The sequence below is a fragment of the Eptesicus fuscus genome, chromosome 18 (genome assembly GCF_027574615.1).
Source record: "Eptesicus fuscus isolate TK198812 chromosome 18, DD_ASM_mEF_20220401, whole genome shotgun sequence".
Lineage (NCBI taxonomy): Eukaryota > Metazoa > Chordata > Mammalia > Chiroptera > Vespertilionidae > Eptesicus > Eptesicus fuscus.
Window position 1 is genome coordinate 58,200,601 of NC_072490.1, and position 71,461 is coordinate 58,272,061.

The 71,461-nt window shown below is 50.4% G+C and overlaps 1 protein-coding gene across 3 annotated transcripts; it reads right to left on the reverse strand.

Moving 5' to 3' along the window:
- Positions 1 to 12,546: 12,546 nt before the first annotated feature.
- On the reverse strand, positions 12,547 to 43,211 carry EIF4E3 (eukaryotic translation initiation factor 4E family member 3). 3 transcript variants are annotated; one of them, XM_054729570.1, is made up of 7 exons: positions 43,041 to 43,211; positions 32,181 to 32,253; positions 29,009 to 29,103; positions 27,597 to 27,657; positions 25,186 to 25,252; positions 22,167 to 22,322; positions 12,547 to 12,681 (listed from the first exon to the last, which is right to left on the reverse strand). In XM_054729570.1, exons 1-7 carry the CDS (start codon positions 43,157 to 43,159, stop codon positions 12,584 to 12,586), a joined length of 669 nt encoding a protein of 222 aa, XP_054585545.1. In that variant the 5' UTR covers positions 43,160 to 43,211; the 3' UTR covers positions 12,547 to 12,583. The 3 variants fall into 3 exon arrangements, with proteins under 3 accessions (XP_054585545.1, XP_054585546.1, XP_054585547.1); XM_054729571.1 differs by lacking the exon at positions 12,547 to 12,681 and adding an exon at positions 16,328 to 18,210; XM_054729572.1 differs by lacking the exon at positions 12,547 to 12,681 and adding an exon at positions 20,450 to 21,238.
- Between the last annotated feature and the right edge of the window lie 28,250 nt (positions 43,212 to 71,461).

The window sequence follows — 71,461 nt, forward strand, 5'->3', positions numbered from 1 at the left end:
GCGGGCAGGGCGGGGTGTTTGGACAACCTGTGAGTTTTCCACAAGTACCAGCTGGTCTCCTCTTAATTGCCCCACAGAGATTTTCATAAATACATTTAAATATAATAATTATTATTGTTATTTTACTTTGTACTTCTAGATGGCACCTTTCCTTCAAGTAGCTCAAAGAACTACTGTGAAATTATCCAATTAATCTTTGCAAAATTCCTGTGAGGAAGGTGGGTGGCAGTTGCTCTGCATTTCTGGAGTTGACGAGGGAAACAGGGAGGGAGGGGCCTAGAGTGACTGGGGACGGTGGCGAAACGGAACCCAGGCCCCGACAGTCCTCTCACTCCGAGGCCTCCGCGGGGCCCGCTGCGAGGCCAGCGCCTCGGGTACAAACACCGTGCCGCCCTGGCCTCAGCTCAGGAGCACAGGCGGACTTGTGCTGGGACTGCGCCTGCCTGGGCTGGCGCTCCCCCACCTTTCAGATGTCTCCGGGAGAGGCCTGGGGACCTGCGGTGTCGGGGTGGGGTGAGGGAGGAGGGATGCTGGCTGCGCAGGCCGGGCCGAGGAGTCGCAGCGGCCTCTGCAGCCCAGCCTCGGGCTTGCCTTGCAGCGGAGGTGGCACACGGACCGGAGCAGGTCCAGGATCTGCCTGGACGGCCTGGCTCAGTCCTGACTCCAATGCTTCCTGAGCCTGAGGACGTCGGGCAGGTCACATAACACACGGGACTCTGCCTCCTCTGTAAAACGGGGTGGCGAGGGGTAAATGAGACAGCGCGTTCGTAGACATTCACCGAGGCCGGGAGGTGAGCAGGCCGCCGTCAGGTGCCTGCCCGAGTCACGCGCACACGGAGAAGCACGAGGAGTGGAAGCACAGAGCGCGACCTGGGCAGGCACCTCCCTCCGTGGGCAGGGCAGGCGCCTGCGAGGAGTAAGCAAGCTCATGCATGTAATTTACAACAGGAGCGACACAGAGGCTGTGCCTGATCAATGTGATTATCAATCATGTTATGACTGTTGCCTAATTTCTTGTTTCTGCTTTATCTGTGCAGCATGAACACTGGCCTCACCCCCCGGAGAGAGACGACTCCATCTGATGGGCATGTGGAGGGAAACAGCCCACATCAGCCACTTCCGGTCACTGGAGGAGGTGTCTCTTGGCTGAACACACCGCCACTCACCGGCCAAGGGGCGCTGGCCCACACCCGCCACTCACTGGTTAAGGGGGGCTGGCCCACACCCGCCACTCACTGGTTAGGGGGCGCTGGCCCACACCCGCCACTCACTGGCCAAGGGGGGCTGGCCCACACCCGCCACTCACTGGTTAGGGGGCGCTGGCCCACACCCGCCACTCACTGGCCAAGGGGGGCTGGCCCACACCCGCCACTCACCGGTTAAGGGGCCACATGCTCACCACCTGCATTTGTCAGAAAGGGGACTGCGCTGAGGACGCTCGTGCACTTTGTCAACCCTAAAGACCATATAATGTGAACGGCTGTGAATTCGGAAACACTCACAGACCTGGGTTTCCATCTGAACAAGAGGAAAGTAAGCACTTCTACGTGCGCTCCTCTTTCTCGCGTCTTTCAGTAACGGGAGACGTAAACGCTCTGTCTTGCGGGAGAAGGACTAAGATGCTCCGTTCCTGTGCGGCCGCACCTGGGCGCCTTCCTCCCCAGCCGCAACCAAACCAGCCCAGCCCACGGACGTCTCCCCACGGGGACGCAGGAGCTGGCCTTCTCTGCCGGTTCCTGTGGAGGCTTCCCCGCCTGAAAACCTTGCTCATCTCTTGCTGGCGACACCCCTTGGCTAACACCTGGGAAAGACTCCAATAAGAGACGCCGCTCCCCGGGGGCCGTCTGGCCGCAGGAAGAGGGGCAGCAGCGTGCAGGCCGTGCCCGCCCGCCGCTGGGGCAGCTCTCAGGGCCGTCTCAGGCCGCGGCTCACCTCCAACACTCACTGCCAGGAACCCTTTCTTGGGTTCCGGGTGGTAAAACAGTAAAAGCTGCCCTGGAAGGACCCTATTAAATACCGCACGTTGGCCAAGGCCTCCGACGATACCCACAGTGGGCCCTCCTGGGGCGGGGGGCGCAGACACAGGGTAGGTCCAATTGCTAGCTGTGCGTTGTTTTCAAATTTGTGTTGTTTTACTTTTTGTTGTTGTTGTTAATTCTCACTGGAGGGTATTTTTCCCATTGATTTTTAGAGAAAGTGGAAGGGAGGGCAGGAGGCAGAGAGCAAAGGAAGAGAAAAACATCCATGTGAGAGAGACACATCAATTGGTTGCCTCCTGCGTGCAGGAGCGTGAACTGGGCGGGGCATTGAACCTGCAACCCAGGTGCGGGCCCTTGAGTAGGAGTCGAAGCTGAGACACTTTGGTGCATGGGTCTGAGGCTCTAACCGCTGAGCGCCCTGACCAGGGCTCCTTTATACCAGTATTGTTGATTCTCCTTCCAAAGCAGATTTCCCTTGACATGTCGTCAGGGACATTTTTACCTGGAGCAGCTAAAAGATCTAACACAGAAAGTAAATCGACTCTCAGGAAGTTCTTTTGTGGATTAAAATCTGCTTTTTTTTTTTTAAAAAAAAATTACCTTTATTGTTGAAAGTATTATAGATGTGCCCGTTGTTTTCCCATTGACCCCCTCCACCCCATCCCCACCCGCCTCAGGCCGTCACTGCTCTACCGTGTGTCCATGGGCTATGCACGTATGCATGTAAATTCCCCGTTAACCCCCTCCACGCCCACCTTCCCTCCGAGATCCCACAGTCTGTTCCATGCTTCTCTGTCTCTGGGTCTATTTTGTTCATCAGTTTATTTTTCTCATCAGATTCCGCATGTGAGTAAGACCATGTGATACTTGTCTCTGACTGGCTACGTTCGCTTAGCATAAAATTGGAATCAAGCAGCAGCTCATCCTTTCAAAGCAACAATTTATTTAAAAACTACAGTATTGTCTACAAACCTAGACAAGGAGTGTTAGAGCCTGTGCAGTTGGCAAGTGACTGCCCGCCCCCCGCCCCCGCCGGCCCCCCGCCCCGGCAGAACCGCTGGTGGGCAGGGCTGGGGTGGGGTGCATCGGGAGGATGCTTTGCAAGGCAGTGGCCTAGATCTGGGGGTGACGGCTGTGGCTCAGAATGGAGCCCCCTCATCCACTGGGGAACCAAACCCACAGAGCCAAGCAGACCTTCAAGCGGGGATGCCCCGCCTGCCTGCCGCTCAACCCTCCCTGACGATCCGTGAACACCTGCTATGAGCCATGCAGGGCCTCCTGCGCGCCCAAAGCCATGGCTATGGTGGCCCTCTCTTGCAGGACCCCTCATGTCATAAAATTGACTTGATGTGTTCTTAAATGCTTACATGAAAAAAGAGTGAGATTTCAAGCATGAAATAAATTGAGGCAGAATAGGCCGAGTGGGCAGGAGCCCCGTGGGCCCTGGGGGGAGCCAGGCAGGCAGGTGGTGGCCGAAGCCTCTGAGCAGAGGCACGCGCCCTCCACGGGCCCTACCCCTAGCAGGCTGCCAGGGACCCGGCCCCGTGGCCGCTCCCAGAGCAACCTGTCCTCATGCTTCAGCAGGGGCCGCTCGCTCTGGGTCCCCATCTCCGGCTCAGGACAAATTCCTCCAAGTGGAAATGTGGGATCAGCCCAGCCAGCGTGGCTCAAGGGTTGAGTGTTGACCTATGAGCTAGGAGGTCACGGTTGGATTCTCGGTCAGGGCACATGACCAGATTGTGGGCTTGATCCCAGTGCAGGAGGCAGCCCATCAATGATCCTCTCTCATCATTGGTGTTCCTATCTCTCTCTCCCACTCCCTTCCTCTCTGAAATCAATTAAAAAACATTAAAAAAATAAATCGAGGCAGAACCAATCAAGTAAAGGCAGAGCAGAGTCCAGGCCTGTGTCATTTGAATGCACAGAATTCCCATCGCGCGGGGAAGGGAACGTGGTGGAGTGATGGGGACTCAAGCGTGACCTTGGGGAAGGGACCCTTCCGCTCTCGGCTTCCAAACCCTCAGCTGTGGACTAAGGGAGTGTCAGGCAATGTCCCTCCTCACCCAGCAAACAGCGGGGCCTCCATGAGGCTCCGAGGGGTGCAGACCCCTGGTCAGCTCCTCACCGCCACCCCTCCCCCCAGTGCCAGCAGAAGCCACCACAGCCGCTGCAGGACATCCCGGTCTCCCAGATGGGGGGAGAGTGGCTCCTCCAAAGCTGGAAAGAGCAAACTTCATGGAGGAGGGGCCCTGGCTCACGCTCAGAGCCCCGAGGATGGCTGGAGAGGGAGGGCTGGAAAGGGGAAGGGATAGAGGAGGAGGGATGGAGGGGGAGGGCTGGAGGAGGAGGGATGGAGGGGGGAGGATGGAGGGGGAGGGATGGAGAACAGGGGCCTGGCTGCCGGCAACAAGGAGCCCCAGTATCACAAGGCGGGGGACAGTTGGCTCCCTGCTGGGATCTAAAGTGCAGCTCTAAATGATTAAGGGTCCTGGATGCCAAAGGTTTTTGAAAACTGCCTGTCAGGATCGGAGACACTTGGAGGAAGGGCCTTCAAACCAAGTGTCAGAAGTGTTAATGGAGCGCCAGCATGGGCAGGGCCGTGGCAGCAGGTGCTGTGGGCCACGCGGAGCCACAGCGGGAGGGGCTGCTTGCATGTCAAAGGGGACTGTCTGGCCCTTCCTGAGATTGTGACCTAAACGTGTGTGAACCTTTCATTTTGGGGAGTCCTTCTGGGAAAGGCGTGAGGCACACCCAAGGACAGACCGACTGGGACCATATTTTGTGCAACGGCAATTCTATCAGACGCAGCGCGATCACAAGAAGCTGGGAGCCATGCCCCCACCCTCGAGGACTTGCGCTGCAATCCCGGGCTGCATCCAGCAGGAGGCGCCCCTCACGGGGCAGCGCGGGGCATGCCACGTGGCCCCCTCAGCACAGAAAAGGCACACAGCCCCCACGCCTGGCCTTGCCTTTTCAACCAGGTAGCAGGAAGTTTCCTCATCCAAACTGGGCTCTCTCTAACGTTTGCCAGATATCACAGGCCAATTTCTTTTCCTTTTTAAACTTCATCTTCACAGCAGAAACATGAAAGGGGGGTCTATAAACATTTCAGATCCATAACATACTACTTCCCTGAGGTTCTTCTCAGCGGAAACTCTGCTCTTGAGAAAAGGTGCGCATCCACTAAAAAGTAATTTCTCTGTCAGGAGGGCTCGCCTGCACTCGGGCGCAGCTGAAACGCGTTTCAATGAGGCTCTCTCCCCCCAGGCTGGCGCTCAGCGCCCCGCAGGGAGATCTGGGAGATGGCCTGTTGCTCTAATCAGAGCCAGAGGGCTGCACTGACTCCCAGGCTTGGGGAGTAGTAGTTTTTGTATCCACCTCATTCAAGAAAATAAAATTTGATTAATTTGTCATCAAGGAGAATGTGTGACCCTCTCAGAGCCAGGCCTTTGAAGTGAAGGGGGGGGGGGGCGGGGGGCTCGTCAGCGGGCCAAACAGCAGAGCTGCTCTCATTTACAACTTAAAACCCTTTCCCACACGTGTGCGGACTAGGCCTGCTCCCTCCAGGGTCTCCTTTTGTTTACTTTCATTGTGAAAATAGTTATCAAGGCTACAAAGCAAGGCCCAGGGAGCACTCAGCCAGGACCCCAAGCCGGGGTGGAAAGATTTGACCTCCTGCCAATCTCAGAGACCAATGCGGCAGCGGGGAGGGCGGGTCGCAGTGCAGCGGCTTCTGGAATGAATAATGGAGGGGTCCCTGGCCGGGTCAGAGGACAGATGCTCATTTACGATGTTCTGCTCTTGTTAAGCTGCACTTAGAGAAGTTCCCAACTGCTGAAAACGCAGAAGGCAGTGGCCCCGAGATATTATTTAATTCTAGACTTAGTGTCATATTTCTTGCTCAGATGCTATATATACTTTATAGAGAATTACAGGGCTTTTAAAAATTACAGAGTAAGCAATCTGTAGACATTCCATAGTGAAAGAAGCCCCACATTTAACAAGTTGGCGCATGGGCCTTTTTACGATGGTTTCCCGCAGGTAGATACATAAAGACAGTGAATTACTGAGCGAAAGTCAAGGGCTAGCTTGTCTTTTAAAGATGTTTGAAAAGCACAAACAAATTATAAACAGCCTTTGTGGTTACGGAATTCAGTGTCAAACTATTATTAGAGAAGTTTAAAAAATAATGAGATTAATGAAATGCTCAGCTTTAGAAATCTAACACAATTTTGACTTAAAGCAAACTCCTATTTAAACATTCCTTCATTCAAACATGCACTGAGTTCATAGTATGTGAAACTCAAAGATGTTTAATATATATTTCTTGCCTTTTTTATGGTTTAGTAGTTCAGATGTTTTAATGCTATTTACCAATCCACTAAATAGTAAACTCCATGAAAAGGGACAATGTCCTATCTTGCATAGTTTTGTATCCCCAGTACATAGCACTTCATAGTTGTTCAATATATACTTAGTGAATAATTCAATATCCCAAACAGTCCTTATCTCAGCTACACTAATGCCTTATCAACTTTCCTTGCAGGTATCAGTTCATCATCTTACTGTAAGAATTAAAGGATATGGTCAACCAATGGAAGTACCATTTACTACTCTACATGAGCTGGGAGTTAAATATGTTACCTGCTTTAAAGAAGCTCTCTCACTTTCCATCTAAAGATAAGAGCATTAAAAGAATATACATGAAATACAGGGAACTCTTGGAAACCTCTTCCAATTCTCCATTGATAAGTTTGAATACCTACAATTCACAGAGGACAAGACCAGTGCCACAGAATTCACAGAGGATGAGTGCCCACAGTCCACAGAGCACAAGATGATGCCTACAGCCCAAGGATCACAAGATGAATGCCTACAGCCCACAGATCACTAGATAAGGGCCTACAGCCCACAGACACAAGATGAGGGCCTACAGCCCACAGATCACTAGATAAGGGCCTACAGCCCACAGACACAAGACGAGTGCCTACAGCCCACAGACACAAGATGATGCCTACAGCCCAAGGATCATAAGACGAATGCCTACAGCCCACAGACACAAGACGAGGACCTTCAGCCCACAGACACACAATGAGTGCCTACAGCCCACAGACACAAGATGATGCCTACAGCCCAAGGATCACAAGATGAATGCCTACAGCCCACAGATAACTAGATAAGGGCCTACAGCCCACAGATCACTAGATAAGGGCCTACATCCCACAGACACACAATGAGGGCCTACAGCCCACAGACACACAATGAGGGCCTACAGCCCACAGACACACAATGAGGGCCTACAGCCCACAGACACAAGATGATGCCTACAGCCCACAGACACACAATGAGGGCCTACAGCCCACATACACACAATGAGGGCCTACAGCCCACAGACACACAATGAGGGCCTACAGCCCACAGACACACAATGAGGGCCTACAGCCCACAGACACAAGATGATGCCTACAGCCCACAGACACACAATGAGGGCCTACATCCCACATACACACAATGAGGGCCTACAGCCCACAGACACACAATGAGGGCCTACAGCCCACAGACACACAATGAGGGCCTACAGCCCACAGACACAAGATGATGCCTACAGCCCACAGACACACAATGAGGGCCTACAGCCCACATACACACAATGAGGGCCTACAGCCCACAGACACACAATGAGGGCCTACAGCCCACAGACACACAATGAGGGCCTACAGCCCACAGTCACAAGATGAGGGCCTACAGCCCACAGACACACAATGAGGGCCTACAGCCCACAGACACACAATGAGGGCCTACAGCCCACAGACACACAATGAGGGCCTACAGCCCACAGTCACAAGATGAGGGCCTACAGCCCACAGTCACACGATGAGGGCCTACAGCCCACAGACACACAATGAGGGCCTACAGCCCACAGACACACAATGAGGGCCTATAGCCCACAGACACACAATGAGGGCCTACAGCCCACAGACACACGATGAGGGCCTACAGCCCACAGTCACAAGATGAGGGCCTACAGCCCACAGACACACAATGAGGGCCTACAGCCCACAGACACACAATGAGGGCCTACAGCCCACAGACACACAATGAGGGCCTACAGCCCACAGACACACAATGAGGGCCTACAGCCCACAGACACACAATGAGGGCCTGCAGCCCAAGGAGCACAAGACGAATGCCTATAGCCCAAGGAGTACAAGATGAGACTCTTGCTTCAACATGAATTTATTCAGCTTGGAAAACATTTTCATTAACTGAGTTTCTGTCTTATATTCCTGAGTAATGAAGGCAAGAATATACTTAGAAAATAATGAATTGGAAGGTTCATTCAGGTTTTAGGTTGGTTCATGGCAAACTGACTCAGAAGTCAGATACCAGAGCTCAAGTGAAGAAGCCAGGTTTGTTTTCCTCAATAGGGTGCAAGCAGGCAGAAAGGTCAGTAGACAAGCAGTTAGGAGCAGGTAAGCTTGGACACTGTTATTACCAACAACTTGCAGGACCTCGAACACCTTAAGCTGGACCAATACCTCAAAAGGAAAGTGCCAAAGTTGGATCAGTTCATCATCTTTACTGTATGGACTGATGGATATGGTCAACCAATGGAAGTACCATTTACTACTCTACATGAGCAAAGTACTGAGCTGGGAGGTAAATATGTTACCTGCTTTGAAGAAGCTCTCTCTCTTCCCATCTAACGATAAGAGAGCCGGAGCTCAGAGGTGGAGTGAGTATCTTACTCAAGGCACAAGCTAATGGGATCTCAACCCAAGAAAGCTAATTCCAAACTAAGCTCTTTGCATCGGGCCGTTTGCTTCCCTGCTGCTGGCTAACATCCAGGGCTAAGCTGAGCATCCCACAGGGGTTCCACCAGAAAAAATTCCCACCAAAACCTCTAAACCTTTTACCGGGACATGGGACACTCTGCTCAAGAAATTAAACTCCATCTTCTCTGCTCTTCTCCTTCCCAATCCCTGATAGACACACATAAAGGTCACCGGTAAGAAGCAAAAGAGGGATCTGCATGACCCATCTGTGCTGGAATAATCCAGAACTGGCCGTGAATATGTTGAAGCTTACACTACACCAGGAATTCTTTCTCACCTGCCACCCACACCACGGAAATGTGTTATTTTGGTGCAATCTCTAGAGAAGAGTGTAGGCATGTGCACTACAGACGGGGCACCAATGAATGAGACAGAAAAGCAAATTTCAAACATAAATTTTAAATTCCGTTAAAACCCTGAGAAAGTACACAAGTGGTGGCGTCTCCTAGCTATAAACTGATTTCAAGGCAAATCCGTTTTTGTGCAACTGATACAAAGAAGCAGACTAGAAAACGCCTTATTTTTCTACATAAGGTATGGAATGAAGAAAAGATAACTGATTTAACAGCCAGAAGATTTGGGGATCTGGCTGCAACTTTGCCACTAACTGCTTAAACAAATTCTTTATGTTTTCTGGGTCATTTCTTCACTTTTAAAGTGAAAAGGTTGAACTAGATCAGAGATTTTTCTATTTCTTCCTAAAACCGTAGATTCTTTCTTTTAGAAACAAACTCTTCTAAGAAATCCCCAAATTACTCTAATGGGAACCCTCGCTCCCATCAGCTCGGCCTCACGCTGAGGGGCAGCTGGAGCCGCACTGCCTGGTGGTACCTCAGGCCTGCGACACTGTGGTCTTGGCCATGTCACTTCACCTCTCAACTTCGGTTTCCGCAGACAGAACATGGGGACATGTAACAGGATTATCCCATCGGGCTCTAGGGCGAGGCTCATCAGTCTAGTTGGGTGGCACGGCGCCCATGTGTTTGTCAGCGTTGTTACTGATGCGGTGGCCGCGAACAGCGCCCGCAGCACGCAGGCGCACGGCAGGCTGCCCACACTGACTCAGGGGGAGCGGCGGCTCGGGGTCGTTCTGCGCTCACTGTTTAAAGGACTTACACGTAACTTTTGTGAGCCCAGCTTTCTTTAGCAGAGAAGCTTCTATATAAAAAGATAAAAGTAACGTTTATCACTTGAGTGGTAGAACCAGAAAGTGCTGCCAGGAAGCCCAGGTAGGAGTCATTTCTGTGGGGAAGCGGGGGCTGTGGCCGGGAGGGGCTGAGCAGGCTCCCGGGTGGCTGGCGAAGTTCTACTTCTTGACCTGGGGCTGCTACAAGGATGTCCTCCTTGTGACAAGTTACTCAGCCACACGTTTGTTTTGGCTGGTTTTCTGTATCTCAGTTCTATTTCACAGTAAGAAGTTTTAAGAAGTGATGTTTAATAAAACAAAATCAATGAGTACATAAATTATGCTTACTGCTTCCAAAATGTTAACATCTTGCCACACAATAGACGTCAGTATGAGTATGTTATTGTTTTACTGCACTTTAAAAATATATATTTTACAATAGGGGCTTTGTGTGCAGTGTGTACAGGATTCCTGTAGAACCAACCACCTGGGGAACACTCTGAAAGCCAAAGACTTCTGTTAAAATTTTATTTATGATTCCATGATTTTGGTTGTTGTTAATCCTCACCCAAGGATATTTTTTTTCCACTGATTTTTTTAGAGAGTGGGAGGGAGGGAGAGGGAGGGAGGGGAGTGAGGGGAAGGATAGAGAGAGAGGGATAGATGTAGAAAGACATTGATGTTAGAGAGAGAGACATCAATTGATTGCCTCCCACACACACCCCAACTGGGGCAGGGATGGAACCTGCAACCCAGGAATGTGCTCTTGGCCAGGCACCGAACCTGAGACCCTTCTGTGCTGGGCGACACCCCAACCACCGAGCACACGGGTCAGGGCGTAATCCCATGGTTTGAAGAGACTTTCTGAATATCAAAGTCTGGCCCCTCGTTTTGCTATCTTCCTGAAATACCGATTAGTTCTGAGTAAAAAGGGAACATTGCTTTAGTGTTTAACTTTCATTTTGGTCATTCTCCAGTGAGTCACAAAACTCAAAACTTCCCTAAGACCTGACACCTGGGTCTGTCCTTCTAGATTCTCCGGGTGTGGAAACCTGGTTCACGTGTCCCGTGTCCCGAGTGGAGAGGAAATGGCGAGGAAGAGCATCTCTGAGGCTGGGGCAGCGCCCGTGTACCAGACCTTCCGCACAGAGGGCCGAGGCCAGCAGGCGGCCAGGCCAGGCTCTGCGCTGGCTACTTAACGCGCTTCTGATGCCACGTCTTTTCTCCGGCAAGAAATACGTCGTCAGCACCATAGCCTCCAGGACACGGAAACAAATCTTTCAATGACAGCCGTTTGCACTTGCTGAGCCTGTAAACACGACTGCCTTCTTTCCTTCCTACAACAAAAGACCGACCTTCCTGTGGGATCCTGGAGACTGAAAAGCACACTCACTGTGAAAGCAGCTGGAGGGCTTTAGCAGCAGTTACACACTCAAGACCAGGCGTCCTCACACTACGGCCCGCGGGCCACACGCGGGTGTTTTTGCCGTTTTGTTTTTTCACTTCAAAATAAGATATGTGCAGTGTGCATAGGAATTTGTTCATAGTTTTTTTTAAACTATAGTCCGGCCCTCCAACGGTCTGAGGGACAGTGAACTGGCCCCCCGTTTAAAAAGTTTGAGGACCCCTGCTCAAGACTCAACTGTGGCTGGCCTCTGCAAGGCTGCCCCTCAGCTAAGAAGGCAGAGCCTGAGCTTACAAAACCACCCAGGACCCCGGAACAGCGCGGGGCCCCCTAGCTCCGCTCCGCCCCACGCGTCAGACTCTCAGCCTCTAAGGAGGAGAGGCCAGCGAGCCTGCAGGTCTCCAGAGGCCATGCCCCTCAGCACTTCCAGCACATTCGCTGCGTGCGAACTAACTGCGGGCCACACCATCCTGCCTGGCTGGTTTCTACAGCAAGGAACAGGAAGGTCTACAAACGAACGGGGAAGACAAGACTCCGCTGGTATTTTTGTTGTTTTTAAAGGGCTAGCTCAGCCAGAAAGGAAGAGTGAAATCACTTAACGTGGCTAAATGGGGACAGAGAATCGATGGGCAAATTCCAGGAGCAAAGAGAAATGAGGGGAACTGACTTATTCTGAAGGAAACCATTCTTAGCAAAGGTTAGAGAAAAAGAATGAAACTCCATGAAATGTGATTTCTGACAGGCCAAGGGAGCCTCTCACCAAATGTGCTCAAGGCGGGTGGGGGAGACAGGGCTGCTCCTCCCGGCCTCGTGCAGGGCGCCCGGCCTCCGTGTGGCTGGCCGCAGGGCCATGACCGCCGCGCAGCGACCTGGAACTGAACTGAGATGCAGCAACGTGCCTCATACAGCTGCAGGGCGTTGTGCGTGTTTTAAATCCCCACCTGAGGCTGTTTTCCCTCTGATTTATTTAGAGAGAAGGGAGGGGAAGACGGCGGGAGGGAGAAACACTGATGTGTGAGACACATCCATTTCTATCCTATACAACAGTTGCAGAGTGAGAATTACTGACAACAGATTAGAAAAGATTAAATTCTACCCACTAGTGAACACGTAAAGCCCACAAAGTTATAACTTGAAAAAGGAAGGAGCACAAATTCATAGCAATACAGTCCCAATCAGAAAAGCACAAGAACCCTTCCATGAAAAGTCTACACATTTGCATGAAACACATAAATCACTACATTTTCAAGCAAGAAAAGTATAGCTTAGTCTTACCTTGTTGCTCCAAAAGCTGGAATAAAATTACCGACTTATAGAAGCAGCTTTCACATGGATCTGAACATCAAACACAACACATGATATAAAATAAAAAATAACTAGAACAGAAAAGTTTTCATTCTGACCTTAAAAATCCTGAGCAAATCACTGGATGAAGCCAGATCAAAGGCAGGGCATCACACCAGCTTGGAGCCATATGTGAAGGGCCCCAAATGCACAGGGCACAGCTGGTACACGGTTGGGGGAGGGACCACAAGCAGATCCAAAACATAAGGCAATAAACTTGCTTCAGCTTACACAGGTAAGACAGTTCGGAAGCATGAATAATTTTAAATACAACTCCTAAGGTTTTACATTTGGGACAAATGGTGCAAACTAAAGTGTTCTCACGAGCTTAAGCTCCAAAACCCTTTGGTGTAATCATTTATATGAAACTACAATCTCAGTGAGGATACAAGCAAAGAAGACAGTCACACCTTTTATAACCCATGCAGTGGTTGTAAGCCAAACTACCTGATTAAGTCTGCGACATTTGGAAGGAATTTAATCTAGCCTCACAGAATTAACAGCTGTATTTGAAAACAGAAACCCTGTAAGTTTGTTAAAATGCTCAAAGTCCCTTAATATTCTCCATTCATCATAATGTAAAGTGCTAAAATTAAAAATTTCACCTTCTTAAACCTTTAATAAAAGTTGCTTTTTTATATGTAAGAAGATGAGGTAGCATTAATTTTCTATAGAAAACACAGAAGCAATCATTTATTTCATGCTCATTTCTATATTGCAAAGTTGCCAGTTTAACAATTCCCAAATAAACACTGGTTCCAAATACAGCAGTTAAACAGAATTCCCTTCCTTCAACATGAGAAGTTGAAATTTCCATAATGAAATCTCGCATTTCATTAAATGAGTTGATAACTGTTTTCGGGCAGCAACCAAAACAAAAACACTCAACACAGACTCCTTCAGCCTCGTGGCTTCTGAAGGACATGAGAACACAGAATATCCAAACGGCAGTTTTACTGGATATTCGAGGCAGGGACGCGCCACACACAGACACACACACAGACACACACAGACACACACACACACACACACACACACACACACACACACACACAATGGGAGTTCGCTCTCAGGAGCAATGAGGGACAGGAGTGTGGACTCACAGTGACTGCTCAGCATTCCCACGTGCAGGGAATCCTCCTCTGGTTTTTTACACGTGCAGTTTGGTAACAGTTCTGCCTAGCTACCTCTAGGAGGGACGATTAGTTCCCGAGGAAATGCACCCTCAGGCCGCTCTGGCCTCCTGTGAACAGTCCTGTGCGCCTGCCCAGGAGTTTCTCTGCTCTGCGGCCCTCAGGGCATCTGTCAGCCATGCTGAGCCCGACTGCTGCTCTGAGCGTTCAGTCCGTGTGAAAGGGCGTTGAGGAGCGAGGAGGCCTCCATGCGGGAAGGTTGTTAGGACAGCAGAGGGCCGCTCCGCAGCCGCCCAGCGGCACCAGCCGCTCCGCAAGGCTCTGCAGGCTCCCAGCCGCCTGTGCAACATCCCGAGGGGTCACTGGGTGCTGGGGCGGGAGGCTTTCCTCCTTGTGGGGCGGGATGGAATCAGGGGCGCCCTCAGTGAGGTCTGAGGACCATCTCCTCAGCATCAGGGGGCCGTGGGCTGAAAAGGCAGCGCCAGGCCTGCGGCGCCCTGGGCTGGGAGCCGCGTCCTCAGTGAGCGCCCGTGATTGCCCCGCGGGGCAATGATCTCCAAGGTCCCTTGCACTCTAAAATTCTGAGTCTGGTTCCCTCTGACCCGGGTGCGGGAGCTGGGGGACCCTGTGCAGCAGCGCAGGTGACGTCCGGCCTAAATCAGAAGTGTTCCCAGACTCCCGAGGACAGAGAGCCATGGGAGCTGGGAGGAGGCAGGCAGGTGTGTGTGCCAGGGATCCGTCTGGGTTCCCGGGGGCTCCGGCTGCCCCGCCCTCGCCTCCTCCCTGCCCACTCCTCTCAGCTGCTGAGAGAACTTCCCGGGACTTTTACACTCTGAGTCACCAAACTCTGAAGTAATTTTTAATTGATCTGAATTGATCTGATCTTTTAAGAAATAAACTACTACAGGCAGTCCTCTACTTTCCTTTATACTAAGTGAAATCTTACGGAAACAGAATACAGGAAAAATCAACAGTAGACACATTTTAAAAAGGGAGTTCCATATTCACAAAGCTAAAGAAATCTAACTGCACTTTTACTTCTCCCTTTGGGCACAATATTGAGAAATATTTCCTACATGTTCCTTTATTTCATTCTTTCTCTTTAGAACTGCTTAAAGGCTCAATGAGAGCCCAAGAGCTGTGAGTTTTAAGCACATCTGGAGAATTCTATCTGACGGTTTATTAGGTGCAGGAGAGCTAAACCTCGACTGGTAGTACCACATTTTATAAAATCATAAGAGCAAAATGCAGGACTCAAAATAATGACACAAACAGCTGAATAAACTATGCGCCCAGCCAGGGCGGGCGGGCAGCGCCACCGTGTGACGGCTCGGCAAGGCCTGGGCTGGTCAAGGACAGGGCTCTCCCAGCATCGCCCGCCCCTCCAGTCAGGCCCTTTCAGAGGGCCCTGCGGGCAGAGCGCAGGGACAAGCCGCGGGCACTGGGGGGCGGCACCTTGGTGCTGCCTGGAGGCTTCCAGGGGGGTGGGGAGTCAGGCTGATGTGGCTCTCGGGCTAAGGAACCTGGACTGGGCGGGGGGGATGGGGGGGCTGCAGCCTTCCAAGCCCAGCTCTGTCACTTGCTGGCCCACGTCCTCTGCCAAAGCGCAGGTGGGTGGGTGGACTGTGTGCTGCATCTATGGGCCCAATTTACTCAAAACTTCCTCCAGCTACAAAGGCTGTGACTGGGCACATGAGCTAAATTCAAGAAGAAAGGTGAGAAGGTTAGAGTCAGTTTATTAGATTTGTTTTCCTTTTCATTTTTTTCTCCATCAACTGTACCATGCATTTAACAGCCACATTACAGTAAATATAGGTGTTCGCTGTAAACTCTCCCCTCGCATCAAAACTGGGGCAGAGTGGCGCCTGCGGGAAGGCAGGGCCGTGAGCCAGCCCTGAGGAGTGCTGGGAGCAAGTGGGAAGTGGAGTTTCCTCTCAGTGAGAAGTGGCCGCTCTCACGTCCCAGGCGCTTTCCTGGTGCAAACAGGCAAGCCTGCTGTCACCGCGGGGCCTCACGGGAGTGAGGAACACGGCTCCCAGGCCCTGGGAACCCAGGCAAGGAAGGGGCCCTCTGGCCCCGAGTGCACCTGCTAGGGTTGGCTGAACAAGCCCCAGAACCCGACCGAAAGGCCCACTTCCCGGCACGGGCAGAGATGGGGGCGCTGCCCCAACAGACAAGTCACAGGCTCCACACAATTTCCTTGTCTCAGGAGAGGATTGGCTTCTGTAATCCAAGAAGGTAATGAGAGGCTTTTAACTGATTACATTAGCTCAGCTCACACAACATCTCTTATGAACTAAATATTCAGTTAAACATTTTCAAAAGCAGAATCTGACAAAATCCTCTTAAAGTGATTTAGATGATAAGTTCTTAAACAACTAAACCCTTCCCACAGCTGGCACTGCCACAGGGTGAGCCACAGCTGCACAAGCCCTCGGGACGGACACCGCTGCGTGCTAACCCGTGCTTCACCATCATAAATAATATCAACTAGAAAGCAGTAATGTGAGCCTAACATGCCTATTTTTATTTTATTTTATTACTTTAAAAGCTATATACATGCAAAAGTTGAACATATCACAATGCCTTTAAATAAAGTTCAAAAATAAAACTACTTCAAAATCCATTTACTTATGGAAATGTATATGACAATTATAATGAAGATAAGTCAATATCTTTTCTAATCTATCAGAAAAATACTTATATTATAAAAAGAATTTTAATTCATGTCCAGAATAATTTTTTAATTCTTGATGAATAATAAAAACAAGTTGGACGTTAGTACAATATTTAAAGCAACAAGTTTCAGGCTTTTGAAAAATGGGTCTGATATCCTTATACCTCATTTAAAAATCACTGAAGAAACTCAAGTTTAGAAACAAAGCATTTTTAAAAAACGATGACCATCGTGATTGTGGCTGTGGTGGTCAGCGATGCCAGTGAAGGGCCCAGCTCTCCTAAGCAGATGCTGCCGGAAGTCCGCTCAGATGTCTGAAGACCTTCACTCACCAACCCTGGCCGGAGGCCGCAGGCCTCGCGGGCTCTCTGCGGGAGAGTAAAAATCTTGGGTCCAATGAAGCGCTGAGCGCCCGGCCTTCTGTGTGATGGATAAGCGTGTGCGAGCGACCCTGGCGCCAAAGGTCACTAGGAGGACTGGCAGCTTCAAGCGACCCCCTCGGGCAAAAGCAGAAGCCGGCAGTCCAGGCGTGAGACGGTGCTTTGAGCAGGTCTCAGCGTTCCACAGCGTGGCCGTTTCCTTCCAGTAAAACCAGCATTTCTTTGGTAACATAGTACAATATATATGAACAATTCCAAAAATTAATATGAACAAATATGCACTCCAAGTTCAACTCTGTGAATGTTCACATTCAATTTCGAAATGAGATTTAACTTCCTGCCCCGAAATGAAAAAAAGGCAAAGTTGCCCAATTTGGGGGACTACTGATTACCGGAAATGACGCAATCTGAGCAGGAAAAGGGGTCATTTCACAAAATGTGTCCATCGATGTGGAGAGCCCAGGGTGGGCACGCGCCCAAATGTGGGAGGAGCTTCACAAGCAACTAGAGCTAGTTCTCCTCGGCAACCAGGAGGGCTTCTCACCGGGGGACCCGTCACCGCCTCACCCTCCTGCGAAAAGGCCCGACGGACCCTCGGGTACAAATATGTCCAGAGTCCAAACTCGAGTTTGAGTTGTACCCTGACACTCAAGTGTCATTACAGTTTTCATGTGAGTTAACCCAGCTATCATCTTCCTTTTATAGCCATAAAAAGAAGTTTTAAAAAGGAAAGATAAAAGATGTGTGTGCTGTCAGTGCAACATCGGATAAGTGTGGTTTTGCTTCTCCCAAACACAGAAAAAACAATGCCCAGTGCATGGCACGCAGGGGTGTGTCACAACCAGGAGTAACCAAGACAGGTCTCACCAGCGGGCTTCCTGCAAGAACAGCGTGGCTTCCGAAGCAGTCCTGTCATGAGGATGCATGTCCTATGACTAGGCACAGCCCCGCCCCTTAAAGGGGAACTGATTTCCTGCGCCTCCACGAAAGGAGAGTGCACAAAACAGTAATTAGACCAAGCACGGAATTTAAAAGGGCAAAAGAATTGGAGTGAAAATAACACAGAAAGCGAAAACCAAAAAATAAAACCAAGCAATGTGACGGTCGAAACCCAGTCTCGCCCACCCCACCGGCACTTGGAGTCCTAATTGCCCATCTGCGGGGCCGAAGCCCACTAAGTGACCAGCATCGGACTTCGGCAAGTCTTCTCTTCACTCTCCCTCCTGTTAAGACCGTTTCCAAAAGCAATCAGCAAAGGACAAAGAATTCTTTACAGAGTGCAATTAGTGCTTTCCACGTCCACCTTCAAAAGCATGATGCTCTTCATGGGCTAAAGGGCAGAAAAAAACAAAAAGAAAAAAGGAAAGAAAACTTTAAGCAAAGGATGGGGCAACCCTTCCCTAAGGCATCTATCTCACTGTTTCCCCAAATGTTGGCAAGAACTCAGATACCTTTCTGTGCCAGTAACTGCTAGCGAAGGCGTGCATTTCCTGAGAAACGTAATAATGAACATTAAAACAAGGAATAAGCATGCAGTGGGCACACTGCCTGTTTCTCTCGCTGTGCGGGAGGGTGAGTCATCCGACAGCTAACGGAGAGACGGAGAGACCTTGGGCTCCGGCAAATGCCGCGGGGAAAATGCACCCACAGAACGCACGCGTCGGGTCGGCAGGGGCCTCCTGTCACCCAGGCAGGCCACGGGCGCACGAGCTGCCCTTAGAAATAAAACAGAACAAAACCAAAGCCAAACCAAGAACAATCCGGGAGCAATTACATCTCCACCTCTGAACGCCCTCTGTGGGAAGTGAAAGCCCGTAAAATTGATGGGTTTTTATTTTTCCCAAGCGTATTTTCCCCTCCCAGCTCTACTGTCTGGCTTTCAAAATTACGAACAACATTTTAAAAAACTCGAGACTAAAAAAATGATCAAAACCCTTTTTCAAAGAGTTAAAACTTTAACAAGTGGAAGCGGGAAATGGGAGATGGAAAGTCTGGTGGCAAGGGCAGACCCCTGCTCTGCCCGGCCCTGCCCACCCCACCCCCACCCTGGAGGGGTCCAGGAAGGCACGCGGCCCATTCGCCTCCGAGGCTCCTCCCAGAATTCAGTCCTGGTTTCAAAGCGGCTCCATCTCCCTGCAGGACCGGCCTGCTCGGCCGCCTGCTCTGCTCCTGGACAAAACGCCGAGAAGCGCACCTCTGCTCCTGAGGGCCCTGGCACGCAGACCGGCTTAACTGACAGCTCCCGCAAGGAGAACTACAGACATTCAGCTTTTTCTGTGTTTTTCTTTTTAAGGAAGATTTTCAGGGCAGACACGAGTAAACTGGTCTGCTCTGCAATCCAACAGGCAGTGCCGCTGGTCACCTGGGGAGCCACGCCCTGCGGCAACTCTGGGCTCCAGGGGTGAAAATCCAGAGGCCCGAGCCCTAGCCGCGTGGCTCAGGGGAGAGAGCGTCAGCCCTGGGACTGAAGGGTCTCAGGTTCGATTCTGATCAAGGGCGTGTACCTCAGTTGCAGCCTTGATCCCTGGTCCTGCTTGGGCACAGGTGGGAGGCAACCAGTCAATATGTCTCTTTCACATCGATGTTTCTCTGTCTCTCCCTGTCCCTTCCACTTTCTCTAAAAACCAATGGGAAAAATATCCTCAGGTGAGGAAAATCAAAAAAGTAAAATAAAAATATCAAGAGATCCGAACTATCCTAAGACTTCCTGGCTTCTGAGAGGGAGGGAAGCCCGTGGTGCGGCATGGATGGGCCATGGAGGCTGCAGAGCAGAGCGTGGGCTGGAGAGCCTGGAGCAGAGGGAGGCTGTTCGCCTGAGCCTGGAGAGGGCTACAGAAATGCGAGCCCAGGACTCAGCACACTTTTCTGGAAAGGGGCACAGAATAAAGACTTTAGGCTTTGCGGGCATAGGGTCTCTGTGCCAACTGCTAACTCTGCCACTGTGCTATGAAGCAGCCATAGACGATATGTATACACATGGGCATTGCTAGGTGCCAATATGCCTTTTACATACATGACACTGACATATACATTTCACACAGTTTTCATGCACTGTAGGTCTTTTTCTGTTTTTTTCCAACCGTTTGAAAATGTGAAAACCATTCTTAGTTGTAGCCCAAAAACAGGCGACGAGGGGCCAGATTTGGCTTGAAGTCCATAGTTTGCCAACCTCTGCTCTAAACAATTTTCGCATCAGAAAAGACATCTGCCATTCTGCTGCTCTGCTAACCTAACAGAATTTGGGGAGAGGGCTCTCTATACATTAGCAGTTTCTCGGTCAAATAACCAATCTTTATCCAAATCACATATAAACTTATCAACAGCCCATTTCTTACCCACCCTGTGGGGGAGTGTGCGTGTTGCCAGCTCTGCGCCCGGTGAAGAAATTCTCACCGGGTCCCAGGAGCACGGCAGATGCAGGCAGCTCACTCCACAGCTGCTCCTCACCAAGCCGTGAGTTCCTGCCCAAACCTCAGTTTTCCAGATCAAGTCTGTAGCACATAGAACTCTACTGAGTAAAGGACTGCCTGCTTTTTATAAAATAAAGAGAATTACTTCTTTTTTTCCAATTCAAAATTTTATTTGCATAATCTTAGGTTTTTAGATGTTAACTTACACCATTACAACCTGGACTCCACTGAGACCCGGAGCCGGTGCTGCATCACCTCACCCCGGGCTTGCCAATGGGATCCGTCTGCAGGGGCCCGTTCCGCTGACTCAGCGGCCCCGCTGTGGCCAGCTCTCCCTCTGCCGGCTCCCCAAGCGCCTGCCCGTCACAAAGCTAAGCAGGGGCTCGCTCTTGTTCAGTCCCACCTGCTGGCTGCTCTGCCCTAAAAGACGGCCTCATCGCTCTGTGGCCAAATTACCTAACGGAAGCCTCCTCTCAGGCTGGACCTGCGGCTAACCACGTGTTACCTGGAAATGTAATCACATAATTTTGAAGTAGAAGGGACCTTGGAGATCATTTAAGACCAACCTCCTGGCTACTGAAATGGGAGTGAGGATGAGGAGGTGACTTGCTGAAGGTCACCGCTGAAGCAAGTCCGAGGGCCTGACAGGAGTCCGCACCGCCTTTCCTCTGGCGTGACAGCGGCGCGGGTTCGAGGGCGGGAAGGGTGCTTGGCCCTTCACAAATGGCCGTGCAAGGCTTCCTTCCAGAGTCCCTGCGGTGGTGTAACGCTCGGTGACCTTTCAATTAACATCTGGACTGAAAATGCACTAACGTTCCACACGTGCAGCTCCTGCACACACGGCAGCGAGGACTCCGCCCGCAGCTGGGTCTCCATGTGAGCCGTCGCCTGGCGTCGCCTGAACACCAGAGGCGGCCGCGGCCTGTCACTCCGCCTGATGTGTGATTGCTGAGGGAGCAAAATTGGATGTTTCCCTCCTTTTTGGCAAGGGGGCTGAGAAAAATGAAGCGTATTTCAGCAATTCTAAGATGTGCCTCGTCCCCCTGGGGCACCCCGGAATCAAGTGCGTCCGTCTCCCTGGGAGCCTCTTGCTCTCCTCTCTGAGCAATACTGAAATACTGCTTATCGCCGGCGCCTGCCAGCGGACCACAGGAGCTGGAAAACGGGGCTGCTGACTCTCGGAACAGTTTGGGACACAGGAAATGCAGCCACAGCAGGGCGGCCGGCTTCGCCCAGCACCTCACCGGCGCCTGCGGCCCGTGGGCAGAGCTCCAAGCACGGTTTGGTGGCGCTGGCCTGGGTTTGCATTGGACAAAAGTGACTTTTTCAAAAGAGCACACAAAGCAATGAACACGACCACTGATGGAAACAATGGGTCCACACGCCTAGTCACGCTTTAACGTGTCCCTAGTTCTGTGTCCCCGGCGCCGCCACGGCAGCGTGGGCGTCTCGGCAGAACATCCCGTCCCCGTGCGCAGCTCCTCCACGAACACAGATGACACACGGGAGGGACCGCTGCCGAGGGGGGACCGAGCCCTACCTGCCAGCTCACACAGCAACTTTTGGTTACTGTTGCTTAACACAGAAGGTGATTTTTTTCTGAGAATGACAAATTCAAAATCAGATTTAAATTTTTGAAATGATACACACGTGTATCCCCTTTTCTGATCCACGCATTTACTAGTAGGCAAGAATTAAATCTCATTCTAATTTCTGAGACTAAACTTTAAAAAAAACACTTAAATGTTTCCATAAACATTTTCTGGATTATAGAACTTCAAGTGACTCTGCCTTCACCTCACTTGCAACACAGTTTCTATTTTTATCAGTATGATAGAATGATCTAGAAAGGAATAACTGGAAACGAAGCACTTACGTTTATAAAATACTGCTTTAAAAGATATGTGGGGCAGGAGTTCATAGATCTTTTCTAAAACGGTCGCTTCGCCCACTAAGGAGGCATTTACATTCCAGACTTGGACCACGTCGTCCCGGTCCCGAACGCTCACGCTGACTCCTATGACTTCGTCATCTGAGGGAAGACAGGAATGAAGAAATGAGCGACATGTCCAGTCTGCCAGCTTTGTTTTCCAAGCACTTACTATTCTATCTGTAAGTTACAAATAAGGTGATAAAAAGAAGGTGGCACAAGAGCACCCATAATAAATACTTGTTTCTAAAGAGAATTGTTGGACAAAAAGCAAGTTATTGGGCGAAAGCTGGTAACAATCACATCACATTTAACCAGGGACTTAGATAAACGAAGTGTTCTAGCCACCTTTTCCAGATAAGCCATCCATCCTTTCTGACCGGTTACCAGAGCTTTTTGACTGTTTCTTACTCTGTTTTGATGAGACCTTTTCTAAAATGAGTTGCGTAACTCGGCCCTCTGAAAGCCAAGTGAACTCAAATGCACTTTTCCTCCATGCTCTGCGGTCTTGGTTGAAATGGAAGTATTTCTCCTAACTTCCTGCCAAGCGCTCAGCTCTCCTGGGGCGGTTAGTACTCTGCGCCCCAACACGAACTGGACCCAGACTGTGTGTTTCGAGTTGCTCTTCCTGCTTTTTGTGGTCTCTCTCCCTTCCTATGAATTCTCCTCGCTCTCCAGGGCTTCTCTCCCGTGTGTGTGGACTGGGGGCGGTGTGCTCGAGGAGCAATGACCGTCCACCCGCCTGATCGCGCCGGGCATGGAGCAAGAGAACACGCTTCCAGAGCGAGGCTACGCTGTGACCGTGCCACAGCGGGCGGAGGAGAGCATTTACCCTCATTCACTAAAGGAGGCCTTTTTAAAACCACTCAGTTGTGGACGTAGGGGGACCTTGTGGAGATTGAGAACGGCAGCTGGAGAAGTCAGGCTCTCCTCTCACACGCTCCCTTGCAGCCACGCCGTGCAGGCTAACCTGCAGCTAACCTGGCTCCGGTTTTACGGTTCATGCCTCACTAAGGAACCAGGGTCAGCTCTCGGCAGCTGCACACTCAGCTCCAATAAGTCAAATGAGAAAGGTAAGCATCAGAAGTAGAAAATGTCGCGTTAATAAACATGCTTTGCCTCATTTGCTGTAAATCTAAGTCACTTCTTCAGGGAAACATTTCCTTTCTTCCCTCCTTCCTTCTCTTCCTCGGGCCCTCTCTCCTTTATTTCCTTTTTAAGTGAAATTGGTCCAGCTAAACAGTTATGATTTGGCACTAAATGGTTCCATTTTCACCAATGTGTGGTGTGGCAGGGGGATGGCGGCCAGCTGGGAGGGAGGGGGAGGAGGGGCTCTGGGCGCTCGGTGCAGGCGTCTGTCTCCTGCGAACAGTTACCAAGCTCTGCACGTTGCAGCTGGTACTCTTTCCTGTGTATGTCACACTTACCGAAAATTTCCAAAAACCTAAATTGCCCCGATCACAGCCATTCAACAGGAACTTCTAATTCCATCACCACCTTTGTTTCGTTTACACCTCAGCAGACACTTGCCGGAGCTCACCTGCGTTAGATTTTGTGTGGACATGGAGCCACCGAGTGGAGAGGGGAGCCCTGCGGTTCCCCTTTAGGCATGCCCAGGAGGTGGCTGCTCGGCCCTCAGCACCCAGCCCTGCCACTGCCCACTGTGCACCTCTGGCCAGAGAGGCTGAGGGACGGCGGGCAGTGTCAGGCTGGCATGGTGCTGGCCGCAGGCACGGCTCCTGTGCCAGGGCAGACCCATCAGCAAGCTTGGAAGAGCCAGAGGCGGAGTCGGTCGCCGAGCCTGGTTAGTTTGGGTCATCACAGCCGGGGGAGTGCGGCTCATGGGGGACGTGCGGCCTGGATGAGCTGACTGGCTGCAAGCAGCGGAGTCAGGTTCCTGGGAGGCTAATGGTTAATCGTTAAAGGCGCTCTCCTCTCCCGAGTCAACCACAGGACAACAGGCCTCCTTTACTTAATCCTGTTTACTGTTACTAGCTAGCTTTCCCTGGTTCTGAAACGAGTAATTCATTCCTCTCCCAGGATGTCTGTATTTATAATTACATCTCGGATGCATTTTGCCTGCAAAATTGTGAAGTTGCTAACCACTCTCTGTTAAAATAAAAGGAATCTTATTTTTAAGATGATTTCATCTAACCCAGGTTTTATCTTAATAAAAAAGTGGTGTGAAAAGAAAGCAAAACAATAGCAGAAATATCAGAACTGCTGACCGAGGAGCTGGAGGCCGCCATGCCCAGCCCCTAAAGGTCACACCACCAACAAACAGCTGCTGGCAAATTAGTCAACACCAATTTGTTTTAAAAAATCGTAACTGGAAGCGGAACAGGAAAATGTTATCCTAAATGTCACCTCAGGACCCTCCAGAGGAGCTGCCCAAGAGAAACACAACGTGGAACGAGCAGCTCTTGGAGTGGCTTTATTCATAAAATAAAAATGCACTCTCGGGGCTCTCAGAGACTCACTCGGTATTTGAAAGTGGTCTCCAAAGTCAAGTTCTGAAGACTGTATATTTTAGCCTCAATTGGGGGGTTACAGCCAATAATGTTGCCCACCCCTTATCACACCCTGTGAGAGGGACCCCGGGACCGGAGGAGGGGCCGGGCCTGGAGGGACAGACCTGCGTCCACCTACCACCACCTCCAAGAGCCCACTGAAACCAGCTCCCTTTCCCTTCTGCCTGTCGGTCTTGGACAGAGGACCACGGACACTGTTAAGATGAGTTATGAGGGCACATACACATGCATATGCACAGACGTACACATAGTAGACACACATGTAAATATGCATGTGTCCATACACACAAAACACTAAATGCCACAATCACATGAAAAAAGTCTAAGTAACTTCACAGTTAAAAAATAAACAACTTCAAAACATGTAAAAGTCAGACATACACGCACTTCTGCAAGGACCAGGACAAGGCAAGCGCCCGCCCGCGGCTCTTTACCTGCTGCGGCACAGCCTGCGAACTGTTCCCCGATAGTCGCTAACAACAACTCTTTCCAAACTGTGGACTGGTGTGAAAAAGAATAGAAAACAAAAAACAAAACCAAAAATACAACATACATGTATTTTCAGACAATTATACCCAGGAGCTAAGACAGTCCCATTTCCACAACCTGTGTGCTTGCCACGCCCGTGTCTAGCGCCCACAGACACCTCCAAGCTACAGGTGTAGACAGGCAGCGTGTGCCGTGTTGCTCCCCAAGTAACTGGGCAGACAGATGCAGTGACCCAGTCACTAACTTGGTGTCCCAAAACCTTGGTGTCCTACATCACAGCTAATTTCTAGTGACACCCCTGATGAAATTAAAACAGTGGGGGGGATGCATTCAAATGGCATCACTTTCTGATTTATATACCTCTTTCTAGTTACACTTGAATGCTGTTAGTAAAATCCTTCTCTTCAAACCCTCTTCTCTGTTTTCCTTGCAGCTTCTAAGGCACTGGAAAGGTTAACCAGGAAGGGCGCTGTGGAAGGTTTCTGGGTTACTGAGTACGAGAAGCGTGCAAACGCCCGTTCCCGCGGGAGTCTGCGCCAAGGGACAGGCGCTGAGTCTGTGTGTGCGCTTCCCCAGACCAGTGGTGGTCTGCTCTCCCTCCTACCAGCGAGAAACAATGGAGTCCTTTCTACTCGAGAGCCATACAGGTTCCGGGGCCTAAAGGTCTTCCAGCTGCCCCCCCTCCCCCCACCCGAAAAGTTCTTGGTCCCGTTTACCCCCTGCCCTGGGCCACAGGCTCTGAACTCTCCCCGAACCGGCTGTGAGTCCTGGCAGGCGGCCTCGTGCCTGTGAGCCTGGCTGGCAGCCACCAGCTGCTCTGAGTGTGTCTCCAGAGGCCACGGGGAGCGACAACAGGGCCCGGCCACTCAGGCTGCCTGGACCACGAGAGAGTCACAAAGGCACTCCGAGGCTCACCAGTTCATGGTCTGCTGTCTGCTCGCTGCACACCGGGCGCAGTGCACACGAACCGCCTCCCAGTGCTTACTGTGCTGTGCTAATGGCCGGAGGCAGCCTCACTGGGCTTCTACCCCCGAGGCCAGCTAGCCGTCGCGACCTCCCCCGTCTAGAAGGGCTCTCCTTCCTTCTCTTTTCTGGACCACTTGTCTCCCATCTAGAAACCACCCTCCTACTGTGTCTGTCCCCGCGGGAGTCCCTCACACGCTTGGTGATGAAGCTGAGGGGCAGGGAAGGTCCCCGTCCTGTTTCGGGGGCGCACAGGCTGGCCCACCAGACGCCCGCTCGTTGGCATTAGGCGGGCACGGAGCTGCACGGGTGCCGATGCTTGCAGACACGCAGCGCACCATTTGGGACTGAGCGTGGCCAGGGCTCTAACGGGGACGGACATGCCTTTCCGCCTCTCCCGGAATGATGGCATCAGGAGTGTTTCTACTAGAACTCAAAGCCTCGTGTCAGAAAACAACGTGAAAAGGAAAATGTGTTCTTATTGAAAGTAAAAAACCTACACTCTCTTCTCTCTTCTTACACTATGTACTTCCTCTCCTTTTTAAGGGGGACGGAGTGAAGGCCCAGGCCTTACCTACCTGACTGGGCATCTGCTTCCTGGCATGCTTTATTATGGAGGCCACACAGCAGGCAAGTTTGGAGCTATGCATCGTGACTACGAGCTCGCGTCCTTAACAAACAAGCCCGCTGCATCGTTAGGGCTGTGCTTACAGCAAAATGACTCCAGCTTAAGCCTACGGGTCCTGGAGACACTGCGACTCTTAAGCCTACGGGTCCTGGATCCACATGAAAGAAACTACTAAAAGGTGAGAATGGGTAGCATTTGCCCTAGCATCTATTTTCAAAGAAGCCCTTTGGTTTCCCAGGGCTTAAGAACAGATTTGAACACTCATTTTCAGACAGCATGATACATTAGAGACCCCCACCCCCACCCCGGGGAAACGGAGGTTTCTGAGGCTTGGCCACAGCAAACCAGCATTCCACCAGGCCCTCCCTCCAAACAGCTCTCATCAGCCTCCAGGAACCCCGCTCGCCATGCCATGGTCGTCCTCAGAACCATGTGCCTTCGGTGGGAAGCACCCTGCTTCTCACTTTGTAAAACCACCATCCACATGCTAGTTACGCTCGGTGCGGAAAGACAATAAGCTTTCTGTAAAAGTTGTATGCATTAGCTCTTCAGGACATGTGGCACAGCAAAGCGATTACACCACCTCCACAGAGAAGCACAAGGTATAATCGCAAGGCAGCGTGTGAGGCAAAACCCACCAAGGTCAGGACAGTTTCTCGCCCCCGGCCTGTTCTGAGGCGACCCGGCAGGCGTGGAGGCACGGAATGTTATCAGCTGCAATCAGCCCCCGGCTCAGCCAGTTCTAGAAAAGGGCCAGACACCTACCGTGCTGTCCTTGGGCACTTTCATCTTCCACACGCCGCCCTTTGCATTACTCTCCTCTTCCCTGGATCAAAGACCAACGTCTAAAGTTATACTCAGGCAGTAAGTGGCTGTACATACATTTACTTTAACAATAGATGACATTAAAAACCAAAAACAACCAGTATTCTTCAATAAACTCTCCCCCAGTCCTTTTATTGAAAACAGAAGTAGATGAAATAAAAAGAATGGGGGTGGGATGAAGAGGGAGGGAAGTGGAATTCAGTGACCACAAGGGCAGGGGGGATGCACCCCAGCCCTCAGCCTGGACTAGCAGGTGGACAAATTAGCGCGGTGGCCCACCAGGGAAGGGCCTCTACCTGCAGCACCGGACGAGGGCGCTGCCGCCGAGGTCTACAGGAGCCCCCGCCCCTTGGTGGAATGGCTAGGACTTCCTGTGTCTGCTTCCTCGCTGGTAAGAGCACCCAGACTTCCTGTAAGGAGCCACGTGTCCCTACTCTGTGCCAGACCCACTCCGCTGCGGCGGCTGTGCCCAGGCCTCTTCCCGGGGCCTGTGATCCCGTGTGAGCCCATGGGAGCAGCCCTGCTTCCCTCCTGGTGGCGAAGCTGACAGGAATAACCTCGTAGGGTGCAGGACTGGGGGTCCTGTGAGCCATTTGCCACCCCTGATGGGAGAGCCGGAGAAGTGAACCAACGCGAGGAGAGCAGGCCGGTCCGACAGAGCGAGCGCCGGTCTCCGCAGCACCTGAGCACCACCTGCCAGCCTGACGCCCTGGATGCTCAGCTACAGGCCCAAACCCCATTGTTTGGCTCGGATTTCATTCCTGTCACTTGCTACCAAAGGAGATGACATGCATTTCCCTTTTATTAATGAGTACGTAACTCCGAACAGCTGAGGAACGTGCTGTAAGGACGTGCTACTGACTGGGACTCCAGCCCAGGCACCTGGCCTTGTCCCCATCCCTGCACTGAGCGACCAGAAGACGCCCCTGCCCACCCCAGCCCCGGCAGTCCCACCGCGTTCTGCGGGCCGTGGGAGACAGGTGTTTTTGGTGACATGATCTTATTCCACACAACAGGGTGCATCCCCGATCTGTCCCTCAGCCCCCCACCAACTGCGCGGTCCTGAATGAACACCTAGATGGTGCACACCGCCAAGGGCCGCGCCACACCTCAGCCTAGCCAGGGCTCTCTGTGAGACCGAACGGGCCTCCGGGAAGAGCCCGAGAAACCCTCCCGCCACCCTGAGCCCTGTGAGCAGGGCGATGGGAGGGGCTTAGTTCATAATTAAGTAACAGCTCAAATGACGTCAGCACCTGCAGAAAAGTGCTGTGCACTCCAATTCAGCACCACAAACTTAACGAGGGGCACAACCATTCCCTCCCCCTAACCTCAGGTTAACCCTGGACACTTACCAAAGTGGTCGCCTCTCTCCTCTCATTAAATGATAACTACATCTCAAAGGCAGGCTAGCCACAGGAGGGATGTTATTGTACACACTCCAGAATATCTTTAAAAGAAAAACACTTCATTTAATATACCCAGTATTGATTTTTACTATGCCACTATATTATAAAATTAATGAATTTAAGGAAAAAAATCATATCCTCATTAAGTCCTATCCATTCAAAATGGATTTTTCTCAGTGTTTTTCTAACTTTCTGCTAGAAAATGTTAACATGACATTCAACAGCATCCCTGGCTGCAGTGGGGCCACGCTCTAGGCCTCCCGTGTGGCGGTCCCCAAACAAACACTCCTCTGCATTTGCCTCCACACGACGCTGGGGCTGGGCCTCGCAAAGCCCCTCTGACAGTAGATGGCGTCGCATGAAGCCGTGGTGCCGCGTGGACCCTGACCCATGCTGTAACATAACCGACTTCTCTGCACGCCCAGGAGGCTGCTCCCGGGACTCGGGGTGGGAGGGAGGAAGAGGAGGGCAGGCACCTGCTGCCTCTCCCGGGGCTCCTCAGTCACAGGGCTGCAGGGGCAGAGCCCTTGGCAGGTAAACAGGACGGATGGGTTAGCACCTCCAGGAGGAGGCAGAAAGCTGCTCCGGGAAGACACAGCGAGGACATGAAAACCAGGACAGGGCCCTTGTAGGAACCAGCCACACTGGCACCCGTGTCCTGGGTGTTGAAGCCAGCTGTCTATGGAATTCTGTTGGAGCAGTCAGAACGAATGAAGACAGAGTGGCTGGTAGACAGAAATCCTATCTAATAAAAGAGTAATATGCAAATTGACCATCACTCCAAGACACAAGATGGCCGCCCCCATGTGGTCAAAGATGGCCGCCCCCATGTGGACACAAGATGGCTGCTACAAGATGGCCTGCAGGGAAGGACAGTTGTGGGCAGTTAGGGGTGACCAGGCCAGCAGAGGAAGGCAGTTGGGGGGGGACCAGGCCTGCAGGGGAGGGCAGTTGGGGGGGACCTGGCCTGCAGGGGAGGGCAGTTGGGGGTGACCAGGCCTGCAGAGGAGGGCAGTTGGGGGGACCCAGGCCTGCAGGGGAGGGCAGTTAGGGGTGACCAGGCCAGCAGGGGAGAGAAGTTGGGGGCAACCAGGCATGGAGGGGAGGGCAGTTAGGGGTGACCAGGCTGGCAGGGGAGGGCAGTTAGGGGCAATTGGGCCGGCCAGGGAGCAGTTAGGCATCGATCAGGCTGGCAGGGGAGTGGTTAGGGGGTGATCAGGCTGGCAGGCAGAAGTGGTTAGGGACAATCAGGCAGGCATGCAGGTGAGCAGTTGGGAGCCAGCAGTGTTGGATTGTGAGAGGGATCCCAGATTGGAGAGGGTGCAGGCTGAGCTGAGGGACACCTCCCCGCCCCGGTGCACAAATTTCATACACTGAGCCTCTAGTATTATATAAAAACTAGAGGCCCGGTGCATGCAATTCATGCAACAATAGGGTCCCTAGACCTGGCTGGTGATCAGGGCCAATCTGCAGTGTGACCGACCTGGGGCCTGGGGGCAGATCCTGTGTTGAGCGTCTGCCCCCTGGTGGTCAGTGTGCATCATAGCGACCGGTCGTTCGGCTGTTTGGTGGATTTGCATGTTAGGCTTTTATTACATAGGATAACGGAGTGATAGGAATAGCAGTACTAGCCATATGACAGTGCCAGGCCTGGACTCTGAAATGTGCATGTCTGTGTGTCTGTCCTAATGGCCGTCTCACGGGAGGCGCAGCTTCTGCAGTTTCATAGGAAAGAAAATGGAGGCCGAGACTAACCTGCTCGAGCATTACCATTCAGTGTGGTCATTAGGGTTTGGATGAGAATTAGTTTACAAAGAGCCAACCTTTCAGGGCTCGTCTGGAAGGGGCTGCAGAACGCCTCTGTGAGGACCGTGGCAACACCCTCCGGCGTGGAAGGCTGAGCAGAGGGGACCGTGCCCCTGGCGGGTCTGACAGGAACAGCGCAGCTGCAGGACAAGGAGCCCCAAGACCGAGGAAGTGGCGGGGGCGTCCAACACTGCGGTGGGGGACGTGCTCTGTGCTGAATGATAACGCTAAGTGGGTGCTGAGACTGTCTTGTGGAAAAATTAAAGCAGAACTAATTGCCAGGACAACCTCACAGGCCACGCAGGAAACCCCGCTTCCTCCCTGTTCCAGGGCCAGGACCGCGACGTCACTGGGTGACTCAGGGGCCAGGTGGGAGGTGAGAAGTGGGAGGTGAGCCTAACGTGATGACGCAGGGACCAGACAAGAGGACCACCTGCCCCACCCCCGCTCAGTTCTGATGGCAACTCTGCCACTGGACAGTCTTCTGCCCAACAGATAATCATTCCTCTCAGGGAAACTGGCAAACGCCCTCCTGGAATGTTCTGAAGAAACAACAGAACCTTCGATGTACCAGGGCCCTGCTAGTCACCTCCTTCCAGCCTGGAGGAGGTGCACAGGGTGCTAATTTTGCAGAAATTAATAGGGTGGAGATGGCCCAATCGAGAACGTGGCATTTGATCGTGAAGGAAACTAGTCTTAGACCCTCCCGTCCACACTCGACACCGCCAGCTCCTCCCGGTGGCCCATGGGGTGCCAGCACCTCCAGATGGGAAAGCAGAGCCCACACAGGGAGCTGGAGTCTGACCGAGCCCAGGACAGAACCACGGGGCCAGCCCGGCGTGGGTGAGAGCCCGGGACAGAACCACGGGGCCAGCCCGGTGTGGGTGAGAGCCCGGGACAGAACCACGGGGCCAGCCCGGCGTGGGTGAGAGCCCGGGACAGAACCACAGAGCCCAGCCCGGTGTGGGTGAGAGCCCGGGACAGAACCACAGAGCCCAGCCCGGTGTGGGTGAGAGCTCGGGACAGAACCACGGGGCCAGCCCGGCGTGGGTGAGAGCCCGGGACAGAACCACGGGGCCAGCCCGGCGTGGGTGAGAGCCCGGGACAGAACCACAGAGCCCAGCCCGGTGTGGGTGAGAGCCCGGGACAGAACCACGGGGCCAGCCCGGCGTGGGTGAGAGCCCGGGACAGAACCGCAGAGCCCAGCCCGGCGTGGGTGAGAGCCCGGGACAGAACCACAGAGCCCAGGGCGGTCAGGGTGCAAGACTCAGTGTCCAGCACGCACCACTGGGGTGCTCCTGCTCGGACTCACCTGTACTGTCTGCACCGTGTAGATTTTCTTCAGGTTGGATGCGCACTCGGCGGCTGTGGCCCCGGGGAGAGATCTAAGCAAACAAGCAGAAGGGCAGACAGCAGCGCGCAGTCAGTGGTGAGTGTCCACAGTGACCTGCGGGCATCGGGCGAGCTGGGCTACACCTTCAGACTGACATTCCTGGGCCTGTTTACAACTTAAGACGTGAAATTCCTGCTTTCTGAAGTCACGGGTTTGCTTTTCCTAACAATAAACTTACTCACTCTGTGGGAATTCAGTAGAAAAAACCTAAAATGTATCTAAGAAAGGTTCTGGGAACCTCAAAAGCACATTTTAAAAACCCTAAAATAACCTTGTAATGACCAAGCTTATTGCCGAGGACTTTGGACAAGAAATTGCCTACGCCCAGGTGGCCATGGCCATGCAGGGTCCTGGCTGGGTCCGTGTGAGACGCCCGTTAGCAGGTGTGAAGGGAGAGGCGGCGTCTGTGCGGAGGACACGATGCCTAAGGTCAGCCTGGTGACTCTGGGACTTGCACGGTGTCCCCAGCACTCGCCTTTGGGAGAGTCAGTTCGTTCCCATGGCTGATGGGATGAGCTCTGTCTCTGTGGTCAGAATACCTTCACCTTCCACCTGCCTGTGCTCCACTAGATGGCAACACGCTACGGCTTATTCGTGGGAAAGCCGGGCAGCTGCCTGGGACGGGCAGCATGACATGATGTCATCAATCCTGGAAACTGTGATGGACACGTTTTCTCTCTCCCTGCATGAACTCGGCAGTTCTTGCTCAAAAATGATGTGCCGGCTACATCAGGCCTAAGGTGAGAATTCACACTCAGAATAAAGCTTCCCAGCGCCATGTCTGTTCACTGGCCAGACAGGCGTGCTGAGGGCGCGTGCTGGCTCGTGGCTGACCCGTGGGGATCAATGAAAGGGACGCTCTTTACCGACCCTCAGAGGCAGACCCGGGTCCTCAGGAAGGTGAACTCCCTGGATCAGCGGTCGCCAACCTTTCGGACCTCACGGACGCCCAGTGGTCCGCGGACCCTGGATGGTCGCCAGGCACTGACAGTGGGATGTGCGTAAGACTCATAGCTCAGGTGAGGGAGGGCCGAGCAAGGGCCAGGCCCCGGGGTCTGCTTCTGTGGGGGGACACGAGGCGTGTCAGGGCTCTACAGGTGACATTCCGGGACTACGGACCAATGAATGATCCCTGGGTGTCGAACCTGAATGCCAGAAACACATTTTGGAAATCAGCGCCCTGGCCTGGAGGCCGCTAAGTCAGCACAGTTAGAGATTAGTCTGAGGGCAAACCAGGGGTCTCTGCTGAGCAGGTAACGTCTGATGAATAACCCTCCCTAAAGCACTGAGTGCACACCGCACTTCTCGTTTTTATCAAGAAGCTGGACGCTGGTTTGTGAAAAAGCAAACCACAATAACCACCACGATGGCACGTTGCTGCCACCTCAATTCTCCCAAGTGTGCTGCGGGCGTGGGGGGCAGCTGGCTCAGTGCCCGAGCCTCGTCCACCGTGTGCCCGGACCGCCCGGCTGGTGGGTGAGGGCTGACTTGGGCAAATACTGATTTGTGTTTAATGCAGGCCTCTACACTGTTGTTGGCTAAGATTATGAAAACATTGGCGGGGGAGGGGCTCTTTTAAAAAACCTTGATTTTTTTCTGAAGAGATTTGCACATGAAAAATTTATTGCTTTTATATGAAAATCTACTGGTACTTTTTCCCTTTGAAAAGTTTAGCTGGTCTCCCAAGTGAACATGCCCAGCACAGACCGCCCCCCACCCCGCCCTCAGCATGCATGCTCCCCCTGCGAGGGGAGGGGTTGGAGTCCGAAGGAAGTAAATGGACTTTCTATTTTTTCATTTTAAAATTTTTAAAGTTCCACCACAATCTATAACGGTTTAGAATGAGAATAATTTGAATGTTCACCTCATAGCATTACGTCAACTGAAGCAAACACATGGTGAGGACCCGCCTTCTAACCGACAAGCAAGGTCACCGGCGACCTCTCACTCACTCTCACGCAGGGGCCGTCATACAACGTCACTCAGGTCCCCTCAGGTTCGCATTTCTGAAGACATTTTTTGAAGAAATCTAGTTTCCAGTCTGTGAATGAAACGAGGCCGCCGCCGCCAGCAGCTCCTGCGCGGCAGTGAGCCCTCGCGTGCCTGCGGTGCAGCTTCACATCAGTTCTTCCCACTGCACAGGCGAGCAGGCAGAGGCCAGAGAGGGTTGGTGACGTGCCTGAGGCCACAGAGCCTGGTCAGAATGCAGGTGACCACCGAGACTTCCTGCTCTGCGCCCGGCTGTCCAGTCAAGCCCTACGGACATTTTTATGGCATTTGCAACTGGCTCTAGGTGTGTTCTCATTCAGGCCACAGACTTTGCTGAGTCCCATTTTAAAAAATGTATATTTTTTTATTGATTTCAGAGAGGAAGGGAGAGGGAGAGAGACAATGATGAGAGAGAATCATCGATCGGCTGCCTCCCGCACGCCCCCTACTGGAGATCGAGCCCACAACCTGGGCATGTGCTCTTGATTAGAATCTAACCGGGACCCTTCAGTCTGAAGGCTGGCACTCTAGCCACTGAGCCAAACCAGCTAGGGGTAAATCCCATTTAAAAATATATATTTTTTTATTTATTTTTTACAGAGAGGAAGGGAGAGGGATAGAGTTAGAAACACCGACCAGCTGCCTCCTGCACACTCCCTACTGGGGATGTGCCCGCAACCAAGGTACATGCCCTTGACCGGAATCGAACCCGGGACCCTTGAGTCCACAGGCCGACGCTCTATCCACTGAGCCACACTGGTTGGGGCTGAATCCCATTTTTAATACTAGGTTGTGTCCACATAACTTCCTCAGCATAATCTTCCCTACGGAGCCGGGGAGGGCTCCTGCTGCCAGCAGCTCGTTCTGATGCTGACCCATCGCCGTGTGGAAGGAAAGGTGTCAGGTTCTCCGGAAACTAACTTCCTCAATCTCTGGATTCTGATGGAAGGCTCCTTCCAATGCTGCAGAGTTTTAGGAATACCCAGGCACCAAAGAAAGAGGGTGGAGCTGTGGAACTTCCGGTGGTGGGAATGTCTGGCTTGGGCTGTGCACGCAGGGCATTACTCGGTGAGCCACAGCTGATTCCGACAGTCACTGCCAGGTGCCCGGGTGCCTACCTCACCGCTGAGCCTCGCGCCTCTGCAAGAGCAATGCTGGGCCACAGCCACAGAACGGCGTCCAACGGGGCCGACAAGCAGAGGTTTCTCCGTGACGGGCGCCTGGGACACAGACCAGCGTGCGCTGCACTTGCTGCTCCAATGCTGACCCACCAGCTGGACCGTCTACGGTTCGGGCTCTGCAAGCAGCCGTGCAGGGGCTGAGGGCGAAGCTGCAGGCCTGGCAGCCCAGCCACACTGCCCTTCCTGTTACGCTAACAGCTGGTGTGGCAGCTGGAAGGCCGTCTGCAGTGGGTTCCCATTGAGGGAACATCCGTACTTGTATCACACGTTCACTGTATCCTCTCTTTCGTGGTGAATCCTCACCTGAGGATCCTTTTCCATTGGTTTTTAGAGTGGAAGGGAGGGGGAGAGGCAGAGAGAGAAACATCGATGAGAGAGACACATCGATTGGTTGCCTCCTGCACATGCCCTGACCAGGGCCGGGGATTGAGTCTGCAACCAAAGGACTTGCCTTTGAGGGGATCAAACCCGTGACCCTTCAGTCCGAGGGGCGACGCTCTGATCAATGAGAAAGCTGGCCAGACCTATTCTCCTATCGTTCAAACGTCTTTTTACTGCATTCCTGTTACACACCCAAATCTTCCAAGAGAACCCTAACTAAGCCCTCTCTCTGCAGGCCAAGAATGCTCCTCTGTGGTGTGGCCCAGGGGACACTGGTCGTCACCATGGAAGGGATGCGACCGGCACCGTGGCCGGAGGCGGGGCTGCTGCTGGGCCTCCTGCAGCGCACAGGGCAGCCCTCAGCACGGAAGTGTTAGTCCCAAACGCCGAGAAACCCCGCGAGCACGTCGCACGTTTCAGAGGATTTATCATTTATTTCATCAACAGAGTCACTGCACACCTCTTAGCTGAGGGGACAGACAGAGCCCTTGTCCCCGCAGGGTTTAGAACTGGCCGTCTGCTCTCTGAATCCCCCAGACTCCGAAGGCAAAGAAACAACGGTTAAGCCCTCCTTTATTTGCTGGGAGAGGCCGCGGGAGCAGCGGCTGAGGATACACGCGGACTTGGAGCATTTGTAGGAGGTACAGGCAGAGCTGGTGCAAACCACGGCCTGAGTCAGGGCTGTGTGCACACGTGGAGTTGTGTGCCACCGCCCTGCGCTCAGCGGGGCTGAGACTCCGCCCTGGCACTGACTGCCCGGAGGAGCAGGTGAAGGAGTCTGAACTGTTTCTCCAGGAGTTTTCTCTCTGATTTAGTGATATTACTGTAATAATGGCTTCCTTTTGTTGAGCACATGCTATATGAAAGGGTTTTACATTTATTATTTCAAACCCTGCAGCAATCCTGCCACGTGGGCATTACTGTCCTCACTTTACAGACCGGGAAATGCAGGCTCAGTGAGCCTGCCTCGGCAGGTCGGGCCCTTCCTCTGGCCGCCTGGTGTGAAGAGGACGCCTCCGGCGGGACCGAGCGGTCGGCCAGCACGGTGTCACATGCCGACGGCGGGTCACCAACACCTCTTGCCCACCTTAAGTTATGTCCCCCTTCTTGGGCCCACCCCCTGCTCTTGCTGCCCTCTCCTCTCCCACCACCCCTCGAGGCACCAGCGGGCAGCAGCAGAGGTGCAGGGCGGGGGATGCCACCAGGGTCCCTGGCAACAATGCCACCCCGACAGGGGCTACAAGGTGTGCAGCTCAGGTCGTTTCCTGGGGCTGGACGTGAGAAGAAAATAACTGGCCAACCAAAGCCAGACGGCTGAGGCAGGAAGACAGGAAAACGGGTGCAGACGACGGCCCGTGCGGTGCCCACCCGGCACACTGGAGTGAGTGTAGCTACTATTCACTGGGGAAGTGGGAAAAGATGTCTGACCTTTACACGTGGTTCCGTATGTCCAACTAATGGAGACACATGTCCAGTGAACACGCACAGAAAATGCTGGATGAGAACATGAATAATGACAATACTCCACCTAACCTGAGAGATCATCTCATTTCCGTGAGGAGAACGTTGAGGGGAAACTATAAAGCCAGGGACACGTCTCCTGAAAGTCAGTCTTCTTGTGGAATTTGTTAACATCAGGCTCAGCTGTCAGAGGAAAATTCAGGGATGTGACGGACGGTGTCCCTTTGAGATCACTCATTCCTTTAAATCACTTTTGGACAGATTTCATTTCCATCACGTTTAGACAGATCTGTGGCTTGTGGTTACAGCAGCTTGCTGCCTGAGAGAGTCGCATACAAAAATGACTATGACTCAGGGCATATTATTAACATTGAATAATGCATCCATTGAAGCCATCTACACAATCTGAATGCTTTATTTCTGCGTTTTTCATTTTTCCCTGCTATTGTCATTCCTAGCCTACAAGCTCCTTGGCAGTAGCAACTGGGACTCTTTTGATCTCGATACACACTTCCTCCTCCAGTGCCTGGGGGCGGGTGAAGAGGCCGCTGTGTAACTACACTCCCGTCAGTGTGCTGAACCAAGCAAGGCCAAGCTTCGACTTGCCATCATGTCAGATCCCTAAAGTCTTGCGAGCTGTCTTAGTTTGAAAATAAGGAAATGGCGTCTCTAGTATTAAAAAGAGAAAGTGTATTTTTGAACAGATAGTACTGGTAAGAACTAGGACCTTTTCTGGGAGAGGATGTTAGAGGCCACAGGCCTATCTGCAGAAAGCAACCACGGACCCACGGCGGGACAGGCTGTGCCCCTCATCAGGCCAGAGCCCCCTGTCCCGTACACAAAATTAAATCCTGGGCCTTAAGAGAGCCTGAAGTTTCAGAAAGGCGAGAACGGCGGAAAAAGGACAGGAATAGCCGAGATGCCAGCCCCTCTACCTGCCAGCTGTGCCTTCCATGCAGTCCCTGCCTCACCTAGTCCTCGGGCCATTCTGTGAACAAGGATAATTTGGGGGTCCTCTTTGCCAAGCTGGGCCCCGCCTCCATGGATCAGGCTTATCATCATGGAGCACACAACTCGAACGTATCTGAAAGCATCACACCCTGAAAGGCGGGTCCCTCTAGAACTCGCACCTCGCTGGGCTCATCACGGGTCTGTGGAAGCACCCAGCATGCGAGACACCTCTCCTGGGTGGCCCAGGTCAACGCTGTCATCATCTCTGCACTCTCAGCACCTAGAACAGTGACTAGGAATTCATATGCCCAATTAACCTTATCAATAAACAGAGCCGTAATTCTCAACTTGTGATGCCGAAGGCATTTGTTACAATGCACACCCCACCCCAGAGGCCTCACTGAGTAAGTGGGGCAGGGTGGGGAGCCTGCATTTAACAAGCACAGCCCGGTAGTTCGGTGACGGGGAGGTCAGGGTAAGAGACTGCACGTGAAGAAATATGGCTGAGTGGCGCTAAACCCGATGGGGTGGGGCTGGTGGGAGCTGCCTGTGACAGTGCACCTCTATGATTAAAAACCAGAACACAGATACTCACTAAGAACCTACTATGTGCACTGGCATGTGCACTCCCAGGAGTCACACAAGAGGCAGTTAGAGCCTCATAACCAAGAAGAGGGACCGATGATCCTTAGAGCAACACCAGCCGGTGAGCGCTGCTGTGGAAACACGAGGTGGTGGCTTCGTCCTGCCTGGGCCGCGGGCTGCGGGAGGGCAGTTCGGGCTCAGCATCTTAGCAAGGCCTGAGGGATGCAGGGCAGCTTTTCAAGGAGACGAAGGGGAGAGGGCACCCCACGCAGAAACAGCACTGTGGCCCAATCTCAGGGGTTCAGTCCAGACTCGGCCAGAGGGACCCGCAGGCCGCCGTCACCAGCAAGAACCAACAGGATGAGTGGACTCTGGAGTTGGGGAGAGGCAGGCGATGGGTCGCACAGTAAACGCAGCGACAGAGAAGTCTGTGCCCCAATGTGTCAGTTTTCCCTTTTTTAAAGCTGGGGATGCCTTTTCTTTTCAGATTAAAGCGGCTGGTTCCTAAAGACAACCAACTAACCACAAAGCCAGCCAGATCTGCTCTGGTAAAAGGGCTGCTAGGACATGCAACCCCACCGCAGAGCCCCCTCAAACCACGGCTGTGCCAGAGGGCGGGAGCTTGGGAATGACAATTCTGAGCGGGTTCCAGGGCACAGGGAAACCTCACCTCTGAAACACCGGGGGAAGGTGGTGTGTTACACAGCACGGGGCAGGCAGCGCCTCCAGACACAGGGGAGAGGCAGGGCTGGAGATGCAGATTTGCAAATGACAAAGCAGACGACCCCGGGGAAGGGAAAGCCACCGGGGTGGAATTCAGCGACGCCGGAGGCGTTTGGTGCGGCACCCGCGCTGGCGCTGGTCAGAGCGTGGGGAGAGACCCTGTGAAGCTTATTCTAAGGAGAGGACAGGTCGAGGGGGCTAATCCCAGAGAGCAAAGTCGGGGGGGGGGGGGGGAGTGTGTGTCTGGAGGTGCGTGCCATTGTGTATCAGGGCTCAGGAATGGCCGCCCTGAGGTGACATCTGAGCAAGAACCAGAAAAAGAAAACAAGCGCAGGCTCCCGGACGCGAGGGAAGAGCATTTCCGGCGGGGACCTGGGGGGCGGAGGACCGTGCTGGGATAAGGGAGTCAGAAGGGGCCAGAGAGCCAGAAGGGTGGAGGCAGGAGGGAGAGTGACAGGGAGACAGAGGGACAAGGGGGGGGGGGGCAGGAAGTGCTGCAGAATCCCATGGGCTCCTGTAAGCACTTTAGCTTTTGCTCTGAGTGAAACAGAGCAGAAAGGCAGCGAGCTTGAACTTCGGTGTGAGAGGGGCCGCTGTGGCCGCTGTGAGGGAACGGGCGGCAGGGCCAGGGCAGAAGCAAGGAGAGCAGCTAGGATACAGGCGGTGACAGTGAATTGAATTCTGGACCCACTTTAATGGTAGAATCCACAGCATTTGTTGATAATGACTTAGAGGGTAGGGAGAAAGACAGGAGAGGAGAGGGGGAAGGTGGGGAGAGAGTCACAGAAACGCCGAGGTCTCTGACGGGGCAGACGGAAGGAAGGAGCTGCTGCGGCCTGCTTCGGTCTGAGCTGGACAGATGGAGGGGGGCAGGCCGGGCACACAGGCTGGGTGTGTGAGCCCCCGCGCAGACACAGCAGCGCCAGGTTGGGGGTCACAGTGCACAGTGAGCGGAGAGCCTTGTGACTGGATGAGCTCACTGGTGTGGGCAGAGACAAGAGGACTAAGGAGGTGGATGAAACAGAGGAGAGGGGTGAAAACAAAGCAGACACACAACTAAGAGGGGCCTCCAAGAACCAGAAAGGGCAGTTTTAAATGTCCAGAAAAGGGAAGGGAAACGCTTCAGGCTACAGCCTCCAACAAAATTACCGCCCACGCTGAGAGCCGTGGCCAGCCCACTTAACCCCCAACAACAAGCAGCAGCGTCACACTGGGCTTACTACTGAGGACGCGGCAAGCCCACTCAGGGGCTCTCCCGCTCATCCTCGAGGGGAACGAGGGATGAACGAGGCTGCTGGCTCCCTGCCCTCTCTGGCACAGCAGCGGTTTGGGGAGTTCAGATAAGCTGCTCCAGGGGCTGTGGGGGGGCCGGGGGGAAGGTGTGGGGGGAGGGGGAGGGGAGGAGGGGCTGTAATTTGGGAGCATGAACTATCCATGTGAGGAGTTAACGTTGATTAAGCATTGATGTGCTGGCGTTCTGCATCATGGCTCTCATTTGATCCTCAGGACGGCCTGAGCGATATGGGCAAGGGAGGCTTCTCTCTGGTCCTCATCACACAGCTGGCTGGCTGGGCGCCCAGGCCGGGAGGCAGGTGCCAAAGGAGACGCTTAGGCCGTGGGGGGAGGCCTCTGGAGGATGGCTTTGGTGCCCCCCTCTCCAGAACTGTTTCTCGGGGAAACGTGATAAATAAACCCCTAGAAGGCAATGTGTTCATACCCCCAAGAGGAAGGGGCCGCCTACATACCTGCAATGGCTCCCTCCCGAAGAACTGGAGAAAGTCCAATGGAAGCCGGGATGGCTGACCAGGAAATGAATTCCCGTGAGCAGCGCTGGAACTAACTGTAACTCCTAAACGGACAGAGCCACTTCTATGAAAGATTCCCACACCCTGACAGTAACAGTACATCTCACTTGACTCCTGGCTTTCAGGGAGCAAAAATGTGCACGTACATAATAGGAAAGCTATAGTTTGTCTTCATTGAAGTTACCATGTTCTTATTTAAAAAGATACAAAATAGCCTTATCCGGGTGGCTCAGTGGTTGAGCGTCGACCTATGAACCAGGAGGTCAGGGTTTGATTCCAGAATAGGGCACATGCCCGGCTTGCGGGCTCGATCCCCAGTGTGGGGCGTGGAGGAGGCAGCCAGCAAATGATTTTCTCTCATCATTGGTGTTTTTCTCTCTTTCCCTCTTGCTCTCTGAAATCAATAAAAAAATTTTTTAAAAATACAAAATATTCTTTAAAAGTTGTATGTTATGTAGTATTAATATCTTAGTCCATTCTTAAAATGTTACTCTTGTAAGTAGACTGTGACCTGTTTAAAAAGAGACTCTCTTGATACTGTTCCCCCGCAGTCAACAGTATTCACAATTTAGACCTGGGGTCCAGGTTTGACTCCTTGGAAACAAATACCTGTTAACAAGTGGTTACCCTTATGACAGTCAAGTGCTCTTAGCATCCCATAATGAAAGTGAAAATATTTTGGGGGGAACAAAAGAAGAGACTTGTTGTACCTCCCTTACCCCCAACTTCTTCTTCGAGTGCCAGAGAAGACAATGGCTCCAAATGTCAGTTCTTATAGATGGGTGCTAAGTCCATAGGGAGAAAGAATGAGTCTGTCCTCCTTAAAAAGATACATTTCATTTTATACAAGGCCTTTGACGGATAAGACCAGGTTTGTGTGTAGTAAGTAAACTTCACAGAAGACTGTCACATACATTTCCTCCTAACATTTAACCACAGCGGATGCATCAAAATGTTCATAAGCTCCCGGCAGCCCTAAGGTGTCAGGCTGGGCGCCCTCAAGGTGAGACAGATTCCTGAGCGCCTTCTCGGGCTCCTGTGAGCAGGCTCAGCTCTAGGCGTTGCCATGTAGCAGTAAGTCCCTGCTTTGGGCCTAACAGAGGGGAAGCGTTGAGGGACTGACAGACGAAGAGGAAACGCACACACACACCGCGGCAGCGCTGGGCATCGGGAGGGAGGACAGAGGGGCGCGGGGTGGGTGCGCTAACCCACACGCGGTCAGGGAGGGTTTCTGAGGAAACGCACTCAGCTGTGCCCGGAGCCATCCCTGTCCCCGCTTAACTGACAAGTGGGGCGCCTGGGTCCCCGGCTCCGGCAAGTGCTCAGACCAGAGTGGGGGAGAGGTGTGCGTGGCCGCCGGGGGGCCGTCCTCGTGCCCGCAGCGCACACCCGCGGCCTCCCCTCGCCCGGGGCTGCCCGGCCAAGGCCAAGGCCAAGGCCAAGGCCAAGGCCGCGTCCCGAGCGCCCCACGTCCCGCGGGGTGACCCGGCCCTCCACCTCCCGCCGCCGGCCCGCGCTCGCCCGCGGCCGTCCTTTTCAGGGGGATGAAAAGGGAAGGCGCGGCCGAAAGTTCGGGAGCTGCGCCGGTTCGCTCCCAGCCTCGCCCCGGCCCCAACCTCGGCTTCCGAGCCGCGGGCCGCCGGCCGGGGCCCGGAGCCCAGACAAAGCGGCGCGCAGGCCCGCGGCGCGCGGCCAGGCCTCACCTGTCCAGCCAGAAGGTCCAGGGCGAGTGCAGCGGGACCCCGCCCGGCTCGGGCCGCGGCGCCGACAGCGGCTGCAGGCCGGGCGGCGCGGGGGCGGGCGCGGCGCGGGGCCTCGCCATTTTCTGCGCCCCGCCTGCCGGGCCCGGACCGGCGGACGGCCAGGCGGGCGGCTGAGTCACCGCGCCCGCCCCGCCGCTCCGCGCCAAGCCCCGCCCCGCCCCGCGCCAGGCCCCGCCCCGCCCGCCCAAGCCCCGCCCCGCCCAGCCCCGCCCCGGCCCGCCGGCCCCGCCCCGCGCCAGGCCCCGCCCCGCCCCGCGCCAAGCCCCGCCCCGCCCCGCCCCGCCCCGGCCCGCGCCAAGCCCCGCCCCGCGCCAGGCCCCGAAAAAAAGCTGGCCGCCCCTGGGCGTGGGGGGGGGGGGGGGGGTCAGCGTGGAAACCCGCACGGATGAGATGGAGGGAGGGCAGAGCGGCGGCCTGGGACACCTCGGCAGGCTATGGGGGTGGAGGAGCAATACGGATCAAGCGGCCAATTCTTTATGTATATATTTTATTATTGGTTTCAGAGAGGAAGGGAGAAGGAGTGATAGAAACATCGATGATGAGAATCATTGATTGCTGCCTCCTTCACACCCCACATTGGGGATAGAGCCGCAAACCTGGCATGTGCCCTTGACGTGAATCGAACCCAGGACCCTTGATCAGGCGGCTAATTCTGTAGCCAGACAAGAAGTCGACAGCTGAGTGGACAAGCTACAGAAAGAGGGAGGGATGGCTGGATGGTGGGAGGGAAGGAGGAGTGGGTGGGAACGTTGGCAGATGGCTGGGGTAGGGATGGAGGAATGAAAGGGCAGAGGGGAGCGCAGCTGGGTGTGACTGACAGACAGATTCAATGGGACCCTCCAGCCAAACGCTGGAATGCCGGAGTGCAATAGAAAGGGCCAGGAACACGGACACAGGTATGAAGTTGTAACAGGTCAGCCTTACATTCCTCACGGTGACAGCACTTTCCAAACTCAGCTGACTGGAAGGGCCTAGAGCCCCCAACCCACCCTCTCTGCTGCCACCACGTGGGGCATCTAGTGAGGGGCCCAAGCCTGGCCCCACGTGTGGCCAACTTCAAAGGCAGTTCCCGAAGCCAGCTGGAGTGCTCCAGGCTTGCCCCAGGGCACCTGCGGGAGGAGGAGGAGGAACCCAGGCCGTGGTGAACACCGAGCCCTCTGCGCTCGGCACCTCTGGATAGAGAAGTCCCCGTGGCCAGCAGATTCCGAGGGACCTCCTGGCACAGCGCCTCTCTGGGTCTGCGTCACTCTCAAAGGAAAAGGCGAGGTGAGAGGGCATGTGAGCATGTGTCATAAGTGGCACAGGCACCGGCCCTCTCTTTAACCTTGAATTTCTGGATCGTCCCTCTCTAGTCTGTGACAGTTCCGGTTCCCATAGATGTTCCACCTGGCCTAACATATGCTCCGCTCTTCGCTTGAGCATTCACTGGGATGGGCCAGAACAGGAGCTGCACATCCGGATGGGCTCAGGGCCAGCACAGGCATCGGAGATGTCTATTGCAAACCCCCCGACAGGTGCCTTCCCTAAAAAGGTATTCAAGTCCAGATAAAATGACAATGACAACCAGACTCCTGCTTTTTGATTCCTGCTTCAAACATAATTTTTTTTGTTAATCCTCACCCAAGGATATTTTTTCAATTGGTGTTTAGAGAGAGTGGGAGGGAGGGAGGGAGAGGGAGGGAGTGGGAGAGGGGGAGAGAGAGAGGGGAGAGAGAGAGAGGGAGAGAGAGAGAGAGAGGTGCGAGACACATCAATTGGTTGCTTCCTGCATGCACCCCGAAGGAAGCCCAGAGATTGAACCTGCAACCCAGGTATGCATGTGCCCTTGACTGGGAATCAAACCCGCTACCTCCAGTCACATGCCAGCGCACTAACAAAGTTCCTGTCCAGCATGTGATGCTGGCAGCAGGGACATATTTATAAAGTCCCCCAACTCTGAGACACTGGGGTGCTTTTGGTTAGATGCATTTTTTAAATTTTCTCCTTTTATTTTTTCAAGAAAATACATATATGGCATTGTTTAGGCTGTTCTGAGCACTTCATACTTAACTCATTTAATCCTCACAAAAATCCAATGAGGAAGGTACTATTATCGGCCCATTTCATGGAAGAGCAATGCAGAAGTTAAACGAACCCCAAGGCCACACAGCTATAAATGCCAGAGCCCGGATGGGAACACCGGTATGCAGACAGCGGAGGCGGGGCTTTCAACTGTCAGGCGCTACTGCCTCTCTGACGAAGCCTAACGGTGCACATGTAAAAACAAGGCAATGAACAGTCTTCCTCTCTCCCAAGGCTTCCGTCTTCCTGCCCAGAGGAAACCCCGCTCAGTTCCCTTCCAGAAAATGCAAGTATGCACATAAAGGCATATATCTAGATATATAAATTGTACACCTATCTGTATCTTTCAGAACAGAAATAGAATTTTACACCATTGTTGCACATTCTTATCTTACTTAACATTATATATTTGAAGACTTTTTTTCCATATCAAAATATATAGGTCTATTTCATTTTAAGGGCCACAAAGCAATCGGTTCTAAAGAAGTAATATAATTTAATTCACTACCCTCAAGATTTCGGTGGTCTGGAGTCATTATCTTTTATAAATAATGCTACCATAAACAATTTTGTATTTGATGTCTTTCCTCATCTGTACCAGTTTATTTCAGAACAACTTAGGAAAGTGTAAATTTTGTCTAGGTTTAAACATGTGATACATTTTGGTAAATTACTGTGTAAGTGGTTACATTAATTTACATAGCATTAATTTATAAATAATAGTTGATTCTGAAAATTTATATTTACCAGTTGACATTTATGTTCATAAAATTCTAAAGCATTGGTAGAAAGGCAGTTTTGCTTTCTAATGATCAAAACAAGTCAAACTATCAAGTTGAACTTCTACCTTATGTTCTTTAACAACACCCTCAGCAAGAAAGGGTTATTAAAAAGTTTTATCTGTAGTTGCTAAAAGACAGTCTATACACATGATAAGTTACTTTCAGAAGCTAGAAGAATAGTCTGGCCATTCTTCTTCATTGAGTCACGTTCATGTACCTCCCTCTCTTGCTTCGGCTTCCAGGATGTCAGTATTACGTCTGATGCTCAGTCACATCAATATTAACCAATGAAGAAGCATCACTATTTTTGTGTTACTTTACTCCTAGTTTTACTGCAATGATCTAATTTCACACATGCATCTTATACAAGCCCTCAAAATCTATTTTAGAAATAGGAGATAGAAAAAAAATTAAATGACCTTTAGATTAATGAGAGGTCAGGTAATGTCACTAAGAGGCAAGGAGAGAGCAATGAGCATAACTTCCATCCGCTTCCTGTTTGGAACACTGCTCTTCAGAATCATCCTTAGAAGACAACAAATTGGGAAAATTCCTCTCGTCTTCCCCCTTTGTAACTCGAGAGCAGGAATTAGAATTTCAGGGTAGAAAAGGAATTTGAAGATTATCTAAGCAAACCTATCATTTTACAAATGAGGAAACTGAGGCCCAGAGGGGTGAGGTGACTCACCTGAGGCCACCACTCTCGGAAATGACAGAGGAGGACTAAAGCGTGGCAGCTTGAGGTCCAGGCCAATGTGCTTCGAGTCACAGGCAGTCAGAAGACTTGGGTGGCAGGAGAGAGGAAGAGAAGGTGAACGCACAGCCCCTAGCAACGAAAACAACAAAAAGGACTTGAGGCACTCATAAATAATTAAGCAATTAGCTGAGCAGCTACTCCCCTCCCTCCAGCATGCAGTCACCAAGGCAACTTGGGCAGGGAGCCCGCTAGTTGCCTAGTAACAGTGTGGTTGGCTCTCCAGACGGGCTTCCTGGGCATCACAGGATTTGAGAGCAGGGAAGAGCCTGGGGCAGGGATCATTATTCTAACACCTTCATTTTCCAGATGAGGAAAGGGAGGCACAGAGAAGCTGAGTAACCTATGCAATGTCACACAGCTGCTCAGAGACACAGCCAGGCTTTCTATTTCCAGGTGTTTGCTGCACTAGGACTGCCTTGGGGACACTGCAGAGGGGGGTGGGGAGATCTCTCCATAATTCCTAGGAAAACAAGGAGGTAAGACCCAGCCAGCAAGCAAGCAAGAGACAGACCTTGAGCTCTCATGTGCAATTAGCTGGTAATTTGATCAGCCCAACTTTCATCATCACCATGGCAACATGGGTGAGGTGGGTGCTGGTTGCCTAGTAACAAGTGGTCTTCTGTCTTCTGCTCCTATCAGGCTCCTTGGGAGTCAGAGGAACAGTAGAATGCCGGAGCTGAAAGGGAAGGCAGAGACCCTGACTCAGGCTCTTCCTTCGACAAATGAAGAAATTGAGGTTTGGGACACTGTGCAGTCACACAGCCACAGAGCTTAGCTAGTGACAGGGACTCATTGTTGGCAGCCAGTCTTTCTGAATTCCCTCCATTCCCTGTCCCTGTCACAGCACTGCAGGAAAGGAAGCATCACTCAAGTGAAGAGATTGGAGGGAATGGCTGGTGGTCCCTGGAGGTGCCCTGCCTCTTGTCTAAAGGTGGCTGTGCCACACACCAGGCCTGGCAGACAGTGGGTGTGCACGGAGGCACTACGCACAGTAGTTAAATCCAGGGTCTCTAAAGTCAGAAAACCTCAGTCAGAGCCAGCTCGCCCCAAACCTGGCGAGCTTCTTGTCCCTCTGTGCCTCGGTCTCCACATCTAAGAAATGGGTATCCCAACAGTGCCTACCTCTCAATGAGCATAAATTATCATCAAGATTAACTGAGAAAATGGACACATCGATTAGTAAGGAAGATGCAGTAAATGCTAGGCATTCACTTATTCTACATTCAACAAGTATTTGTGGCGTGTCTGCTATGCAAATGCAATGCCCTAGGCTCTTGAGGTTCATTAGTGAGCAATACAGAAAAAAGAAATCACTGCCCAGGGAGCTCACTTTCCAGTGGAAAAACTGTGCCGGTGTGCGTGTGCGTGTGCGTGTGCGTGTGTGTGTGTGTGTGTGTGTGTGTGTGTGTGTGTTTGCATTGTTTAAATGTTTGTTGAGTGGATGGGGAAACTTACTGGCAATATCCTGTTTATGTTGCTGGGCTCTTTCTCTAAGTCTCAGAAGGCTCCTGTTTACAGCGCTGTCTTGTATGTGGGAGCGTTTTTTTTGTGTGTGTGTTTTTTTTTTTCAGGAGAAATAGGAAGGCAGTGGCCACTAGATGGCAGACCCGAGATACAAGGCACAGGGGGCAGACGGAGGCCTGGGGCACACTTCCAGTGTTGTGCCTACTCAGTCCCAGGGCAATGGCTGAGAGGCTGCGGGAGATTTGAAAATACCCTAGGACACTGAGGGAGGGGAGAGTGGGAAGGCTGTGAGTGGTTTAAGAGTGATTGCTTTAACCCATGTACAAAAATTAATTCAAAACGGACCCAAGACCTACATATAAGATCTAAAACAATGAAGTACATAGAAGAAAACATAGGTACTAAAAATATGGACCTTGGTCATAGAGTACATTTTATGAACTTGACCCCAAAAGCAAGGGAAGTAAAAGCAAAAATAAATGAATGGAACTATCTATAACTAGAGGCCTGGTGCATGAAATTTGTGCATGGGGGGGGTGTCCCCTCAGCCCAGCCTGTACCCTCTCCAATCCAGGACCACTTGAGGAATGTCCGACAGATGGACATCCCTCTCATAATCCAGGACCACTGGCTCCTAACTGCTCACCTGCCTGCCTGCCTGATCGCCCCTAACTACCCCCCCTGTTGGCCTGGTCACCCCCCATTTCCCCTCCTCGCCGCTGGCCTTGTCGCCCCACGCAGCCTGCTGTTCGATCGTCTGTCTGGTTGTTTCGGTTTTGATGGCCCCTGGATTTTTATATATTAGGACCGTGGTCGGCAAACTGCGGCTCACGAGCCACATGTGGCTCTTTGGCCCCTTGAGTGTGGCTCTTCCACAAAATACCACGGCCTGGGCGAGTCTATTTTGAAGAAGTGGCGTTAGAAGAAGTTTAAGTTTAAAAAATTTGGCTCTCAAAAGAAATTTCAATCGTTGTACTGTTGATATTTGGCTCTGTGGACTAATGAGTTTGCCGACCACTGCATTAGGATAATAAAAGTGTAATATGCAAATCAACCAAATGGCCAAACAGTGAAACGACTGTCTGGATGACCTTCTGGACAAAGCTGGGGCTGTGAGGGCTGCCGAGGCATCCGGGGTTGCGAAGGCCTACTCTTGCATGAATTTTGTGCATCAGGCCTCTAGTCCTATATAATAAAAGGCTAATATGCAAATAGACTGAACGGTGGAATGACCAGTTGCTATGATGTGCACTTACCACCAGGGGGTAGACGCTCAACACAGGAGCTGCCCCCTGGTGGTCAGTGTGCTCCCACAGAGGGAGCCAGCTCAAGGCTGGTGAGTGCGGCGGCGGCAGCTGCGCTAAGGATGTCCGACTGACCACTTAGGCCTGCTCCCAAGCCGGCAGGCGGACATCCCCCGAGGGCTCCCGGACTGTGAGAGGGAGCAGGCTGGGCTGGGGGGATCCCCCCACCGGAGCAGGCTGGGCTGGGGGGATCCCCCCCCGCAGCCGGCAGGCAGACATCCCCCGAGGGCTCCCGGACTGTGAGAGGGAGCAGGCTGGGCTGGGGGGACCACCACCACCCCCAGCCGGCAGGTGGACATCCCCCAAGGGCTCCAGGACTGTGAGAGGATGCAGGCTGGGCTGAGGGTCCCCCACCTCCCCCAAGTGCACGAATCTCGTGCACAGGGCCTCTAGTTCAGCCATAAGAAAGGATGAAATAGCACCATTTGCGAGAACATGGATGGACCTTCAAAGTATTACACTGAGTGAAGTAAGTCAGTCAGAAAAAGCTAAGAACCATATGATTTCACTCATATCCTAGCTAACAAAGAGGGAATATGTTAATTGATCATCACGCCCTCACAAAGATGGTGGCACCCACAGCCAATAAGGAGGGAATATGCTAACTGACTGCCTGCCCTCAAAGATGGCTGCGCCCACAGCCACAAGATGGCAGTGCCCACTCCCCTCAGCCCCACCGGTGCGGCAGGCATGCAGCACGGCCAGGCCCACCCCTGGCGGGTCCGGCTGCTCCGCGCGCCTGCCTCTGGAGTCCCCCAGTCCCCTCAGTCCCCCAGCCCCCCAGAGCCGGCCAAGGCGCAGGTAAGACTCGGATGGCGGCTGCCCAGCCGCCCAGGGCCGGCCGAGGCTTGTGCTGCCGGCAGTGGCAGCAGCAGAGGTGTGATGGGGTATCACCTTCCCCTGATCACCAGGTTGCCTCCTGCCCCTGAGGGCTACCGGACTGTGAGGGGGGCAGGCTGGGCTGAGGGACCCCCATCCAGTGCATGAATTTTCATGCACCAGGCCTCTAGTGTGAGATATAAAACGGAAACTCAGACACACAGACAGATGACAGTATGGTGGTTACCAGAGGGAGGGTGTGGGAGGTAGTAATGGTAACAGAAGATGATTGACTTTGGGTGGTGGGCACACAATACAATATACAGCTCATGTATCGTAGAGATGTGACGTGCAACCTATATGATCCTATTGACCAATGTCACTCCAATTAATTTAATTTTAATAAAGACAGTGACTGCTTTAGTGAGCCGAGTCCCACTTCGCCTAGGACCCTGCATGGTATGCTGTGTAACTTCAGGGAGTTACCGACCTTGCGAGCTCTGGTTTCTTGCTGGCACGCAGAGAAAATGACTAGGGCCCCTGAAGGGGCTGCTTGGAGGCGTGAGCAAGAAAACATGTCTAATGCACCTTGCAAACTCAACCAGTGTGACTTTACAGGAAAAGCTCAACCAGTGTTACTCATCTGGAATCGAAAGACCCCGAAGGCTGGGTTCTGAGGGGCGAGAGGAAGGGGAGGGTAGAGGAGACAGCGTGTGTGAAGCATCTGCAGCGAGTAGACCGAGGGCCTGCCAGTCACCGAGCCTGGACAATGTGACACGGAGGCTCAGGTGTCCACCCTCCACAGTCCTTATTTTGTTCTCCCCGCGCCCCTTTCACTGGTCTTTCCAGTGGCCCACCCCCTCCCAGTCCTCCCTTCCTGAAGCCCAGCCAAGCACACCCCTCCTCGCTGGTCTCCCCGCTTCGGCACCACCCTGAACCTCCCACTGCCAGGCAGCAGCTGAGCACTGTCCCCAAACGGTGGCGTGACCACACCCACAGGGCGTCGCTGGCTTCCTACTGCGCTCAGGACAGAGCCCAGGCTCCTTCTGGTGGCCAGCAGGGCTTGGCATGGCCTGCACCTCCTGCCTTCCAACCACATGGCTGTGCTGGCCCCTTCCTTGAGCTCCTGGCAGCGGGAGCACCTGCACAGGCGGTTCCTGCTCTTAACCTTCCAATCCCTCTGCTCTGCGTGGCTGGCTCCTCCCCCTCGAGCCTCCTAGGAGGTCTGCCTGCCCTAGGCTCCAGAGCAGACCCTCCCTGGTGGTTTCCTTCATGGCACACGTCCAGCAGCTCTGACCCTCTGCCTGTCTCCCAGGCCTGGGCCCCCCTCGAGCACCCCTATGCACTGGTGCCTAGCACAGGGCGGGCCACAAGGATGGTACCCCACCCAAGTTATTAAAAAGATGAGCTGGGGACACAACAACTACTGACTGAAAGAAACAGTCCGTGAATTCATCTCCCAATGTCTAGCCTTTCTCCTGTGCCAGTTTACCCTCTTCGTGGATGGCAGGTTAATTCCTAAAACGCACCTTTCCCTCGTCCTTCTTTGCTCAATAGTCCTAACTGCCTGCTGCCTCTCACAGGCCGAGTTCTGAAACCTCCAGTCCAGCGTGGGAAACACTCCCCCCCAACCCACCTCTCTCAAAGCACCTGCAAGTCCATCTCTTTATACATTTGGTTACATGTACCCATGTAACGGTATCTCCATGTACTTGGCAATACGTGCACATATCAAATACATGTCTTCGTTAAATAGTGGGATGCAGCCTCTTCCCCTTGGTGGGTGTTCGCTCGGCTCACGACGACGTGGGCTCCAGGGCTGGGCCGGGCCCGCTCCTCCACCACGTCCTCCCAGGTCCTCGTGCGGCGCCTGCACACGGAGATGAGCGTTACGGAGCCAGTGATCCATCTGATCCCCACGCAGCAAGCACACTGCGTGTGCTCACATATCCGTGCTGTTTCCCGAGAGCTTTCTTCCTTCTAAAACTCTGCACACATTTCCTTCTCTGCCCATCCTTCAAGGGCCAGATCCAGTCCTGTCAGAGATCAGTCCCCAAACACAACTCTTAAAGGAGCAGGAGACCGAGCTCCAGGGCAAGGGCTAAGCAGGCGCCCCAACTACTCTCCTTAGGAACCTCTTGCCCTGGCAGAGGGGGCACTGGAGAACAGCCATGCTTTTCCTTGGTTACGAAGAGTCAGCTGCCTGGCCCACATGGCTTAGTTGGTTGAGCGTTGTCCAGTGCACAGAAAGGTCATCGATTCCTGATCAGGGCACATACCCAGGTTGTGGGTTCGATCCCCGGATGTAGGAGACACATCAATGTTTCTTTCCTGTATCAATGTTTTTTTTTCTCTCTCTCTCCCTTCTCTCTCTAAAAAAAAATCAATGAAAATATTTTAAAAAAAGAAGGCCCTGGCCCTAGCCAGTGTGGCTCAGTGGATAGAGTGTCAGCCTGCAGACTGAAAGGTCCCGGGCTTGATTCCGGTCAAGGGCAGATACCTCAGTTGCAGGCTCCTCCCTGGCCCAGGCCCTGGTCTGGGCATGTGCAGGAGGCAACAGATCAATGTGTTTCTCTCATATTAATATTTCTCTCTGTCTTTTTGCCTCTCTTCCACTCTCTCTCAAAATCGATGGAAAACTATCTTGGGGTGAGAATAAAACAAAAAGAGGCCCTGGCTGGTGTTCTCAATGGTTAGAGCATTGTCCCACACACTGAAAGGTCGTGGGTTCAATCCTCAATCAAGGGCAGCACTGGGTTGTGGATTCAGAGGAGGAGGAGGAGGATTTCAGAAACATTGGCTCTGCGGCCAGTCTGAGAATTCAGACGAAGAGAAGCTTTTGTGGCGCCCGGGACTGCTGCCGACTGCAGGACAAGTTCCGATAACCGCCTCCTAGCTGGCGTCGGATGGTCACTGCGGTTTGTCTCCACACCTGCAGCTCTGCAGTGCCCGGCTCCCTGCAGCACTGGCTCCTGAGCCAAGCAGTCACGGGTGCTCCCCCAGGGCCATCACCCGACGAGCGAGCGAGTGTGGCTCAGATCAGAAGGTGGAGCTGAGCAGGAAAGCCGGCCGGCCTCACGCTGGCCTTCAGCCGTCTTTAAAAGAGGAACAGAGAGACAACGGAGAGGCCACGTAGCAGAAGCAAGTCCAGAAGGGGTGTTCGAGCGCACGCTGCACAGCTCTGTGATTTGGCCCGAATCCTTCGGCCTCTGCGTCTCCTTGTTTCTCAATGGAACAGTGAGTGTGCAGTGACCCCCGCTTCCCAGGGCTGTCTGGACGGAGGCCCGGCAGTAACACACGCTGCTCACAGTCGGGGGGCTGTGTCCTGACGGGATTTGCGCACTATTTCCCTGAAAACCCTTCCTCAGTCCGGGCAAACGGGAAGGGTGGGCCGTGCTCAGAGGTGTCCACAGAGCACTGCCTGTTCCGCTTGGTTTTCTGCATCTGGGGCCGCTGTCCCCACTGCCGCGGACGGCGCTGCTGAGGGATGAGTTGGTTTGAGTTGGTTACCTCTTCACAGCTATGGTAAGCAGCTGCTTTAAGGGTAAGATTTTGCTTTGAGCTTTCAGTTATCCTTTAGGGGAAAGTTTTGCAAGCCAGCACTCGGAGGAAGGGCACTGTGCCTTCTAAGCTTAAATAACCACTTCGTATAAATAATCCATCAACGAACAGCACCATGAGACCCTGAGGCAGAAGGTATCAACTTGCACAGCTCACTCGAGGACGGGTGCCCGTGCACTGAGCGCCCGCCTGCACCCGCTTCCACCCCAGCGGCGGCTCCAGGGCCAGGAGCTCCCCTTGGGTCCCCTCAGGGCAGCACCAGCACTGCTCGTGGCGGGACACGCCCTAACCTCCTGGACAGGAACCCTCCCGTGAGGAAAACATCCATTATTAAAGTGTACGCTGAGCAGTCTATCATTTTACTTCTTAAGAGCCGAGGACTATAAAATTTGGGAAGCCATTATCACTTGATGGGCCATTATAAAAGGAAAATAAAGCAATTTTAGAACTGGAGACATTTGTTGGCAAAAAAAATTATAATTGCACAAAATTTTCAGAACTATAACTATTGTGCAAAGCACTGCGTTAGTCATGAAGATGCTAATGACGGTGTAGGCCAACGAAACCTTAGCCGTTACTGAACCTCTTCCCTTCACTGTCTGCAAAGTTTCTTATTTGTCACGATCCCATCTTCCTCCGCTTCAAACCAAGGTAACAAACGGAACCTTTAATTCTGATCTTCCTCGCGCAAGGGAACAGCAAACCTCAATCCAAATAATTTCCCACCAGAAGTCACGTCCAAATACTGAAGACTGAGGACTATGGGGCTGACTGTGTACATGCGCAATAACAGGCTCACATTCTAGCGGTAGGCACCCAGGTGTCCTCCACAATCCCACAATCCTCTGGTCGCATCCTTCCGGTTTTTCTAGCTCCTCCTTAAGTGGTGTTTCCTTCAGTCACGTTACTACGTCCAGGGCCTCTAGGTGGAGAGGATTTTTCTGTTCTTTGGCGTTGATAGCTGTTTACTATTTGGAATCAGTGAAGTTTCGGGAGCACTGCCATCGCCATGAACACATCAGTCCCAAGCGCACTCATGAAACAACTGCCCATTCAGTCCACGGCTGGCACCATCCCGGTTGGCACTGAGAAAGGTAGGTGCTGAGCCGTTTTCCAATCGGATCTTCCTCTTCCTTCCCCAGCACACTCCACACCTACTCCGGGCCGACCACCCCACCCCCGCAGACCCTTAAGACCTTCCCCGCTATTTCTTCAACTTTCCCCCATCAAACTAACACCCTATCGCGTTGCCTAGGGGCGCCCCTAACTGCTCCCTGGGAGTCGGGGCCAGCCTGGGCGAGGGGCCGTGGTGTTCTGGTCTCTGGTCGTTCTGGTCATTATGGCATTTATGGTAGCTGGCTTTTTATATATTTACTAGAGGCCCAGTGCACGAAATTCGTGCAGGGGGTGGGGGGGAGAAGGGTGTATGTGTCCCTCAGCCCATCCTGCACCCTCTCCAATCTGGGACCCCTCGAGGGATGTCCGACTGCCTGTTTAGGCCCGATCCCCAGGCCTAAATGGGCAGTCAGACATCCCTCTCACAATCCAGGACTGCTGGCTCCCAACTGCTTGCCTGCCTGCTTGCCCCTAACTGCTTCTCCCTGCCAGACTGATCACCTCCTAACCACTCCCCTGCCAGCCTGATTGACGTCTAACTGCCCTCCCCTGCCGGCCTGGTCACCCCTAACTGCCCTTCCTTGCTGGCCTGGTCACCCCCAACTGCCCTCCCCTGCAGGCTTGGTCACCCCTAACTGCCCTCCCCTGCAGGCCTTGTCCCTCCCAACTGCCCTCCTCTGTCGGCCTGGTCCCCCCCAACTACTCTCCCCTGCAGCCCAGTCACCCCTAACTGCCCTCCCCTGCAGGCCTGATCACCCACAACTGCCCTCCCCTGCCATCCATCTTGTGGTGGCCATCTTGTGTCCTCATGGGGGCAGCCATCTTTGACCACATGGGGGCAGCCATCTTGTGTGTTGGAGTGATGGTCAATTTGCATATTACTCTTTTATTAGATAGGATATTAGAGGTCCAGTGCATGAAATTCATGCACGAGGGGGTCCCCTCAGCCCAGCCTGCACCCTCTCCAATCCAGGACCCCTCAGGGGATGTCCAATGGCTGGTCTAGACATCCCTCTCACAATCCTGGACTGCTGGCTCCTAATCGCTCACCTGCCTGTCTGCCTGGTTGCCCCTAACTGCCCCCCCCCCCCGCTGGCCTGATCGCCCCTCACTGCCTCTGCATGCCGGCCTAATCACCCCTAACTGCCCACCCCTGCCAGCCTGGTTGCCCCTAACTGCCCCCTGCTACCAGCCAGGTTGCTCCTAACTGCCCCCCCTGCTGGCCTGGTCACCCCTTACTACCCTCTTCTGCTGGCCTGATCGCCACTAACTGTCCCCCCACTGGCCTGGTCACCCGCATCTGCCCCCTCGCCAGCCTAGTCACCCCTCACTCCCTCCCTGCCAGCCTAATCACCCCCCAACTCCCCCCCCCCCCGCCGCCAGACTAGTCACCTCTTACAGCCCCTCTGCCAGCCTGGTCGCCCCCAACTGCCCTCCCCCTGCTGGCCTGGTCGCCTCAAACAGGCCCCCTGCTGGCCTGGTCACCCCACGCAGCCTGCTGTTCAGGCGTTTGATCATCCCTCACTAACCCCCCTGCCAGCCTGGTCACCCCACGCAGCCTGCTTGTTCAGGCATTTGATCATCCCTCACTAACCCCGCTGCCAGCCTGGTCGCCCCACGCAGCCTGCTGTTCAGGCGTTTGATCATCCCTCACTAACCCCCCTGCCAGCCTGGTCGCCCCACGCAGCCTGCTGTTCAGTCGTTTGGTCGTCCCTTGGGCTGGCCCTGGGCAGCTGGGGGACTGAGGGAACTGGGGGACTCTGGAGGCAGGTGCACGGAGTGCTGCGCCAGCGGGGCTGAGGGGACTGGGCGCCGCCATCTTGTGGCTGTGAGCTGCCATCTTTGAGGGCGGGGCAGTCAATTAGCATATTCCCTCCTATTGGCTGTGGGCACCACCATCTTTGAGGGCGTGGTGGTCAATTAGCTTATTCCCTCCTTATTGGCTGTGAGTGCCACCATATTTGAGAGGGTGTGATGGTCAAATAGCATATTCCCTCTTTATTAGATAGGATAGATTACATGAAGTATGATCTTGTCAATAAAATACAGTACAGTACAGCACACACTTTTCATATTTTTCTTTTTCATATTTTACAAAAGTATAGTTAATGATACAAATAATTTCCTATATTTCATTCTGAAGAAAAACCATCAATAAAGCTATATCCTTTGCAAGATTCAAAATTCAGAGTAAAAGCTATACTCCTTGCAAGATTCAAAATTCAGAGAAAATGGGCACAAACCACCCATTAAAGATTAGCAGTAAGGAAACAAACGTAATGATTATAATGTTCAGATGGAAATGAATAACTGAGTCATTCTTTGTGAAATCAAATAACATCATAATAAGCTGCAGCATCTATGTTGATTTAATTCAACTGGAAGATAGAAAATGAATACCACTGGCAAAAATAGCTTCATTTCCTATGCTTATTAGCATTTGGCCTGCGAATCCTCCCTTTTATTTTGAAGGTGAAGTTACCCCCAAGTGGTCTTTAGGTTTCTTGTCCTTAAAGGCAGCCATATTAAAAAGGTAATTATCCTGAAACTATAATTAAATTATTGAAATTAAAAAACAGAAACCTTAGTGTTTAGTCAAATCTTTTATCATAGAAAAAATTCAAACATTTTTTTACCAGGAAAGCTGGAAAGTATAAGTTGTCATGGAAACAGGATGCTTTCAAATTATATGAGGAATGATATTTTTCATCTAACTCTGAGAGAAATTGTTGTAGCTGAAATCCATTATATTTATCTCAAATCCACATTAAAAACAATAACTTCCTGTATTTTATATGGGAATACATAGTCACAGAGCCTCACTCTCATAACAGGAAGAATTAAACTGACTTGTAGAAGAATTGGTGTGTAAATAAAGACACAAAATGAACATGAATCTCATGATAAAAATCCACTGGTGCACAGTGAAGGAAACCAGAGAATAAAACACCTCCTGGAACATACTGTTCTTCAACGGCATTACAGAACAATCCAGCCAGAACAGTTATCAGGACATTGGGGTGACCTGCTAACTGTGTACTGTCACCATCACTGATTGAAGCAGAGGCCCTTGCTAACCCACAGACTTCTAAGGAAGACACAGAAGAGAGGCAATGCTGTGTTAAGAGGCTTTCCCCACCACTTACAAAGGCAGCCATGAAGAAACATGGCGGAAGCTAATTCTGAGATGGGATTTATAGCATGGAGGGCTCTTGCACCTAGGAGGCATCCTGAAATATTTTTGGATCAAGGTAATCCTAGGGAAAATTTTCTATTATTTTCCAGGTGAAGATAATTTTTTCCACCTACTTCCAAAAACATGATTTTTTAATATTTTGCAGCTAGAATGTTGAAGCATCAATGAAACACTTCATCTAACACATAAGCTAATGAGTCAAGTGATGCCAACAGATCCAAAATATACTAAAAAAGTATTAACATAAACATTTAAAAAAATGAGAAACCTGATTTCAAAAATAGCAAAAGTCCTGAACAGACACCTCACCAAAGAAAATAAACAGATGGCAAATAAGCATATGAAAAGATGTTCTACATTCCATGGCACCACAGGCTTGCAAATTAAAGCATCGAGAGATCACTACACACTGACTAGAATGGTCAAAACCAAAAACACTGCCACTGCCAAATCCTGGAAAGGAGTGGAGCACGGGAGAGCTCGCTCAATGCTGGTGGGAATGCAAACTAGGCAGCCACGTAGGAAGGCCATTTGGCAGTTTCTTACAAAACTAAACATAGTCTTACTATGGGATCCAGCAACTGTGCTCCTGGTATTTACCCAAAAAAGTTGGAAACATGTTCACACAAAAACCTCCACACAAATGCTTATAGCAGCTTTTTCCTAATTGCCAAAACTTGGAAGTAAATAAGATGTCCTTCAGTAGATGAATGGATAAACCGCAGTACGTCAACACAATAGAATATTACCTATACTAATAAAAGAGCAATGTACTAATTAGACCGGACATCTTCCTGACATCATTCCAAACAAAGCCACAGGGGCGGGGGCCAAGGCAGAGGCAGTTAGGGGCAATCAGGCCAGCAGGGGAGGGCAGTTAGGGGCGATCAGGCCAGCAGAGGAGCAGGTAGGGGCATCAGGCTGGCAGGCAGAGGAGGTTAGGGGCGATCAGGCCGGCAGGCAGGCGAACAGTTAGGAGCCAGCGGTCCCAGATTGTGAGAGGGATATCCAATGGCTGGTTTAGGCCCGATACCCCGAGGGGTCCCAGATTGGAGAGGGTGCAGGCTGGGCTGAGGGACTCCCCCCGCAACTCCGTGCATGAATTTTGTGCACCAGGCCTCTAGTTCAGTGATAAAAAGAAATGAGATATCAAGCCATGAAAATACATAGAGGAAGCTTAAATGCATATTACTAAAATTAAAGAGGAAATCTGAAAAGGATACATTGTGGGAATGCATCCTTTATTCCAAAAACACTCTAGAGGTGGCAAAACATGGAGACAGTCAAAGGATCAGTGTTTGCCAGAGATTAGGGCGTGGGGGGGATAGATAAGTAGACAGAGGACTTTCCGACAATGAAACTCTTCTGTATAGTGTAATTGTGGATACATATCATTATGCATTTGTCCAAACCCACAGAATGTACAACACCAAGAATGCACCTTCTGTAAACTATGGCCTTCGGGTGATCATTGTCACTGCAGGTTCATGGATTGTAACAAATGCACCAGTCTGGTAGGGATATTGATAGTAGGAGAGGCTGTATATGTGTGGGGAAGGGTTATAAGGGAAATATCTGTACCTCTAGCTCAATTTTGCTGTGACCTAAAGCTGTTCTAAAAAAATAAAATAAAGGCTACTAATCTATATATATATATATAAATATATATATATAAAAGCCTAAGCAACTGTTCAGTCAACTGTTAGACCAGTCGACAGGTAGCTATGATGTGCACTGACCACCAGGGGCCAGATGCTCAACACAGGAGCTGCCCCCTGGTGGTCAGTGTGCTCCCATAGCAGGAGCATCACTCAGCTGACCAACAGGCGCCAGATGCCTGGCTCATGGCTGGCAAGTGCAGCTGTGGCAGTGCAAGCCTCTCCCTTGGACACTCCCCCTGTGCTTCCTTCCCCCATCTGGACTGGGACCAGGGTGGCGGCAGGTGCAGTGGGGCTGGAATGAGCGGGAGTGGTGGGGCATCCGGCCAGGGCTCAAGCTCTTCCCCGACTGCCTGCTGCTTTGCGCACTACTATATCTCTTGGGACTGCTGGTTTTGGCCAATCCCCGAAGGCCAGGCCAAGGGACCCCACCAGTGCACGAATGCGTGCACCAGGCCTCTAGTAAATAAATAAAACCGTATTAGTAATAGCTACCATTTCATGAGTGTTTAAAATGTTACACATTTACTTATCTCACTACTCCACATGTCAAATTTATGAGCCAGCTATGATTATCATCTCCATTTTATACATTAGAGGCTCACAATGGTTAAATAACATTCCCACAATTACACAGCAAGAGATATGGAGTCCAAACCTAAGCTGTCCTGGTTCCAGACCTGGGCTCTTAGCATTTTCAAACTCCTCTAAGCACAAGCTTCACCTCAGTGAAGGCACTCCTATACCATCTAAAAAGTGAGGTGGGCCTTGGGCTTAGGCAAGTATGTCCCCAAATGTCCAAAACAGAATACTGTGGGGAAAGTACTTGTATAGCTGATTTACAAAGCATACGTATATCCACTAAATAAACAATATGGGGCCTAGAAAACATCAGAGTTCAACTATAATTTCATAACAGTTATCTGCCATAAGTCTGTTTGAGTCACTGCTTTTGGAGAGGGACTATTTAAGAGCTATAAACCCATAGATCCAAGAATTTCTAACTCCAAACACATACACACGCACACACGCACGCGCGCGCGCGCGCACACACACACACACACACACACACACCCATGAAGAAAACCACACCAAGGCAGATCATAATAAAATTCAATTGGAAAAAAAAAAGACACTTTATGAACAGAGAAACAAAAATGAGGGTTAGAGAGGACTTTTTACAGGAAATAACACAAACCAAAAGATACTGGAGCAGTCTCTTTAAAGCTCTGAATGAAAGAAAACCTGTCAACTTCTAATTTTATACCCAGTGAAATGTCTTTTTAGAAAAAATGAAAAACAATTCTGCTTCAAGAAAGATGGAGTGGACATGCTTTTCCTAATTCTGCACACTAAGTAAAGTGAAAAGCCCTGAGCATTATGTATAGAACAAACATAAGATAACTGGGAGGTAACAAGAAGTGGCATGGTAGCCAGAAACCTTGGAAACCAAGAAATGACATGGTGATGAGTGCCCTGGGTTTTCTTTTGTCCCATACATCCCACACTTGGAGCTGAAGAAGTTGGCAATTTGAAAATGCCAATGAGTAGAGGCAAAAAAAAAAAAAAAAAGACCAAGAAAATTTTGTTTTCTCTTGCCAAAGAATAAGAGGAGGCGCAGCCTACCGAAACAAAAAACTTTTGGATGATAGCTTTCCTACACCAGCTAAACACCATGGAATAAACTGTTACTGCCCTCTACTGAAGCCATCAAGGCCAATAGGGGAGCTTAGGCTTCTACCTTCACTAAGTAGACTGGATTAAAAAAACAAAAAACAGCAATGACAAGAACGATATAAACTCTATGATCCAACAATAGGCTATCTACCAAAAAATCACTTCAATACCACAAGAGGGTGAGAGAAAAACAGATGAAAAGCGATATCCTGTAAACAATAATCTAAAAAAGTAAGAGTAGCTATATTAATTAATGTCAGATAAAGTAGATTTCAGAGCAAAGTTTACTAGAGACAAAGCGGACATTACATAATGATAAAAGATCAACCCACCAGGAGATGTCTGAACCCAAATATGTGTACATTAAACAACAGAACCTCAAAATATACCAAATCAACCCCCTACTGAAGGAAAGGGGCAATCCTCAATTACAGCTGGAACGTGAGCACCCACTCTCAGCAAGTGACAGAATTACTAGACGGAAGGGTGCGGGAGAAATGAACACTGCCAACAGCAGGTAACTCACAGGCACAGCACAGCGGCAGAACATGCATCTTTCAAATGCTTCTGGAACATTCACCAATGCAGATGACATCTTGGACATAAAACAAACCTTAACAAATTTAAAAGAAACCCAGACAGAAAGACAACAGGAAATTGTCCAAACACTTGAAAATTGAATCGTACCCATCTAAACAATCCATGGGCTAAAGAGAAGGCTCAATAAAAATTTAAATATACATGGAACTGAATGAAAATGAAAATACAACATATTAAAATACATTAGATGCAGGAAACACACTGCTGAGAAGGAAATTTTTAGCACTAAATGCTTACATTAGAAAATGAAGGTTTCAAAACAATAATCTAAATTCTATATTAATAAACTATAAAGATAAGAGCAAAGAAACCCAAAGCAAGAAAAAGGAAGAAAAAGTAAAGAGCATGAATAAATAAAATTGAAAAGAGAAAAATAGTAAAAATTAATAAAACAAGAAAGTAATAAAAACACTTCAGACATGCAAAGCTGAATGTATCCATCACTGGTAGACCCACAGTACAATAAAGATCACATAAAATCCTTTGATAAGAAGAAAATTGTAGCAGAAGGGAACTAAGATCTATAGAAAGGAATAAAGACTACTGGAAATGGTAATCACATGGGTGAAAATATGAGAATTTTTCTTATCTATGTAAAAGGCTAATATGCTAAGTGTCCTTCCCTCCATCCAGGTAATGACGTCAAGTAGCAACACCCGCTGGCTTCCTCTCCCTAGAGACTTGCCTCCTTGCAGTTTCTTCAGCCCAGGAACACAACTTGCTTTATAGCCAGGTGGAAACAGTTTACATTTAACCAAATGTTTTTCATGCCTCATCTTATTTGATCCTCACAGAAATACTAGAGTAGGTAGCCAGGAGACTTGGTGGAATCCTATTTTCTTTTCATTAGCCAGAAAATGGAGATTTAGAAAGCTTAGAAATTTGATCTGAATGAAAAGAAGAAATGGTAAACCTTGAAAATGACTTCAGGTTTTCTCACTACGCAGAATATAGTCAAACACTGCTGCAGTTAAATATTTTACCCTTTGTCCTCCCTGCATGATGTATAATAATAATCTGCTTTGTGTTGATATTTACTGCTGTGTTGCTGACAATTACCTGAAAGAGAAGTTGGGGTGCTTCACTGGGCTGGAAAAAGTTTAGCTAAATCAGAAAGCAGGTCTAATTAAGCAAGTTTGTTCTATATGTGTAAAAGGTTAAGTTGACTTGTGCATGCATGATACACATAAAGCTCTCGCTGGAGCCAATCACATGCGTGCGTTTCGATCTGTCATTGTCGATCATGAATTTGGTTGACACTTCTATTATAGAGAAAGGACGAATAGTGATATTAAAATTTTCTTGTAATTAATTTTCTTTCCATGTGCATGAATTCGTGCACCAGGCCACTAGTATTTAAAATAATCTTTTTTTACAAAAAATATATATTTTATTCATTTTTTTTTACAGAGAGGAAGGGAGAGGGTTAGAGAGTTAGAAACATCGATGAGATAGAAGCATCAATCAGCTGCCTCCTGCACACCCCCTACTGGGGATGTGGCTGCAACCAAGGTACATGCCCTTGACTGGGATAGAACCTGGGACCCTTCAATCTGCAGGCTGATGCTCTATCCACTGAGCCAAACTGGTTAGGACTAAAATAATCTCTTTAAAAGAACATAATGGACTTTAAGTAAAAATAACAACAATGCAGTATGGGGTTTATTACATAAATAAAAGAAAAATGTGTGACAACAACAGCATAAAGGTTGGGAGGGAGAAATGAAAGTAAGCTATTTTAAGTTTTTATACTATACTAGAGGCCAGGGATACAGATTCATGCACCAGTGGGGTCCCTTGGCCTGGCCTGCACCCTCTCACAATCTGGGACCCCTCAGAGGATGTTGGACTGCCAATTTCGGCCTGATCCCCACAGGCCAGGCTGAGGGACCCCACTGGTGCATGAATCCTTGCACCAGGCCTCTAGTATGCATATAAGATCTTTGGTTAATCTCTTCCTGCCCTCTCCCTCTCCCTCTCTCCTCTGAGATTCATCAGTCTGTTCCATGTTTCCATGCCTGTGTGTTGAGTGTCTGTCCCCTGGTGGTCAGTGCGCATCATAGCTAATGGTTGAATGGTTGCTTAGGCTTTTATATAGTAGTATATAGATTTGAAGAGGCATAATATCCACTGAAGGTAGACTGTGATAAATTAAAGATTATTCTATAAGACTTATGTAAAGAACTAAAATAACACAGAAAAATTATAGCTAATAATCTAACAAAGAAGATAAAAAGGAATCATAAGAAACTATTCATCTAAAAGAAGACATGAAAACAGGGAAAAGGAAACAAAAACAAGTAAAAGACAAAGAGCAAGATGCTAGATTTAAATCTTACCATATTAATATTCACATTAAAAGTAAACAGTCTAAATACCCTGATTTTTTTCATTCTGGAATAAAAAAATATTCCATTAGTGATTTGATATTTATAGATCTTATAAAGTGATCACCATGAAAAGTCCAGTATCTATTAATCACTGTACAAAGCTATTGTGGTATTCATTATATACTCTCTGCTGTCCTTTACAGCCCCATGATTTATGTTATAACTATAAATTTGCACATCTTAATCCCCTTTACCTTTTTGCCCATCCCCCATGTCTTGGTACCTATCAGTCTGTTTGCTTTGTTCATTTGTTTAGTTTTATAAATCCCATGTATAAATGAAATGACACAGTACATATTTGTCTTTCTCTGACCTATTTCACTTAACATAATACCCTCTAGGTCTATCCATGTTGTTGTAAATGGCAAGACTTCATTCTTTTTCAGGGCTGAGTAACATTCCTGTGTGTGTATGTGTGTGTGTCCACTTCTTTATCCATTAATTTACCAATGAACACCTAAGTTGCTTCCATATCATGGCTATTGTAAATAACACTGCAGTGAACATAAATATGCATATATCTTTTCAAATTAGTGTTGATAAGTGCCCAGAAGTGGAATTGCTGGGTCCTTCTTTGTCTCTTGTTATAGGCCTTGTTTTAAAAGTCTGTTTTGTCTGACATAAGTATTGCTATTCCAGCTTTTTGTTTTCATTCCCATTTTCATGAAATATCTTTTTCCATCCCTTTACTTTCAGTCTGTGTGTGTCTTTCAACTTAAAGTGAATCTCATATAGGCAGCTTATGTAAAGGTCTTCTTTTATCCATTCACCCTATGTCTTTTGAATGAAGTAGTCAATTTATATCCTAATCTATACAATAAGAGAGGAATATGCTAATTATCCATTACACCCTGAGGCATAACGACCGACCCCATAATGACCAGATCACCGATCAGCTGGAGGGTGGGGCAGCGAGCTACAAGCAGGGGGGCAGAGAGCTACAGGAGGGGGCAGGGCAGCAATCTATGAGGAGGGGGAAGAGTAAGGTGACCAGATTTTAACATTGGTAATGCGGGACACCATTGACCGGGGGGCGGGGGGGAGTTCTTGATTAAAAATTTGGTCTATATGGAGCAACAAAAATTTTCATAGAAGGCAAAAATAGTATTGTAATATATATTTTTAAATTTCAACATAAGTACAATTTACAAATATAATAAATAAAAAATTATGTATAGTATTATTTTATTCTTTGGCATATTTCTCATTTGAGTGAATTTTTTTTTTAGTAGATTGCTGTCGTTGTTTAAAAGGTCATGAATTTGCCTTAACGTAAGTTGTAAGTGTCAATTTCAAGGCCGGCGCTAGACTTTTTGCCGCCACTATAAAATATAAATAATACGAGTACTGTCTGCTAAATTCAAGAAGATTTATGTATTTATGAAGTAAATACATAAATTACTTACCTAAATTATCTGAATAGCTGATTTGTAATGACATCACTTGTTTAACTAGCTTACTAGCACGCAGTACGATGTGTATCATCTGAGAGACAGTTACAAAATGTTTTCGTCGTTGCCAATCCCCAAAAATGCCATTGTTCATTAAATCCAAACAATGGTGGTCGAATTCTAACAACTGATCAACAATGCGAACTTTGATAAGCAGTTCTCGATAATGAGTTCTCAACAATTATTTGTTATTATTAAAGTTTAACATTATAAAATTAACAAAAATAATATAAAACTCATATCCTGGCTAAATAGCCACATGGCCGCCGAAAACTGTATATTCCCTTCCTGTTCTCCCGCCGTTCCCTAGCTTGTCGTCCATTCTTTCCAAAAATCAGGACTTTTTTTAAAATGCCGCGGGACGCGAGATAAATTGTTAAAAATTGGGACTGTCCCGCCAAAAGCAGGACGTCTGGTCACCTTAGGTAAGAGGGAGCTCCAGGAGGGCAGGGCAGTGAGCTACGAGCAGCGGAGAGCCACCAGCGGCAATGGGCGGGTGGCCAGCTGAGGCAAGTGGCAGCAAGCTACTCATGCACAGATTCACGTGCAGGGCTACTAGTTTAAAATAATTACTGATAGGTGTGTATTTATTACAATTTTAATTGTTTTCATACTAGATTTATAAGTGATTGGTCTACCACTTTTTTGTTTGCCTTTACTAGTGAGATTTTTTTTTTCTTTCATATATTTTCTTATTTCTAGTTTTGGCCTTTTCTTTTCCACTTAAAGAAGTTCCTTTAACATTTCTTGTTATGCCGGTTTAGTGGTAATAAACTCCTTAAGCTTTTGCTTATCTGGGAAAATCTTGATCTCTCCTTCCAATCTGAATGATAATCTTGCAGGGTGGAATATTCTTGGCTGGACGTTTTTCCCTTTCATCATATTGAATACTAGAGGCCCAGTGCATGAAAATACGTGCACTTGGCGGCGGGGGGACCCTCAGCCTGGCCTGCACTCTCTCGCACTCTGAGACCCCATGGGGGATGTCCAACTGACAGCTTAGGCCTGCTCCTTGGGAGATCTGGCCTAAGCTGGCAGTCAGACATCCCTCTGGCACCCTGGGAGCCCTTGGGGGATGCCTGCTCCCCACAGGGCCTAAGTCGTTAGTCAGACATCCTTAGCGCTTCCGGGGAGGCGTGAGAGGCTCCCGCCACTGCCACTGCACTGGCCAGGCATGAGCCGGCTTCTGGTTGAGTGGCACTTCCCCTGTGGAAGCACACTGACCAGAGGAAGCTCCTGCATTGAGTGTCTGACCCCTGGTGGTCAGTGCGTGTCATAGCGACTGGTTGTTCCCGGTCATTCTGCCATCAGGGTCAATTTGCATATTGACCTTTTATTATACAGGATATTGTGCCACTCTCTTCTGGCCTGCAAAGTTTCTGTTAAAAAGTCAGCTGATCAACTTAAGGGCATTTCCTTGTATGCAACTATTTGTTTTTCTCTTGCTGCTTTTAAGAGTATCTTTAATTTTTAACAATTTGATTGTAACGTGTCTTGGTGTGAGTCTATTTAGGTTCATCTTGTTTGGGACTCTGTGCTTCTTGGACTTCAATGTCTGTTTCCTTTGCCAGGTTAGGGAAGATTGTAGCCATTATTTATTCGAATATGTTTGCTGCCCCTTTCTCTCTCTTCTCCTTCTGGGACCCCTGTGATTTGAATGTTAGTAGACTTGATGTTCTAGAGATCCCTTATTCTATCCTCATACTTTTTTATTCTTTTTTTCTTTTTGATCTTCCAGTTGGGTGATTTCCACTATCCTATCTCTCCAGTGTATTTTTCATTTCAGTTGTTATATTCCTGAATAGTGATAGGTCCTTTTTATAATTTTTATCTCTCTATTGAATTTCACACTGAGTTTACCACTTGTTTGCAGTTTGATGAGCATCTTTATGACAATTACTTTGAACTCTTTATGTAGTAGACGGCTTACCTTTGTTTCATTTAGTTCTTTTTCTGGGGTTTAGTCTTGCTTTTTGGTTTGGAACATTTTTTTCTCTCCCCATTTTGCCTGTTTGTTTCTATGCATCAGGGAGGTCAGCTATGTCTCCTGGTCTTGAAAAAATGGCCTTATTTAGGAGGTGTCCTGAGGAGTCTGGCCACAACTGTTACAGGCTCACTATTGTGCAGGGCAAGCCTTCAGTGTGGCTGGCTGTAAGGCCTAGTGATGACTTTGCAGACACACTGCTGTGTGCTGGTGCTGACTGAGGCTGCCCACTGGGTGTGACAGGGCAGGAGCCCATTTAGAGTAGTGCCAGCCTGGATGAGTCTTCAGGGAAATGCCAAGGTGGGGTGAGTAGTGTTAGCAAGGTTGCTGAAGAGAGTCAGAAATAGTGCCTACTGGCGTCAGACCAGCTAGATGAAAGGAGAGTAAAGAAATGGGGAAAATGGTACCCACCAACATTCAGATTCAGGAAAAAGTTCCAGATTCCTGTTTCTCCAGGAAAAACCCTAAAATTAGTCAATGTATCACCTTCATGTATGCCCTAGGTGCTTTTCAAACTATTACTCTCTGTCAGGACTCAGAAAGAGCACAAGCTAAGTTTCCTACAGCCTTTTGGCTCTCCAAGACAAAAGTCCCACTGATTTCCAAAGCCAGATGTTATGGGGGCTCCTCTTCCTGATGCAGGTACCCCAGGCCAAGGCTTGTACCCCTCACTCTTCAGGGACAGTATCTGTGGCTGTGATATTCCTTCCACTTGGGAGTCACCACATGGGGAGTGGGAGGAAGGGTGGGTCCTAACTATACTTAGTCTCTATCTCTTATACCCATCTCAATGTGGCCTTTTCTTTATATTCATAGTTGTAGAAAACCTGTTTTGGTAGTCTTCAGGTGTTCACAGAGATAGCTGTCTTATATATAGTTGTAGTTTTGGGTGTCCAGGAGAGGTGAGCTCAGGATCTTCCTAGTCAGTCACCTTGAACTAGAAGCTAAGATCCTTGCTCTTGAATGGCAATTTAGCTTGTCCATGAAATGTTCCTTGCGGTTGGTGTACTGCCCTGCAACTAATGTGTCTCTAGATGGGATCGCCAAGTCCTAAATGGCCTAATGAAAAATTAGGGATGGTTGACTTTTTCAAACACAGTAGAGTAGATAGAAACTACACTCACTTCCCATGGTCATATCAAAATTACAACTGAATTATAGAACAACTAGAGGCCCTGTGCACCAGTGGGATCCATTGGCCTGGCCTGTGGGATCAGGCTGAAACTGGCACTCCGACATCCCCAAAGGGGTACCAGATTGTGAGAGGGCATTGGCCAGGCTGAGGGACCCCACTAGTGCATGATCGGGGCCAGGGAGGGATGTGGTAGGTTGGCCAGCCAGGGAGGGACTGTGGGAGAGCTCCAGGGGCGTGTCCAGCCCATCTCACTCATCCCTGATCAGCCAGACCCCAGGAGCAAGCTAACCTACAAGACAGAGCATCTGCCTCCTGGTGGTCAGTACACATCATAGCAACTGGTCAACCAGTTGACTGTCTGTTCCCTGGTGGTCAGTGCATGTAATAGCGAGTGGATGAGCGGCCTTAGCATATCATTAGCATATTACACTTTGATTGGTTGAACAGCAGACCGGCCAATGGACACTTAGCATATTAAGCTTTTATTATATAGGATACACCTGAATAATCAACTGAAGACTTGGTTATTAAAGTCCTATAACCAAGGATCTATAGAACAAGCCACATTGAGACTGTCAGAAAGGGTGGATATGCAAAACCTATTTGCCCCACATCCACTTGTGGGGACTGATAATCAGAAGAGATATCTTAGCTGAAGAGGTCCTGTCATGGCCAGTCCCCCACAGCCAGCCTAAGGGTCAACCCCACCCACAGATGTGCCAACAACAATCAAGGCTCAATTACAACAGCAGGGCATACATAATATACACAGGGGACACTCCTGGGCACCCAGCTCAGGTGATAAAGGAAACAGTACCATTAGACAGACCTTCACATGACACCTACTACATAAAGCCACCCTACCAAGACTGAGAGACATAGCAGCTCTACCTAATACATAGAAACAAACAGCCAAAATGGGGAGACAAAGAAATATGCCCCAAATGACAGAACAGAAGAAACTTCCAGAAAACAAACTAAATGAAATGGAGGCAAGCAAGCTACGAGATATAGAGTTCAAAACACTGGTTATAAGGATGCTCAAATAACTGCAAGAGGATAAAAAGAAGGACATAGAAACCATAAAAGAGAATTGGTCAGAAATAAATACAATATCTGAAATAAAGAATACACTAGAAGGAATGAACAGCCGATTATATGTAGCAGAGGATCAAATCAGTAATCTGGAAGACAAGGTAGTAGAAAACACCTAATCAGAGAAGTAAAAAGAAAAAAAGAATTTTTAAAAACAAGAACAGGTTAAGTGACCTCTGGGATAACATCTGAATCATAGGGGTACCAGAAGGAGAAGGGAGAGAGCAAGGGATTGAGAATCTATTGAAGAAATAATGACTGAAAACTCCCTTAATCTGGTAAAGGAAATAGACACACAAATGCATGAAGCACAGACAGTCCCAAACTAAGTGAACCCAAAGAGGCCCATACCAAGACATATCATAATTAAATGGAAAAAGTTAAAGACAAAGAGAGTCTTAAAAGCAGCAAGAGAAAGACAGTTACCTACAAGGAATCTCCATAAGACTGTCAGATGATTTCTTAATAGAAACTTTGTAGGCCAGAATGGATTGGCATGAAATATTCAAAATGATGAAAAGCAAAGACCTACAACTAAGACTACTCTACCCAGCAAAGCTATCATTTAAAATTGAAAAAGAAATAAAAAGCTTCTCAGACAAGAAAAAGTTAACAGTGTTCATCACCACCAAACCAGTATTATAAGGAATGTTAAAAGGAATTCTTTAAGAAAAAGAAAAAAGAGAAACATAAATAAGAATAATACAATGGCAGTAACTAAGTACTTATCAATACTCCTTTAAATGTAAATGGATCAAATGCTCCATTCAAAATGTATAGGGTAGCTTAATGGATAAGAAAACAAGACTCATATATAGTCTGTCTATAAGAGACCCACCTAAGAACAAAAGACACACACAGACTGAAAGTAAAGGGGTGGAAAAGGATATTTCATGCTAAAGCAAACAAAAAAGCTAGGGTAGCAATACTTTTCAGACAAATAGAATTTAAAACAAAGGCTATAAAAGAGACAAATGAAAACATTACAAAATAATAAAGGAATAAACTCAACAGAAGGATATAACCCTGTACCACTTTGTACCCAATATAGGAGTACCTAAATATTTAAAGCAAATATTGATGGACATAAAGGGAGAGATCAACAGTAATACAGTCATGATTGGGACTTTAACACCACATTGACATCAATGGATTAATCTTCTAGACAGAAAGCCAATAAGGAAACAGTAGCCTTAAATGACACACTAGATCAGATGGATTTAATTGATATTTTTAGAACATTTCACCCCAAAGCAGCAGAATATACATTCCTTTCAACTGCACATGGAACATTTTCCAGAATAGACTATA

Excerpts from the sequence above, each read along its gene's own strand:
- EIF4E3 (XM_054729570.1), bottom strand. The coding sequence starts at position 43,159 with ATGGCGAGGCCCCGCGCCGCGCCCGCCCCCGCGCCGCCCGGCCTGCAG. Across the intron at positions 32,254-43,040 it reads TGGACCTTCTGGCTGGACAG|ATCTCTCCCCGGGGCCACAG; the intron begins GTGAGGCCTGGC and ends TTGTTTGCTTAG. Across the intron at positions 25,253-27,596 it reads AAGTGCCCAAGGACAGCACG|TCCACAGTTTGGAAAGAGTT; the intron begins GTAGGTGTCTGG and ends TTTTCACACCAG.